The 72,089-nt window shown below is 40.6% G+C and overlaps 3 protein-coding genes across 4 annotated transcripts; all 3 read left to right on the top strand.

Annotated features, from left to right (window-relative positions):
• The first annotated feature begins 40,133 nt into the window (after positions 1–40,133).
• Positions 40,134–44,760, top strand: LOC133797217 (zinc finger CCCH domain-containing protein 64). 2 transcript variants are annotated; one of them, XM_062235051.1, is made up of 11 exons: positions 40,134–40,284; positions 40,361–40,634; positions 40,977–41,106; positions 41,205–41,324; positions 41,547–41,664; positions 41,782–42,230; positions 42,409–42,694; positions 43,177–43,270; positions 43,648–43,793; positions 44,169–44,310; positions 44,430–44,760. In XM_062235051.1, exons 1-10 carry the CDS (start codon positions 40,210–40,212, stop codon positions 44,295–44,297), a joined length of 1,821 nt encoding a protein of 606 aa, XP_062091035.1. In that variant the 5' UTR covers positions 40,134–40,209; the 3' UTR covers positions 44,298–44,310; positions 44,430–44,760. The 2 variants fall into 2 exon arrangements, with proteins under 2 accessions (XP_062091035.1, XP_062091034.1); XM_062235050.1 differs by having other exon boundaries at positions 44,169–44,760.
• Positions 44,761–48,254: 3,494 nt separating this feature from the next.
• On the top strand, positions 48,255–57,093 carry LOC133797216 (receptor-like serine/threonine-protein kinase ALE2). The gene is made up of 14 exons (XM_062235049.1): positions 48,255–48,973; positions 49,586–49,708; positions 49,788–50,426; positions 50,536–50,676; positions 51,477–51,584; positions 52,077–52,184; positions 52,279–52,479; positions 52,686–52,787; positions 52,923–53,021; positions 53,127–53,498; positions 53,590–53,877; positions 54,551–54,940; positions 55,059–55,302; positions 56,012–57,093. The coding sequence occupies exons 1-14, from the start codon at positions 48,892–48,894 to the stop codon at positions 56,670–56,672; spliced, it is 3,558 nt and encodes a 1,185-aa protein (XP_062091033.1). The 5' UTR covers positions 48,255–48,891; the 3' UTR covers positions 56,673–57,093.
• Positions 57,094–58,234: 1,141 nt separating this feature from the next.
• LOC133797215 (uncharacterized) lies at positions 58,235–60,306 on the top strand. The gene is made up of 4 exons (XM_062235048.1): positions 58,235–58,412; positions 58,524–58,624; positions 59,890–59,968; positions 60,068–60,306. The coding sequence occupies exons 1-4, from the start codon at positions 58,410–58,412 to the stop codon at positions 60,113–60,115; spliced, it is 231 nt and encodes a 76-aa protein (XP_062091032.1). The 5' UTR covers positions 58,235–58,409; the 3' UTR covers positions 60,116–60,306.
• Positions 60,307–72,089: the final 11,783 nt, after the last annotated feature.

Raw genomic sequence — 72,089 nt, 5'->3', positions numbered from 1 at the left:
CATTCATATTTTTTTTTCTTTTCATTTTTCCATTATTTTTCTTATTCTTCTTTTTATTCTTATTTATTCACCATTTCTTTTATTTATTTTTCATTTTTGTACTTATTCTTTTCTCATTCTATTTCTTTTTTTTCACACATATATTTTAACATTATATAATTATTCTACTATTTTTTTATTTATTATCTTTTATTATTATAATTTTTTCCACTATATATAAAAAAAAAATCAAATCAATTTTTTTAGCATTTTCTTTTTACTGTAACACTTATAGGAATACCCAAATTTGGAAAGAAAACTAATAAAAATATGAAAACGTGAATGAGTAACTGGTTACCTTCACATTCTTTGTGTGTATATTTCTGATGGTAACTGGTTACTTTCACGTTCTGGTGTATGTATATATATGGTTTCTTTATGGTAACTAGTTACTTATGTTACTAAAATCATAGTTACTTCTTCTTCATTTTTTAATGAAGTGTTCTTCCATTTTTTCCTTCAAATTTGATGTTTCTTTTCATATTTAATATGAGTAACTCGTCACCCCTCTGAGGTAACTGGTTACCCCTTTTATGGCAGAAAGTTACTCATCTCAGGATAATTGGTTACCCCTCCTGGTGCATGTTATTTAACCTAGCTCTAGAATTTTTTTTAAGATCAATCAAGTAACTGGTTACCCTACCCAGAATTTGAAAAAAAAAATGTACAATCTTAAAAAAACATGTTTATAATAAATAAATAATAATTTTAAAAACAATTCATATTACAAAAAAAGAATTTGCAAAACAACCAAAGAAAAATTTAATATAAAATTAATAATATAAAAAAACAAATAACCTAAAAATATAATAATTAAATTACAAACATACCCTTCCAAATTTGATTAAAAGTAAAACTATGGCATAAACCAATTTTTATATAAAAATATAGAAAAACAAACCCATAAAAGTAAAAATTCTTAAAAAAAAGCCAGAGATTAACTTTTTTTTGAAAAAAAGCCATATTTTTGCACACTTTATTAAAAATCCCATATAAAATGTAATTTCCTCAAAAAATAAAAACTCTTTAATATAAGGAGGCCCACATGACATTCCTCATTTAGTAGGGCCTATTTAATTTTTTAATAACAATTATTTTTTTTATAATCACTTATGTTTTTACGCAGTAGAGTAAATTATGAAGTATGAATATGGTGACTTTTCATAAGAATTTTAGTTTTATTTTGAGATAATATTTTTTATTCAGATCACAAAGTATATGTAATATGACTTAATTAATTTTAAACTATACTAATATGTTTTTTTTTAAATATATCTGTTTATGCTGTTATTCGTCAACTTAAAATGTAGAGCAATTAAACAACAAGAATTATAGCGCAGATAAATAATACAGAATAACAACAAGAATTTTACGTGGTTCAGCAGTTAACTTTGCCTAGTCCACGAGTCATTGTTATTAAGACTTTGGATATTTCAGGAAATTCTTCAGGGATGAATTCTCCATAAATTCTCTTAAGATATCAAAAATCATCTTTTTACAAAAGTTCATGACGCCTTTATTTATAGAGGGTTCTCAGAGTTTGTTCCCACATATTTCGGGAAGATACTCATTTTCATTAATGGGAATAATGACATTAAATTCTGTAACTCCTATATACAAGGAAACGTCCCCTGAAGACCAGGGGGCATATAACAGGCTAGTTAATATCCCTTTAATGTAGGGAAGTTACAACAATAAATATCTTTTGGATGCATGGAATGTGTCTCATTAGATGACCCACTAAGCCGTTCGAGGCCGGCAATCAGCATCGTGCCAGTCTAGGTCTTTAGGTAAATTATGAGCTATGCAAATTTCCCCAAGACCAGCTCGGAGCAGGTAAATACCACCGAAGCCGTTACATTCCGAGCTCATACCCATGCCAAGCTCGGGCTACTTGATCCGAAGATACCCAACAATGGATATACTCTGATGCTATGTCTTTCGAGTTTAGAAAGAACTTCGAAGTTACATTATCTCCGAGGTTGCCACATCTTCGAGGTTGCCACCTTGCTTCGAGGGTTTGGCATCTGGACCACGAACATGCACTTTAGCTATCGCGAGCTCACACCGGACGAATCCAGCTTTCGAGGTCATGATCTCAGGTTTCGAAATCTGGGTGTAACATTTTGCCCCCTCAAAAGTATTAGTTCGAATCCTATGAGAAGGAAACTTTTGAACTACTTCCTTCGGGAACCGTTCCATCGCACACTCGAGTATGGACACGCATCAGCTGGGTGTTGCTTACTCAAGGTACTCGAGTGCCTTGAGACTCTGCCCACGATCGTTCGCCTGCCAACTTTATGGTACCATCATGTCATTTGTCCCTGGCCATCGGTTCTGATACGGAATCTGGCCAATGGCTCAGATTAATTCAACTTTTACAATCTCTGAGGGTTTATAAATATATCCCCATTCGTCTTCTCCATTTTTTCTTCACATTCAACTTCTTAGAAAGAAAAAACCAGACACTTCTTCGCCTGGTTCTTGCATGTTCTCCAAGTCGAGAAGACAAAGCACGGTTGGCCATTTTGATTCAGTGAGATCGTACCTGCAACCGCTCGTTCAATCATCCATTTTTCTGTTTCCACCGATTACATTGTGTAAGTCTTCGGTCTATGGTTTCTTTGCGTTATATATATATACATTCTTTTTATGCATGCTTATGCTTCTGTTACATCGTAGGCATTTAGGATTTATTCTCGTCCCATTTATCAATTCACTAGTTTAACGCACTAGGATTAGGATGCTTCGAATGATGGACACTAGATTCATACCCAGCTTCTGCGAAAAAGGGTCCAAAAATGGTTCCTTTTCTGGGTTTTCAAATTTTAGAAACCGTATCTTGCGCACCAAGATATCGGGTACAAAATTAGGGTTTGTCTTCAAGGAATGCACGATTCCCAAAAATATCACCTTTTTAATAACCGCCACCTTTCTTCCCTAATATTTCGGGATTTCCCATGACATATCCACTTTCCTTCCCTTTGGTGGAACACACGCTCTGGGACTAGTCTCGTTCTTTGGATCGAGCTTGCCTTGTAGCCTCGATCATTCGAGCTTAGGTACTATTTATCTCTATACTTCTTGCTCGCTTGGCCCTCACCTTTTTACTTTCTTGTTTGATGCCGCAGAATTCGGGAAAGTGGTGGGGGTCAAGGCTCGCAATTCCCTACTCACCAGTAACTCCGAGCCCAGAATCTCCTTTCACCCAGAATCAACGTTTAATTCGGGAGCACGAACTGAGGCGTGAGATCACTTCCAACGTCAGATAGACGTGGTCGAAGAAGGGAAAAGGAAAAGAATAAAGGTCGCTCTTCATCCAGATTCAGATACCGAGCCTAGACCGATTCCACTCGACCCTTCGCTTAAAGTGACAATTGCCTTCAAGCCAGGTGATCTTCAGTTTTCACTGATGGGGGAACCCTCTACCTCACAGCCGAGGAGGGAATTTTTCGAGGTTGAGCACTATTGGAGCTCGATTACGTCACTAGGCTAGATAGCTGATATCCTGGCCCTTCATGGTATGGGACTATCAAGCTCGCTAAGGTGTCGAGCCCCAGCCTCCCACGAGCGAAGCTGCCACGCTTCAGGAGATGGAAATCCTGACAGCAAGCTGAGATACGCAGCTTAGAGCCAGTAGCATATGAAGGCAGGGGCGGTACTGCCCTTTAAGTCTTTTTTCAAGGACTTCACAGATTTTGTTGGGTTGGCCCCCTTCCAGCTCAACACCAATTCTTACAGGGTCCTGTCTGCCCTGAGGTCGCTGTATCGCGAGTTAAAGTGGGCAGGACCTCCACCAGAAGAGATTTTATATCTATTCTGCTTGAAAAGCAATCCCTCCCGAGCTCGGGGAGGGGACGACTTCTATTATCTTTCGAGCTATCCGAAGGAGAAGAAGATGTTTGAAGACCTTCCCAATCATCCTCCTAACTTTAAGAAGGCCTTCTTCTGGACAGATGGCTTAGCCCCGTCTCGATTCTATTCATTCAGACGGATCTGTAAGTATTTCAACCTCCTTCTTTTTATGTTTGAACTTTGCTTTCGGCTCGTGCTTAGCTGAAATGTGCTTAATTCTCCAGCCAACTATCACCGCCCTACTCCCACTGATGAGATGAGGGAGCGCCGAGAGACTCTGCTCTAGCTTCCCTACGGCAGGAGATCCCTTTCCTATCTCATGCATGAAGACAAGCTCTGGGCTTGTGGGCTCTTAGGAGAGGATCAGTCTACATCAGATTGGTCCAATAAAAAATATGACCGGTGGGAGCTCGTGCCTCTGCCAACCAGCAACCTCCCCCCAAGGAGAGATGCGAGGCCTCCACCTCCAGTTCGTCATAGGAGTCCACAATTGGGGAATGAGGCCAATGACGAGGCCTCAAGCTCGAGCTCGGATGAGCAAGGTACAGTCATCCTTAGCTCGAATATGTGGTCCCCCTCCCTATTAAAGCATAGACCCGAAAAATTAGTATTGTGTGAGGATGATAGGTACCATTTTTATGTATGGTCTTGGGTACATGAGCGAGTTCAGAGGTTTGATAGCTGGTGTAACGACCCTAAGGTAGGGTACGTCCGCCACATACTCGTAATTCTAGGGTTTACGAGTATGTTAGGCACTTGACCAAATGAATTAAATAAAAAGATACTAACAAATACAGCAAAATTTAAAACTTTTATATAAACTTATTAATAGAAATTATTACACGTATGAATACTATAAACTTAATGTATCCATATGAAAAACTCTAAACCACTATTGCATTGCTACTGAGTCCGTGCTCCACAAGTTGCTCAACATCTAAAGCCACACCTGGAAAAATGTTGGAAAATAACATAATGAGCTAACGCTCAATAAGCAAATCTCATGCATACACATACACATGAATGTCGTGAGTTTGTAGTGCACATATACTAATATGCTGACTTATATACTTATGCATTTCATTTATTGTTCATGCACTTTCCAACTTTACTTTTATGCTCTTTCTTTTAGTTTCACATTTTTATGGGCCCAATATCACTTGTGCACACTGTTTGATTCAGCCAATGCCTGCAGGGCTTGTTACACATATCATATATAATCCCATGGGTTCTCCTCCGGCTAGCCATCATCTCAGCTAGGCTCATCATAACACTCATTTCATCGTCGCCATAGCTGCCATACTTATTACGCATATGGAGGAGAAAGACGGGAACATGGCAAGCATGTCTGAATGGTCAACTCTGACCTAGCCCATACTAGTGGGCAGCCACTATTAGTCTTATAGACCTCCTTCTTCTTTGCTGAACTTACTTAATTGCTTCATCAAAACAGTGGCACCCTTTTTAAACATATTATTATCACTTTGCTTAAGTCTTGTGTCATTAAAAATGTTAAATTTTTACATAAGACTTTTCAAGGCATTTCATAACTTTTCTCATATTCATATGCATGGTCTTATATCACATAATAATGTATCACATAACTGTACATGCCATGCATACATGCTGATGCTGAAATGCCAATGTTCATGTTCATGATTCATGTTGATGGTATTCAATCAAGGCATTGTATCACATTTCATATAACTCAAAACATCTTTAGTCATAATACATGAAGCTTTGGGTTGGTGGCGTTGTTATACCTTAACGTAGAGCTATGGCTCAGGTCTTAGGTTTCCAGCCTAAAAACTTAAACGCTTCATATATCATAACATATAACAAATCATGAACATAAAGTAATCCACATATCCATCAACATAAGAACACATACTTGCACATGATTCATATCATTCTTAACCAAGTAAGACATCTTTCACATATCACGGAATTCATCAATTACATATCACACAACACCCTTATGGTGTTCATATAACCATTCTTCACATACTTATCATATGCATCATCATCATACCATACTTAACTCATCAGATGTACACAATCAATGTAGTCATGCATCTTACACTTAAGCACAAAATGTGAGATTTACTTACCTTAGGTCCTTAGCTTATTTTAAAATTCCTCACCAAGAGTCAATCAATCAAATCCATACAAATCCTATTCAAGGCACATCATTTATTAAATTCTATCAAAATCGTAAATATACACTATTGATAGTGTATATTAACAATACCAGAAACTATACGAATGATAATAATAATTATTATCAACGTAATACAAATAACTCTTCATATAAAACCATGCTTTAAACCTTGCTCATAAGATAATGTACTCTTATGATAATAATAATAATAATAATAATAATAATAATAATAATAATAATAATAATAATAATAATAATCACAACAACAATAATAATTATTGTCTATAAATAAACTTATTTCAATATTAATAACAAAATACTTCAATAGCAATACGTACATGAATGTATATATATATTCAAATAATCATTTTATAAAAGAAATTATATATTTAACATAAAATTGTAATAATCGATATTGTGATAATAATATAATTATAAATATTTATATTATTACTAATTAGTCATAACATCAATTCAGTGATATAATAAATATATTTTTTCCAAAATTTACTGGTCTTACAAATATCAATAAGTGTAAGAAACTAATATTTGATATTATTTTAAATATTCAAATATTAACAAAATATTAATATATAAGAATAATAGTTAAATAATAGGTTTACTATAAATCACACTTTTCATATATATATATATGAAACTATATTCTTGATTTACTTAACAAAATAATAACAATAATAATTAAAATTACTTAATCATAAAAATTTCCATATTAATATAAAATCAATTAAATATGTATTTTTATACTTTATTTAATATCTAATATTTTCTAGAAAATTGGACAGCACAATGGCTATAAAGTGGACAATCCGAAAATCAAAACCTGTATAAAAATACATATAATCCCAGACAGCCAGTAAATTACAGAAAATATTCCATATATCAATAATATATAATTATATACTATAAATACACATAATAACAATTACTCTAATCAATCACAATTAAATCACAATATAGGTCAAAGAAATTATACCACAATGATCGGGTTCCACAACAACTCAAACGGTGATTTTCTGAAACTCAAAACGTACTTCGGAACCTCGAACACTAAGTTTCGACCGTCGGTCTACGGTGGATCGCGGTGGCTCGTGGTGGGCCCACCACCCAACTATGGTAGATGTAGGAACAAGTTATTGGGTTTTGAAGCCCACAACACGAGGAGTACGATGGTGGTGACGGATCGGCAAACGGATGCCCGAGGTGGCCGAATCGCAACTTTGAAGTCGCGGGGTGGCCGAACTTAAATCGAGTGGTTGAGGCGTTTAATCGGCGAGTGAGCTCTAGATTCCCGCGTGGGACTATAGTTCGGAGGCCTCTGAATCCAACAGTCTGGCGCGTGGCTAAAAGTGGTGGCCGGAAAGTACTCCTGCGTCATCGGAAACAGTAGCACGCAGAGAGAGAGAGAGAGAGAGAGAGAGAGAGAGAGAGTTTCTGAGGAGAGAGAGAGAGGGGCTCGGGTAAAAAAGAAAGGCTGAAGCCTTTTCTTTTCTTTTTTTTTTTAATTTTTTAAAATTACACTTGGACCCAAAATACTAAAATTCTTTTCAAATAAGCCCTTTAGCAAAACTTTCTTAATTTTATAAAAATCCCCAATTAAAATTATATGACATTTGGGTCCAATACTTGACTACTCAAGTTTCTCTCTCTTTAATCTCATTAAAACATAAAATGATATTTTAAACACTATTTTTCCATTACTATTTCTTAAATTTGTAAACTTGTACATTTTATGTATTAAAACTTTGATTTATAATAAAAAATGTATAATGAAAATGTTGGATATTACAGCTGGCTTGGGAAATACGACACCATGTATAGCCTGAATGAGGTATGGAACAGAATAGCCGTCCAATATGGGACCAACGACTATAGGGACCTTTTGAGGTTGACGTCCACCTATAGGGAAGGTACTCCCCCCGTCTCTTCTGAAGATGGGGGAATTTCGTGGTCGCCGAGCACAAGCTCGGGGGAGAGTTCCAGTTAGGTTTCTCTCCACTTGTCTTTTTATCCCATGTATGTTTGCATTATGCTGAGTTACTTTATTTTTCGATAACTCATATTATAGTGTAACTGTGCAGGCGAGATGGACTCAGATCTCGACAACATCCTTGAGAGTGGCGGAGCCAAGAGGAGTAAGCGTCCCAGGGGGTCGCGAAAGACCGACCGACCCGCCAAGGTCCTTAAGAGGATCGAGAAAACACCACCTCCCCCGGCTCCGGTTGCTCCGAGCTTGGCTCTAAGTCCATCTGCCCAGGTCGGGACTTCCTCGTCGACCCTACCCCCGACTCGTTCTGCATCCCAAGTCAATCCCCAAGCTGGCTCGCCTCCGAAGAAACCCTCATCCTCGAAGACACCACTGCTCTCGATCTCTACTCATGTTGATGAGTATGTGATTGATAATGCTGTTGGATCCCACTAGGCAACACTAGGCTCGAACATCCTGTTTCGGGTGGGCCAAAGCTTTGGGAGCTTTGACGCTCCTCACTGGCAGTTTCTGAACAATGCCAAAGACTGCAACACTCTTTACGAGAAGAGTATTGAGCTCCACGCTGCGGTAATCTTTCTTCTCTCGCCAGTTAGTTGCATTTACACTTAGTCCATATACTAATTTTGTGTGTGTGTGTGTGTGTTTTTTTTTTGTATGTTAGGCTCTTGTTGTCGATGCTCAGCTTAATTATAGACTGAACAACGAAGTCCACTCGAGCATGACTCTTGCTCAGGAGGCAAAGGACCTTCAGCTTAAATTGAGTGACGAGCTTAAGTCCACAAAAGCAAAGGTAGAGGCAGGAGCCGAGGAGCTTAAGGTGAAGATATCCGAGCTTGAAAAGCAGAATGCCAGGCTCGCAAAGCTTGAGAGGGAGATTGCTCGGGTCAAGGAGGTCAATACCAAGCTTGAAGAAGAGAAGGCCCTCACTTTTGAGATCATTTAGAGTGAAAAGGCTCGTCTTCTTGAAGAGTTTAAGGAGAAAAAGGATCGGCCGGTTGACCTGGCCATGTACAGAATCTGGGCCAACAACGTCGACATCGATACCAGCTTCTTAGGCCTTCTTGAAGCGAAGCTCGTGGCCAAATGGCAGGCTCGGCTTAATGAGGAGGAGGCTGCTCGGGATGACGCAGAAGGAGCTGGGGAGGACGCTAATGCTGAGAAGGCCAAGGAGGATGCTGAGAAGGCCAAGGGGGTTGCTCCTTCTATTTAGATGATACCTCGGGGCTGCATCCCTTTATTTTTTGTAATTGTTTTCTTTTATTTTATGCCCATTAGGCTGATACAATTTTTCTTTCTTTTTGACTTTATTTTAATATATATGTTTTACATTTCTCGGGTTGAAATATTTTGCACATATTATATTAAAGTGTCATATATGCTTGTTTAATCACACAAACATAGTTTGGATTTAAGCTCGAGGTTCAATGCATTCATGCACAGTTTGCTCGAATTATCTGCTTTCGATCTCGTTATTTGTCAAGGTCGGATATTACTTTTACCATTCCCCCGAAAGTACTTGTATGGTGTGTAATTCAAATAGTTTAGTTATATCTTACTTTTTAGTTACATTTTCTCGTCTTCGGTTAGTTCTCCGAGGTTATGAGGTCGAAACTATTGTTTTGCAAGATACTCCAGCCTCGATCTTGGCTTATACGAAGTGGGTTATGCTCCAACTTACTGCCGATTAGTTTTAGCTGGTTTGTTCCAAACCTATTAAGGTCATGTTAGGTTTGCAATCCATACACTTACATTTTAATATAGTTTGCACTTTTAGTTACATCCAAACATTTTTATCTTTTTGCCAGCTTGGTTATATCCAAACTTATCTCATTTCGCGCATTTGGTTATTTCCAAATACTTGTGTACTTTTGACAGTTTGGTTATATCTAGACTGTCTTAGCTCGCGTATTTGGTTACGTCCAAACACTTATATGTATTTCGTATATGCTGTTTTATTTTTTCAAGCTGGTGGTATATGTGCCACTGATGCCCCCTTAATATCCTATGAGTGAGAACATAGGTTATTAAATTAAGAGAGATTGCAAAAAATACAGCATATTAAACGAAATCAACCTTTATTTGAAAAAATCCAAAAATAGAAATTCAGTACAAATAAACTGTTGACCGCGTTTTTGGCCAACGACGTGAGAACGTCAAAAACAATAAAACCTTCAAGAGAAAATAAATGACACAGACGATTTTATAGTGGTTCAGCCCCAATGTGATGGTAATAGCCTAATCCACTTAGAGTTATGATTATATATCTACACTCAAGATCAGATGAACCTGAGTCAACTGAGTTTCTTTAGTGTAGATTATCAGAATACAAGAATTCTCTCAAATACAAGTACTCTCTCTCTCTAGAAAATTCAGATCCAAAGTTCAAAATTCCAAAAGTCCCTTTCTGATGCCATAAGCCTTGTATTTATAGGCTTAGGATCGCACAGATGATATCCCCCATAATCGAGATATTTTATTATTCACATTTTATTTAAATTACTACAATATTCAAAATGTAACAGTACACCATATTCGTGGGATAAATGAGAGATTCCCGCGTATGCCAAGACCGATTCTTGTTGAAGTCGTTTCTGGGAATCTTGACGTAGTCCTGCTCTATCTAGTTGATCCATATCACCTTCAGTCTGGTCGGCCACACCTTTCTGGGCAGTCATGCACTTGACTGGGAAATCATGCACTTGACTGGGCAGACATGCACTTAGCTGGGCAGCCATGCACTTAGCTGGGCGGACATGCACTTAGCTGGTCGGACATGGCCATGACCGATCAGCCAAGTTCATGCCTGGTCAAACAAAGTCATGCCTGGGCAGACAAGGTCATTCCTGGGCAGACAAACACGTTACTGGTCGGACAAGGTCACGCCTGGTCGGTCATGACACTTCTTAAGCCAGTCAAAATTCTTCAATGGCCTACTGGGCTACTCCTAAGCCAGGTCACCCATCCATTCCTTGCCACTTGTCATTTCTATTGCCACAACATCATTTTCAAATTTTGGGGATAACATTTGCCCCCTTAGTTTATTATATGATATCTCACATAATAAACTTTTTTCTCCACAGCTCACGATACTATATAAAAAAAATAACTGTTCACCTTCCCGCCATGCAGCAGACCACAACTCCACAGACCACGATCACTGCAAATAACTGCTCATAATCGTGGGGAGAAAAAATATCCCAGGAATTCCAAGGATCCAAAACTAAGTGGTAACTCCCACTTTTTTCCTTTAAATAAGCCCCCATACTTACACATTACCACACACACAAGAAAATTAGATTTCAAAAACCCTTCATCTTCTTTTTTCTCCCTTGGCTGAAACCTCTTGGCTTTCTCTTCTTCCTTTGGTGGCCGAAACTCATCTCTCCTTCCCTTGGCCGAAGGTTCATAAGCTTTCAAGGAGGAGCTTCTCATCTCTTCAAGCATTCTCCATGGTCTCTCTAATATTGGGTAAGTCTTCTCTTCCATGCCCTCATGTTCTTGTAAATTTTTTAAAAAAAAAACTCCATGAAAACACATGTAGTGGCCGAAACTTCTTGGGCATTTTTTCTTGAATTTTGTCTATGAATCTTGGAGATATAATGTGTGTGGTGGCTGTTTTGATGTTGTTTAGACTATGGGTAACCCAATATTATCTTCAATTTCATAGGACTTTAAAGAAAAATAGGTCATTTTAACCCAAATCATGAATATGAGTTTTTGGGTTTTTGATGGTATATTTGGTCCCAAGAACATTGGAAAACCTTTCAATTTCCCCGTTTTGATCTTGTGATTGTGTGTTTTGGGTGAAAAAATGTGTTTGTGTTAGGGATTTTAGGCTTTGTTTTTTTTTTTTCGGAATAAGGAATATGGTGAGATTTGGGATATGGCCGTTTGGCCATTGCCTTTTTTTTCTTTATAAAAGTGTGGTCCGATCGGACCACGCAATAGCCCCTCGGTTCCAAGGGCATCCGATCGGACTCTAGGCTTTGGGCTCCTCGGAGATGCACGGCTCGGACACACGGGCACGCACCCTGGTTAGGCACGGTCGCTCGGATGCGCGCATGCACCTGGTCGGATGTTCCAGCATCCACTCGGACGTTCACGTTTAGGCCTCTCGGATGCATGGAGCTGATGGCCATCCGCTCGGATGCACGCAGGCTCCTCGGACTGGCACAACTGCTCGGACCAAATGACGCTCGGCTCCTCGGACACCCCTACACGCGCAGCTCCTCCAAGTTTTTAGGCACGCACACACGCACACGGGCACTGGTCGGATCCCCTAGCATCCGCTCGGCCACATGCCCAACTCCTCGGACACAAACTTAGGCATGCACATAGGTCACTTTTTAGGCACTTTAGGCACAAAATTTATTTTTTCCCATGCATGATGTATTTTCACTACTTAGATAAAATTTTCTAAGTAGAAAAATAAATTTTGTTCTTGTTGAATTTTATCTGTATGGTTACTCACCTCCCCATTTTTTAATTTTTGTAGATGAGTCGCTTTGACTATAGGGGAGGTGACAACCACACGGACTCTGATACATCTATCCCGCAGTCAATCGAGACCCCTCAAAGCAGCGATTCCTCATCAAAGTCTTCCACCAGTCACACTCTTGAGGATCGCCTCCACCGCTTCAAGCAGATCCTTCCCCGTTCAGCTTTGTACGTCCTCCACGAAGAGCAGTTTCTTCAACAAGCTGCATAGTCGACCATGAGGGTGAAGAAGTCCAATAGACTCCCCCAGGACCAAGATCCACAAGTTGCCCGCAGAGCGGTGCAAAAGGTGGTGGAACGCAGTGAGGCCCACACTGCAACTTCTTCGAGACCACCTCTTCAGGAGTCAAAATCAAGCAAGACTCAGAGACGAATCACCTAGGAGTTTTCCACCGAGGTCCAGCACTTGGCCGTCCAAAAACCACGGAAGGCAGGAGAAGAAACACCTTCCTGGTTCACTGCCCAGCCTACAAAACTCAATCCCGGGATGTTCGACAAACACATCCAAGCTTTGGGTTTGAGTGGGGTGAACGTGATATGTCCGCGCCCTCACCAGAGAGCCAACAGGCCCGGCGGACCATACTATGCCTGGTCCAGGCACCATATCTACGCAAGAGCGACAATCCCGCTACACTCTTATTTCTGGTCTATAGCGGATTACTTCAACGTCTCCCCTCTCCAGATCGCTCCGAATGGGATTCAGGCGTTGTCTGCGCTGTACATTCTCTACTATCTGCAAGGCTGGGATGAGCCTACTCCTCATGAGGTACATTACCTGTTTGATTTCAGGACTAACCCAAGCCATAAGAACACAGGCTTTTTCCACCTCTTTCACAGACAAAAGGGGGTTAAATACCTTTGTGGTATCGCACACAAGTCGAACCCTGGGAAATACTACACTGAGAATTTCCTCATATCAGACATCAAAGCCAACAATTTGGCTTTTACACATGCGGGTCCGTTCAAGCAACCCTTGTCCACTCAAGAGATGTTCAAGCAAGCAAAGGAGTTGGCTAACATGTGTATTGAGGAGAAGGACGTGAAAAATCTGGTTACCGTGGACAACCTTCAGATGGTGGGCCTGATTCCATGTAACCAAAATATTACAGCGGAGAGTACCACTAAGGAGAATAATGCGACCGATCAGTCCAACGCCAGGACTGAGGTGGTGACTGACCAGTTTTCTCCTGGTCCATCTATGCACTCCCGTAGACCAGGCGATCTTGTCATTAGGGAGCCTCAACCTGAGTATCAGCGCAGTCCTGCTATTCCCGCCCAGCCCGGGAAGGGAAAGGCCATCCAGCTTGAGAGGGACCTTAGCTCATCATCTGACGACGAGGATGACTTCCTCGATCAGATCCTCAACTCAGGTCTAGTAGTCATAGCAATATGTTTGATAACTTGGTGATTTTAGACTAATAAAACTGTAGTAGTAATATACTTATCTACATTTTATTATATATTTTTTTTTTTCTAACGAATCTTGTGTTTTCCTCTTTTGCAGATCCAGAGATGTTCAGGCACTGCATCGCTCCTCCTGCCCCGAAGAGGAAGTTTGGCGAAGGAAGTGGCTCCACTCCCCCGAGCAAGGTCCCGAGGACAGTGCCACCGAGCCAAGGGAGACAACCTGAGGGGTTAGTTACGATCCTGCAGTTGACCCCTTCCTCGCTTCCTCCATTAGCGAGCCTAACTCCCCCTCGTCCGTCCGGCCCCAAGTGAGGCACTACGTACTGCTAGTACCATTGGGAGGGGACAGTTGATCAGACCCTCCACGATGCTTCAACGATTCAAGGCTTTGAATCCTTCCCTTGACTTAGTGTTGATGTTGTCTTAGAGAGAGGGATTGCTAAGTTGGCGAATGTAGCTCTACCACAAGATAGTTTGTTACTTATGTTCATACTTTGTAGTAACCTTTTGTTTTTCATGCAGACGCTCATGACCATCTGTCATGCCCAGCACCGATCAGTCGACTACAAGGAGTTGATCAAGGTCTAAAATGATCAACTGGTGGAGGCTCGAGCTAAGGTGTATGATTTTCAATCCAAGTTGGAGCGGTCAGAGAAGACTGTGGCTGAGCAAAAGGAGTCTCTTAAGGGGTTGGCTGATGGGAATGATCAACTAACCCAAGCCAACAAGTCACTGACTGATCGGCTAGACAGACTGACTCGTGAGAACGAGGGGTTAGCTCACGAGAACGAGGGACTAATTCGCGAGAATGAGGAGCTGAAGCAGGAGAAGGAAGCTGATCTGACTCGCTACGAGGAGACCTGCTTCAACTGTTTTGATCAGGTGTGGAAGCTAAACAAGCCTCTCAACCTCGACTTTCTCACTGAGGAGATTAAGGCAGAGGAGCTCGCCAAATGTGAGGCCAGGGCTGCTGAGGAAGCTGCTAATCCTACCAGCACTACATTTGCTTCCCCTACGCTATCATTCCGACCAAAAGGAGCAGTTGATGCCGAGGAGGGGGTTGATCAACCTACTAGAGCTGACTAGTGATCCCTCATCCTACCAGAGAAGCTTCTGCCCGACCAGACACGTTGTTGTCCTATCAGCCTTCTATCATACTTTGTTTTGTGTCTTGTTATATACTTTTGCTCGTATGATCGAGCCAATTGGCACTTGCACTTTACTTTTCTTTTTTAACTAGCTTGAAACATTTAAGTCTTTTTACACTTAAAACATTACAAGTTTATTGTGAATAGTAAAGCCTCTATATGCCCTTTATTTTCACATGAGTACTTAGTTTTCTAACTTAGAAATTCTAAACATTTCATAAGTCCATACTAAATATACTTTCTCATGCTCTTATTGCTCTAACATTTTATGAGCATAACATTTACTATCACACGAATATCTGCTTCTAACTTAAAATTTTAAAAATTCCAAGTTACTTAAGCTTTGTCAAACAAGTTAGCTTAATGGCCTTTTTAGACTTCAAAAATTTACAAGTCAGCCTAAAAACAGATATCTTTGCTCGTGCTCTTATTGCCTGTGTTGAAGTGCACGCCAGTATACCCTATGTGCCCCCCACGTGATTGAGGGTTGAAAAATCCTTGATCACTTGCTACTTGACCAAATTTTTCCGAGCAGTTACTACTCATGAAACACATAGAATATACAAACATATTTCAGCAGTTAACCACTACAAAAACATGCAACTATTTAAACGTTGGTCATTCATCTGATGGATACCGACCAGTTGAACACTGCCCGGTATATATGTATATTTATTTTTAGAAGACTTGTTTTTTTTTTAATTGTAATAACAGTTGAACACTGCCAAGCAAGAATAATCAACACATATGCAAAATTTGTAGCAAGATTCGACCACGCTGAACGTGATCTCTTTTATTACTCGTAATAAATAAATGAAAAAACGTGTCTAATAACGAGTCTCAAACAATACACACTTAAATAACAAGTTAAGCACTTGATACAAAGCTACTACTCTGTAAGCAGTATTTATTGATAATATTTCCTCAAGTGCTCGCCATTCCAGTAGTTCCTGATCATCTCTCCATTTAATCGAGCAAGCTTGTAGGTGCCGGGTGGCAAGACTTGCTCAATTTGATACGGTTCTTCCCAGTTTGGTCCTAGTACGCCAGCTGTCGGGTCTCTGACGAACACATTTCTGAGGACCAAATCTCCGACCTGGAACTTTCAATCTCGGACTTTGGAATTGAAGTAGAGCGCCACTTTTTGCTGATGAGCAGCAACTCTCAGGCTTGCCTTCTCTCGTCTCTCCTCGAGGAAATCCAAAGATTCTGCTAGCAATTGATGATTCTCCCCCTGGTTGTACATGGTCCTTCGATGAGAGGGTGGGTCTACTTCAATAGGTAACATGGCTTCATACCCATATGCAAAAAAAAATGGGGAATGGCCAGTTGCTGTCCGGGCAGTAGTCCTTTATGACCAAAGGACTTCTGGCAATTCTTCCGCCCAAGCACCCTTAGCTCGCTCCAGACACTTTTTCAGAGTGTCCTTCAGAGTTTTGTTTACGGCTTCAACCTGCCCATTGGCTAGTGGATGGGCTACCGAGGAGAAACTTTTTGTGATGCCATGCCGAGTGCAAAAATCAGTAAATATGTCACTGTCAAATTAGGTGCCGTTGTCAGACACTATCTTCTTGGGCAGACCATAGCGACATATTATATTCTTAACCACAAAGTCTAACACTTTTTTTGAGGTGATCGTGGCTAGTGGTTCGGCTTCAGTCCACTTAGTGAAATAATCCACTGCAACCACTGCAAACTGCACTCCTCCTTTTCCTTTGGGCAATTTCCTGATTAGATCAATGCCCCACACTGCAAAAGGCCATGGTGTAATGCCCCGAATTCTCCGATGTGTTTAACGGTGTGAATAGTAGGTCGGGAGGGCCATACTTGCTTAATTGTGTTATTAGTTGATAACATGCATGTATATGCTGATTATATATAATATGATGTGAAATGCATGCATGTGAGTCCATATTTTTAATTACAAGGGTGTGATGGTAACTTGGCCCGTTGAGGGTAAATTGTTTATTTGGATGCATGTTGGTGATATGTTTCAAGGCCACATTATAATGTGGATTTTTTCGAGCTGTTCGACATGAGACGATCTTTAAGTGTTAAAGTAGCGGTTTAGTCATAACGGGATTAAGTTTGAGGCTCGGGGTGAGTCTCGGGATGTTTTAATGATTAGAGCGTTGCCGGGAGTAAAAGGGTAACGGGACATGAATTATTGGTGTTTGGGAATTTTGAGAATAGTGGGAATTGGGAAGCATTAATTATGATTAACGGTATAGGTTCGAAAGTACCAACTTTGCCCTTGGGAAGGCTTTATAAACTTTTAAAGACCTAGGGGTATTTTGGTCATTTGGGTTTGGATTTATATGGCTTTGGATGGCTGAAGAAACAGAATAGAAAAAACAGAGCAAGAATTACCCTTCCCGTACATCCATTTCTCTCTTTCTTCCTTTGAAGTTTTTGGTCCCAATTTGAAGATACAAGCTAGGAAATCAAAGCTTGGAAGTTGTAGACTCGGTTCATCCATTGAAAAGGACTTTAATTCCATTTGAGGTAAGAATTCATCCATGAAAAACAAGCCATACTCTGTTTTACTTTATAGTTTTCAGCTTATAGTTTTGGTGTGGATAGTTAGAATCAATGGGAGTTTTTGTGAAAGATTGATTGGGTTTTGATGAGGGTGTGATGTAGATGAAGTTTAGGGGTTGAATTGAGTGTTTGGTAAGGTTTTGGATTGGTTTGGAGGGTTTGGTTTCAAGAAAAATCGCAAAGAAGATGAACTAGAAAGTTTCTGGTCTGTAATTGGCGCAGCAGCGCCGCTTAGGGCGCAGCAGCGCTATTCAAGGCTCAGAGATGGGCTCTCTGACTTGGAAATAGGGCTGCAGCGCCATTTATTAGGGCTGCAGTGCCATTTGATGGGGCTGCATCGCTAGTCCATTTTTCAACAAACCTATTTTAGGGCTCGGAATGGTCCTTAAGGCTTGAGGTTTGGTTCCTTTGCCCCGTTTGAGTATTTTAAGAATCCCGAGAGTGGGGGATTGATCCTGGGAGTGTGGTTTTAGATTGTGAACCATTTATTAATTTATTTTATTGATGGAATCCCATAATTGGTTATGATTAGGTAACCGCTAAGGAATCTAAAGATTGATCGTTCTCAGGGTTGTTTTTCTAATTCATTCTCGCTCGAACCAGAGGTAAGAAAAATGCACCCCAAGTGTGACATGCATGTATATTCATGAGGCGTGTTGGTTGTATTAATATGGACTTGAATTGAATAAAAAAAATTTAGCATATGTTGCTCACTTGCGCATGGTACTGACTCATTAGTCAGATTTGGCAAAGGTGCTAGTATACTTGTGAAGCTGTGACTTATTAGTCAGGTTCGGCAGTGGTACTGGGCACTGGTCACATTGAGCTGACTCATTAGTCAGAGCTGCCTTAGCGTGTTAATGCAAGCCAACAAGAATCAACTGTTAGCATTGAATGTCTCAAAGAGCGTTAATGCCAGACCGAACCCGAGGGTCGATGAATGAATTAAGCGCTTGGAGGCTAGTGGCTTACCTAGCAGCCACTCTCCCACTTGAAACAGTGACATGCTTGTCAGTCACTCAGTATGGTTTACCAGAACCTGTTGAAGGTTAGTGGCTTACCTAGCAGTCACTCTTCCATTTGAATTAGTGACTTGCTTGCCAGTCACTCAGTATGGTTTATCAGGACCTCATGTGATGTTCACTCTTTTGTTTGAAAGCTTTATGCTCAGTGTGATTATAATGATAATCATTTGATAATGTTTATGAAAAGTGTTATGTTTTCTTGCTGGGCTTTGGCTCATGGGTGCTATGTGGTGCAGGTAAAGGGAAAGAAAAGCTCACCTAGCCTTGAGTGGAGAGCTGATGTGGTGATGTGTACATATGCGGCCGCTTGACCACCACGGCCAAGGAGTTCTCAGAGGAACTAGGGGGTTTACCCTATTTTTGCCGCTTAGGTCGACGGGATTGTGAATTTTAAACAATAGTGACCATTTTGTACTGAGAACAACTTGTAAACGTTTTGTTTAGCTCTGCAGAGCAGTTTTTAGTGAAAATCTCAATTTCCTTTTTATTGGTTTTACACTTTAACCTGTTAATTACACTTAGAGCATGTTTTTGACCAAAGGACTCGGGTAGCGAGTCAAATATTCGGTCCACCGTTCACCGTAACTGTTCTGGGGCAACCAGGGCGTTACACATGGGCTCTGCATTTCTTTAAGACATTCGGAGGAGCCCTGGGAACTTTAGAAAATCTCTGGCACTTATCACATTTCTTCACATACTCCATAGAATCCTCGTTCATTGTAGGCTAGAAAAATCCTTTCCGCAAAATCTTTTTAGATAGACTCTGCCCCCCAGCATGATCTTCACAGAACCCTTCGTCCACTTCAGCTAATAAATTTTTTGACTGGTTGGGTGTTATGCACCTGAGTAGAGGTAGGGAGTACCCTCTTATATACAACACTCCATCCATCATGGTGTACCTAGCAGCTTGCCTCATAATCTTCCTTGCTTCATTACGATCATTTGGGAGGGTTCCTTGCTCAAGGTAAGCAATGATGGGAGTCATCCAGGTGTCAGCTATCGTGATCGGCATGGCTTCTTGTTCATCAATGCTCGGCTCCGCCAAGTATTCCACCGGTACTATATTCAGAGTTTCGGCATCTTTTGCACTAGCTAGCTTTGCTATAGCATCCGCGTTAGAGTTCTGCTCTCGTGGTACTAATTTAATGGTGTACTCATCGAATTGTGTTAGCAGATCCTTGGTCTTATTTAAGTATGCCACCATGCGTAGGCCCCTTGCCTAATATTCCCCCAAGACTTGGTAGACCATCAATTGGGAATCGCTGTTCACTTCCACCAACCGGGCACGCACATCTCTAGCCAGGCGCAAGCCTGCTAGGAGGGCTTCATATTCCGCCTCATTATTAGAAGCATTGAATCCGAACCTAAGTGCACAATGAATTCGGTGCTTCTCTGGTGTGACGAATATAATCCCAGCTCCTGAATGATGCTCATTCGACGACCCATCAACAAAAAGTTGCCAAGTAGGAAGTTCATCTTTCTGCTCAATGACATGTTCTTGCTAGTCGGGAACATCAGCGATCCCGGTACATTCAGCAATGAAATCTGCCAAAGCCTGACCCTTAATAGCAGATCTCGGTTGGTACTTGATTTTGAATTGGCTTAATTCAACTACCCATTTAAGTAGCCGACCAGACGATTCCGGCCTCTGTAAGACTTGGCGTAGAGGATGGTCAGTAAGGACTTTAATGGGGTGTGCCTGGAAGTATGGCCGCAATTTTCGTGATGCAAGTACCAAGCAATAAGCCAACTTCTCGATCATGGGATACCGGGATTCTGCTCCTATCAATCGCTTGCTGACATAGTACACCAGGTATTGCACTTTATCCTCTTCTCGTACTAGGGCAACACTAACTGCGTGCTCCGTAACTGCTAGGTACATAAAGAGGTCTTCTCCATCAACGGGCTTCGAGAGATTAGGAGGTTGGGCCAAATGTTCCTTTATTTCTTGGAAAGCTTGCTTACATTCTACCGTCCTCTCAAACTTCTTGCTCCCTCTAAGCAGGTTAAAAAATGGGACACACTTGTCCGTTGATTTAGAGACGAACCTGCTTAGAGCTGCAATCCGCCCAGTCAAGCTTTGCACATCCTTTATTCTGGCCGAAGACTTCATTTCTATGAGAGCCTTTATCTTTTCCAGGTTTGCTTCTATTCCTCGGGAGTTCACAATAAACCCAAGAAATTTTCCAGAACACACTCCAAATGAGCACTGGAGGGGGTTTAACTTCATGCTGTACTTTCTCAGTATTGCAAAGCACTCCTCCAAGTCTCGCACGTGCCCTTCAGCTTCCTTTGATTTCACCAGCATATCGTCTACGTACACCTCCATGCTCTTGCCGATTAAGTCACGGATTATACCATTTACCAAACGCTGGTAGGTAGCTCCTGCATTCTTTAGTCTGAAGGGCATGACCCTGTAGCAGTATAGCCCTAAATCTGTTCGGAAGCTGGTATGCTCTTCATCAGGAGGATGCATGCTGATCTTGTTGTACCCCGAATATGCATCCATGAAGGACAATGTTTCATGACCAGAGGTTGCGTCTACCAACTGGTCTATTCTCGGTAAAGGAAAGCAATCCTTTGAGCATGCTTTGTTCAGGTCAATAAAATCTACACAAGTCCTTCATTTTCCATTGGGTTTGGGCACCAACACTGGGTTCGAAACCCAGGCAGGGTAATATGCTTCCCTTATAAACCCATTCTCCTTTAGCCGCTCTACCTCCTCCTTAAGAGCCTTTGCTCGATCTTTGTCGAGCAATCTCCTCTTCTGCTGCACCGCTAGATAGCTTTCATCCATGTTGAGAACGTGGCTGATCACAGTTGGTGAGATACCCACCATATCCTTGTGAGACCAGGCGAAGACATCTTGATTCCTTCGCAAGAATTCCACCAGTTGTGCTCTCACCTCTGCTTTCAACTTTTTTCCAATTTTGACCCCTCTGGTCGGGTCATTCTCATCTATCAGGACCTCCTCGGATGGTCCTACATCACTTCCATAATCCCCAAAGCGAGGATCAAAGTCCCTTCCCTCGCTTTGGGCAACGCCCTATTTGGTGACTTCATCACCGGATGGAGTTTTCTGCTTTTTTAAACCAAGAGCGCTCTCTTGGCCAAACTCCTCTAACATCTCTTCCCGATCGATTACAACTGCAAAATTTAGGTCGACATCCATCTCGTCCACCTCCTCTCTCTCAGCACATACAATCATGTTGCTCTCCTTGGCCCCCTTCCTTGCTTTAGCTACTGAGGCATTATAGCACTCCCTAGCCTCCCTCTGGTCTCCTTGGACACAGCCTATGCCCGCACTGGTCGGGAACTTCATGGAAAGGTGCCAGATTGAAACCACCGCATGTAAGTTTGTGATCAGTGGTCAACCAATAACCACATTGTAGGCGGACGGGCAGTCAACAATCAAAAATTCGCTCATTACTGTCTTATGCTTGGGAGCCTCCCCCGTCGTAACTGGCAACTTGATAGTTCCAGCTGGTGACAATCCTTCTCCAATGAAACCATAAATGACTTGAGAGCACGACTTCAAGTCATTGATAGATAGCTTCATCCTCTCGAAGGATGACTTAAAAATAATGTTCACAGAACTCCCTGTATCGACCAGACATCTCTTCACCTTCATATTGGCAATTTGGACTATCACAACAAGAGGGTCATTGTGAGGATACCTCACGTGTCAAGCATCTTCTTCAGTGAAGGTGAGGGACTCACTTTCGTATCTTGGGTTCTTTGGTGGTCACTCCTCCACTGTCATAACTTCGGAGGTTGATGCTGCATCTAACTCATGACGAAGGGTGCGAGCATACCTCTCCCTCACCTTATTGCTATCTCCAGGAAGATGTGGACCTCCACATATGGTATATAGTGTGAAGTCCATAGGTTCAGGTTACAAAGGTGGGGATCGTTGCCACTTGAACCCAGGATTGTTGTTACTTCCCTCTCCCTGGGTCTTCTCTGCTCGATACTTCTTCAGCTTCCCCGACCGGAGGTGAAACTCTTTCTCATCTTTGAGATGATTCCACTCATTCGTGTCGTGACCATAGTCTCCATGGAAGCGACAGAACTTGTTCATGTCTCTTTTACTCATCTCCTTCTTGATAGGTGGGGGTTTCCGGTAAGGGACCTCTTGATGACTGGCCAAATAGATCTCCGCTCGGCTCGCCGAAAGAGTAGTGTAGTTGGTGAATCGAGGTTCATACTTCGTTGGCTTGTCGTTTGGTCCCGACTTAGCCTTCTTCTCATTGTGGCGGTCAGAACCGTTATTCCCACGTTTCTTACCACTATTTTGATCATTTCCACCATTCTTGGGAGGATCAGTCGATCCACTCGGGTTGTTCAGGCCCTTCTCTCCCTTCTCAATCGCATCATCCAACTTCATGTATTTGTCCGCCCGGTCCAAAAATTGTTGTAATGTTGAAGTTGGATTGCGATGAATGCTGTCCCACAAAGGACTTCGATAGATAATTCCAGAAGAAATTGCCACCATCTTCCCCTCATCTCCAATTGCAGTAGCTCGGTTAGCTTCTCTCATGAACCTTTGTATGTAGTTCTTGAGAGACTCATCTTTTCCTTGCTTAATATCTGCCAAGTGATTGGCATAAACAGGAGGGGTCCGAGCAGTACTAAACTTCCTGCAAAACTCATTTCTAAAACTTTCCCAAGAAGTGATGGAGTTAGGCTTAAACTTACAATACCACTCCTGGGCAGTGTCGGACAATGTGGTGGGGAAGACTCTACAGCGATAGTCATCACTCACCCCGAGCAGCTCCATTTGATCTTCGAACTTCCCAACATGCCTTATCGGGTCTGCCTTTTCTGTATAAACTGGCAATACCGGTGCTTTGTATTTCGCTGGTGGTTAGGCTGCTCTAATTCGAGCACAGAAGGGGCTGCCACTCCTGTGGTCTACTGGATCAATCGTAGATGGCCGTTTTGATAGACTCTGGACTGCTGCTATTAGAGCATCAAGCTGGGCTTGAATGCCTGGAGCCATTGCTTGGGACTCATTTTCGGGACCGCCTGGTCGGGCGCTCCTATCCAGCAGACCATCATCGAGTATTTCTACTCGACTGGTAGGTCGGATTGGCTCTTGCCCTTCGACCGGGACGGTCCTTCTTCTATCAGATATGATGTCCCTTAGATCCTTTTGAGTAGTGTGCTTTCCCAATCGATCGAATACTGTACTCTGAGTCTTCTCGGAAGGTTTGCTGGGTGGAACATGCTCCTTGCCACTGCGCTGGTTGGGATGCAGTTGTGGCCTTCCTGTTTGAGCTGGGCGATCTTTTCCTCCTCGATGGTTGTCATTATTCTTCTCCTTCGACTGGTCAGTGTGATGACTGTCAGCTTCATCACGCTCATGCCCATCTTTGAAGTGGAAAGTTTCTTTACCTCGAGGAGCTCTATTGTGCTCCTGCTCAGGAGGTGTTTTCTTGCTACCTGACTTATGACTTCCGGACCTGGAAGTCTCTGATCGGTGGCTCCTTGAGGGGGTTCTAGAATTCCCCCTTTGAGTTGAGGCAGTGTGCGACCGGAATCCATCTTCCTCACGACCAGGTGGGTGACTACCACCCCTGCTTGGTCCGCGAGAGTGGGGTCTATCAGTGTTCTTACGACCAGCTTCTGTGGTCCTTGCTCCTGGGGTGGCTGCCACTCCAGGTGCAGCTTGGGCATTGGCCCGAGTTAGCTACATAGCTGCCTCCAGAGCGAGTGCAGCCTCGCGATGTCCCCTATCGGCCTCCTCCTGCTGTCGCCGGATCTCTTCACTCCTAGCGTCCATTTCTCGTCTTTGCTGCTCGAATGCGGCATTTTTCCTAGCCATTTCTTCAGCGAACGCCTCATGCCTGGCATTGAACTGTGTCATCTCCTCCTGGAAGGCGCTCATGGCTTCCTGGAGCTCTTCAACCTCTGGGGTTACATCTTCGAGCACGACTCTAGGCTCAGTTTCACGATCTTGAAAGCTAGGACCTTCTGATCTGGCAGGCTCTTTAGAGGAGCCTGTCTTTTTGGAGGCTGCATTGGTGTTCTTAGGCGCCATAATATCTCAAGGACCGTCTGTCTTTCTCTTTAGGCTCTCAATGAAAGCACTAAAATGTTGACCGCATTTTTGGCCAACGACGTGAGAACGTCAAAAACGATAAAACCTTCAAGAGAAAATAAATGACACAGACGATTTTATAGTGGTTCAACCCAAATGTGATGGTAATAGCCTAATCCACTTAGAGTTATGATTATATATCTACACTCAAGATCAGATGAACCTGAGTCAACTGAGTTTCTTCAGTGTAGATTATCAGAATACAAGAATTCTCTCAAATACAAGTACTCTCTCTCTCTAGAAAATTCAGATCCAAAGTTCAAAATTCCAAAATTCCCTTTCTGATGCCATAAGCCTTGTATTTATAGGCTTAGGATCGCACAGATGATATCCCCCATAATCGGAATATTTTATTATTCACATTTTATTTAAATTACTACAATATTCAAAATGTAACAGTACACCATATTCGTGGGATAAATGAGAGATTCCCGCGTATGCCAAGATTGATTCTTGTTGAAGCCATTTCTGGGAATCTTGATGTAGTCCTGCTCTATCTAGTTGATCCATATCACCTTCAGTCTGGTCGACCACACATTTACTGGGCAGTCATGCACTTGACTGGGCAGACATGCACTTAGCTGGGCAGACATGCACTTAGCTGGGCAGCGATGCACTTAGCTGGTCGGACATGGCCATGACCGATCGGCCAAGTTCATGCCTGGTCGGACAAAGTCATGCTTGGGCAGACAAGGTCATGCCTGGGCAGACAAGGTCATTCGTGGTCAGACAAAGTCATTCCTGGGCAGACAAGGTCATTCCTGGGCAGACAAGGTCATGCCTGGGCAGAAAAACACGTTACTGGTCGGAAAAGGTCATGCCTGGTCGGTCATGACACTTCTCAAGCCAGTAAAAATTCTTTAATGGCCTACTGGGCTACTCCTAAGCCAGGTCACCCATGTGACAGTCAAAATCCTGTGATCCGTAAGGGGAAAGACCGGGTAAGCTGTGCAATCCCACACCGCCTGGGGAATGTCAAGTGTAATGATTCTAAGACTGTGTAGGTATGGGACTACACAGTTGAAGAGGGCTTAAATGGATTGATAGGTAGTACCTATATCAGGAAGGTGCATCTTCTTTTCGGTAGCCCATCACTTGAGAACTCCATGGTTAAGCGTGCTTGGCCTGGAGTAATCTAGGGATGGGTGACCTCTTGGGAAGTTTTCCCAAGAAGTGTGCGAGTGAGGACAAAGCACGCTGGAAAGACTTGTCTTGGTTTGTAGGGCCAGTCGTCATTCCAGAAGGCAGCCATAGTGGCGTAGGACGTCACATAATGGTATCAGAGCCTTGACCCAGCCGGAAGTGTGGCCGACAGGGACGTCGGGCCCGTAAGGGGGGGTGATTGTGACAGTCAAAATCCCGTGATCCGTAAGGGGAAAGACTGGGTAAGCTGTGCAATCCCACACTGCCTGGGGAAGGTCAAGTGTAATGATTCTAAGACTGTGTAGGTATGGGACTACACAATTGAAGAATAGTATGGGACTACACAGTTGAAGAGGGCTTAAATGGATTGATAGGTACTACCTATATCAGGAAGGTGCATCTTCTTTTCGGTAGCACATCACTTGAGAATTCCATGGTTAAGCGTGCTTGGCCTGGAGTAATCTAGGGATGGGTGACCTCCTGGGAAGTTTTCCCAGGAAGTGTGCGAGTGAGGACAAAGCACCCTGGAAAGACTTGTCTTGGTTTGTAGGCCAGTCGTCATTCCAGAAGGCAGCCATAGTGGCGTGGGACGTCACATAATTGTAATGCCCCAAATTCTCTGTTGTGTTTAACGGCGTGAACAGTAGACTGGGAGGGCCATACTTGCTTAATTATGTTATTAATTGATAAAATGCATGTATATGGTGATTATATTATGATATGATGTGAAATGCATGCATGTGAGTCCATATTTATAATTACAGGGGTGTGATGGTAATTTGGCCCGTTGAGGGTAAATTGATTATTTGTACGCGTGTTGGTGATATATCTTGAGACCACATTATGATGTGGGTTTGTTCGAGCCGTTTGGCATGAGACGATCAAGGAACGTTAATTATCGGTTTGGTCATAACAGGCTTAAGCTCGGGGCTCGGGGTGAGTCTCGGGGTGTTTTATTGATTAAAGTGTTACCGGGCATTAAAGGGTAACGGGATGTGAAATATTGGTGTTTGAGGATATTGAGATTAGCGGGAATTGGGAAGCGTTCATTATGATTAACGGTATAGGTGTAAAGTGCCAAAATTACCCTTGAGTTGGTTTTAGAAGCCTTAAATGACCTAGGGGCATTTAAGTCATTTGGCTAGGATATATGTGAGGTTTAGATGGCTGTAGAAACAGAATAGAACAGAGCAAAAACAGAGACGTTTCCTTCTCCTTTCCGTACGTTCTTATCCCTCACTTTCTTCTTTGGAGTTTTGAGCTCAAAGGGTGGATTTAAGCTAGGATATCAAGGGGCTAAGGTTGTAGACTTAGTTCAACCATTGAAGAGGGTTTGGTTTTGAATTTGAGGTGAGTTTTATCCATTATTTTCTGGTTGTACTCTGTTTTTGTTTTAAGATTTCAGCTCTAGATTTTGGTGTAGAAAGTTGGAATCAAGTGGAGTTTTTGTGATGTTTAGGTTGGGTTATGATGGGGGAGAGTTATGGGTGACGTTTGGAGGTTTAAATGGGTGTTTGGAAGAGGTTTTGAGTTGATTTGAAGGGCTGGTTCTAGGGATAAACGCAGGAGGATGCTTGCTGGTGCGTGCTGAATTCTGGGTTATTTAGCATAATGAGCCCGGCCTGTCTAGGGTGTGCCACGGCCTGAGATGGCTTCAGAGGTGGAAACACCTCTGTCAGGAGGGTGAGCTGCGGCCCATCAGGGAAAATTTGGCCAGAATAGTGTTTTTAGCATAGGGATTCAAACCTAAGGCCTCGGGGTTGAACCTACTACCCGGTTGAGTAGTGTTTGATGTCCTGGAGGTTAGGTTTTGGTTTGGGAACCTTTTATTGTTCAATTTATTGATGGAATCCCATAATTGGTTATGACCAGGTAACCACTAAAGGACCAAAAGGTTGATCGTTCTCAGGGTTGTTCTTGTATCCATTCTTGCTCGAACCGGAGGTAAGAAAACTGCACCCCAAGTGTGACATGCATGAATATTCGTGAGGCATGTTGGTTGTGTAATATGGACATGGATTGAATATAGAATGTTGGGCATACGTTACTCACTTGTGCATGGCACTGACTTATTAGTCAGGTTTGGCAAAGGCGCTAGTATCAACTGTGAAGTTATGACTTATTAGTCAGGTTCGGCAGTGGTACTGGGCACCGGTCACGTTGCACTGACTTATCAGTCAGAATTGGCAAAGGTGTTAGTATCAGCTGTGAATCTGTGACTTATTAGTCAGGTTCAGAAGTGATACCGGACACTGGTCATCTAGCACTGACTCATTAGTCAGAACGGCCATAGCGTGGATCACCCAAGCCAACAGAGATTAGATTTAATCGACTATTAGCATTGAATGGCTCAAAGAGCATTAATGCCAGACCGACCCCGAGGGTCGATGAATGAAATAAGCGCTTGGAGGCTAGTGGCTTACCTAGCAGCCACTCTCCCCCGCTAAGATCATGTGATGTTCACTCGTTTGTTCGAAAGCTTTATGTTCAGTGTGATTATAATGATAATCATTTGATAATGTTATGAGAAGTACTATGTTTTCTTGCTGGGCTTTGGCTCATGGGTGCTATGTGGTGCAGGTAAAGGGAAAGAAAAGCTCACCTAGCCTTGAGTGGAGAGCTGATGTGGTATTGTGTACATATGCGGCCGCTTGACCACCACGGCCAAGGAGTTCTCAGAGGAACTAGGGGGTTTACCCTATTTTTGCCGCTTAGGTCGGCGGGATTGTAAATCTTGAACTGTAATGACCATTTTGAACTGAGAACCACTTGTAAATGTTTTGTTTAGCTCTGCAGAGCAGTTTGTAATGAAAATCTCCATTTCCTTTTTATTGGTTTTATGCCTTAACCTGCTAATTACACCTAGAGCACATTTTTGACCAAAGGACTCGGGTAGCGAGTCAAATTTCTGGTCCACCGTTCACCGTAACTGTTCTGGGGTAGCCAGGGCATTACAACCCATCCATTCCTTGCCACTTGTCATTTCTATTGCCACATCATAATTTTCAAATTTTGGGGATAACATAAACAAGCATGGTTACAGGCAACATCCTTCCTATATTATTGATAGTAAGGTCGTAGGTGTTCGCAATTCCATGCTCGCGGTACTAGACTTCCATCCAATCTCGCCAACTTGTAAACACCGGGTCAGATGACTGACTCTATCTGGTAGGGTCCTTCCCAATTTGGCCCGAGCACGCCAGCTGCTGGATCTCGCGTTGCCAAGAATACACGCCTTAGCACCAAATCTCCCATACCGAATTTTCGATCCCGAACTCTTTTGTTGAAGTACCGGGTAGCTCGTTGTTGGTATGCAACATTTTTTAATTGAGCTTCGTTCCTTCTTTCTTCGATCAGGTCAAGAGCTTCTTTGAGCTGAGAGTGGTTCGAGGCTTGATCATAAGCGAGGGCTCGAATTGTGGGAATTTCGACCTCAATTGGCAACATAGCCTCGCAACCGTACGCCAGAGAGAACGGGGTATGTCTTGTCGATGTACGTGTCGTAGTTCTATATCCCCATAGAACTTGGGGCAATTCTTCAGGCCATCTTCCTTTAGCTTCTTCCAACTTTTTCTTCAACAAACTTTTTAGAGTCTTGTTTACAGCTTCGACCTGGCCATTCGCCTGGGGATGGGCCACTGACGAGAAGTTCTTTATAATTACATTTTTTTCGCAAAAGTTGGTAAACAGATCACTGTCGAACTGGGTTCTGTTATCAGACACAATCTTCCTCGGCATCCCATATCGACATATGATGTTTTTCACCACAAAGTCAAGGACTTTTTTGGAGGTTATTGTGACTCCCCACATCACTATGGCTGCTTTCTGGAATGACGACTGGCCTTACAAACCAAGACAAGTCTTTCCAGCGTGCTTTGTCCTCACTCGCACACTTCCTGGGAAAACTTCCCAGGAGGTCACCCATCCCTAGATTACTCCAGGCCAAGCACGCTTAACCATGGAGTTCTCAAGTGATGGGCTACCGAAAAGAAGATGCACCTTCCTGATATAGGTAGTACCCATCAATCCATTTAAGCCCTCTTCGACTGTGTAGTCCCATACCTACACAGTCTTAGAATCATTACACTTGACCTTCCCCAGGCGGTGTAGGATTGCACAGCTTACCCGGTCTTTCCCCTTACGGATCACGGGATTTTGACTGTCACAACTACTGCCCCAAATTTCCTAATAAGGTTTAGGACCTTGATTAGGAGGCCGGGAGGGCCATAATTGATTTAATATGTTATAAAATGAATATATGCATGTTAATTATATGATGATAAATGCATGCGTATGGGAGTATTTAAAATGATAAGGGCATTTTGGTAATTTGGCCTATTGGGTGCATATTGTAATTTATGAATGAAATTTCATTATTATGGAGATATATTCGAGCTATGCGGCATAAGACGATCTTAGATTATGAGTTAGCGGCTTTATCATAACGGGGTCATTTTTGGGGTAATAGAAATGTTTATTTGGTGATAGGCTAGGAATATTTGAGATCAGGGTGAAATTCTGGAAGTTTTGACTATAGTGTCCCCGGGGGTGTTTTCGGGACCCCAAGCACTAGGTTTTATTTGAGGTTACTTAAGCTTGAAGTAGCTCGACAGATAAGAACATACGTTAGAAACTTCTCGTTCTCTCTCAAAACAGTCTGTTTTACCGTTTGAGCCTTTTTGAGGGAATCTTGAGTTCTGGGAGTCAGAATCAAGCGAGGGTCGAGGCATAGCGATCCTAGGAAAGATTAGAAGCTTCTTAACCGAAGGATTTGATGAGAAACAACCCAATCAAAGGTAATCTAAGTTTGAAGATTTAAGTTTTTAAAGTTTCTAAGCTTAGAATTGGACTTTGTTAATTGTTGAGTTTTTGGTCGGTTTGAGCTTTGGGTTTTGAGGGTTTTAGAGTATTGGGAAGCTTGGGAACTTTGATTTGATGATTGGGGAATGTTTGGGTATGTTTTTGGAGGATTTGGAGTGCTTGAAACACGTTTGGGAATGGCCCAGGGTTGGGGGCCGCGGCCCTAGTTCGAAGAAGCAGGTGTCAGGAAGTGAGCCTTGCTGGGCGCTGCGGCCCTAGATGGAGGGCGCCGCGGCCCCTGCCTCAGAGAACCCTGGGGGTCGTGGCCCAAGGTGCTAGGGCCGCAGCCCTTGCCCTTTGCTCGTTTTGACCCCGGGAACTTAGTTATGGGCCTCGGGAGTGTCCCTACTACTTGGATTAGTTTGGATTGATCTCTTGGGGGCTAGATATTGGTGTGGAACCTTTGATTATCATGTTATTAATGGTGTTCCATATATGGTTATGATTAGGTGACCGCTAAGGGCTTAAAGGTTGATCGTTCTCAAGGATCGTTCTTATATTGGTACTAGCTCGAATCTGAGGTAAGAAAACTGCACCCTGTGTATATGTGACATGCATGGCTATTATGGATGCATGTTGGTTGATTATTGAGCATGACATGCATGGCTATTATGATGCATGTTGATTGGCTATTGAGTATGACATGCATGGCTATGAATGATGCATGTTGGACGTTTAAATGTAAGCATTGTTAGCATAATGAATGCTTGGTAAATCTTGCCCATTTGCATATAACTGTTGTTGAGGCATGCTAGATAATTATGTGTGATGCATGTAATGCACGTGAAACATGTGATAGGGCATGCCACGAACGATGAATATGAGATTGGTCAGAGCTTGAGTCTCTAAGTTTATGTATGATCATGACTGTGCTAGAAACTGTTTAGTAAGCATGCTGAATGCCCTATTCTTGGATAACTGGCATATGATACAAATTGATAGCATTGCTTACCTGTGTATGGACCGAATACAGAATCGACAAAAGTGTTAGTATCAGCTGTGAGGCTGTGACTTATTTTTCAGGCTCGGTAGTGTTTGGACACAGGTCAGGAAGCGCTGACTTACTTGTCAGAACGGCCTTAGCGTGAATCACGCAAGTCAACAGAGATTAGATCTAATCGATTACTAGCATTGAATGACTCAAGGAGCATTAATGCCTGACCGACCCTGAGGGTCGATGAATAAACAGAGCTTGAAGGCCAGTGGCTTACCTATCAGCCACTCTCTTGCTAGAAAACAGAGCTTGAAGGCCAATGGCTTACCTATCAGCCACTCTCTTGCTAGAAAACAGAGCTTGGAGGCTAGTGGCTTACTTAACAGCCACTCTCCCGCTAAAAGACAGAGCTTGGAGGCTGGTGGCTTACTTAACAGCCACTCTCCCGCTACAAAACAGAGCTTGGAGGCTGGTGGCTTACTTAACAGCCACTCTCCCGCTAGAATCATGTGATGTGCACCCATTGGTTTGAAAGCTTTATATTCAGTGTGATTATAATGATAATCATTTGATAATGTTTATGAAAATGGTTATGTTTTCTTGCTGGGCTTCGGCTCACGGGTGCTATGTGGTGCAGGTAAAGGCAAGAGGAAGCTGGACCACCCTTGAGTTGGAGGGCTTAGGTAATGACGTGTACATATGCAGCTGCTCGACCGCCACGGTCGAGGTTTAAAGTGGAACTAGGGTTGAACCCTGTTTTGCCGCTTAGAACGGCCTGTTGTAAATATTTTCTGTAATAAACTCTGAATTGTATTTTCGGGATCCCAATGTATATATTAAACGTTTTAGTGAAACGTTACATCCTAACCAAATTTTTAATCCCTAAACCGCTAATCATACTTAGTTTCACGATTTTGGCCAAATGACTCGATTAGCGAGTTTAGCACTGTTTACAAGGCACACCGTAACGGTCCCTGGAGTTTGGGGCGTTACAGTTATTGTCGCCAAAGGTTCAGCTTCTGTCCATTTTGTGAAGTAATCTACGGCGACTACCGCGTACTTTACTCCGCCCTTGCCAGTCGGAAGAGAGCGTATGAGGTCAATTCTCCATACCACAAATGGCCATGGGGAGGTCATCATAGTTAGCTCGGATGGTGGAGCTCGAGGAATTGTGGCAAATCGTTGGCACTTATCACACTTTTTTACGTAATCAAAGGAGTCTGATTTGATGGTAGGCCAGAAGTAACCTTGGCGTATGATTTCCCCCAGTATGGTCTCCACAGAACCCTTCATGAATTTCTTTTATGATTTTCTTAGCTTCGGGTGGAGTCACACACCGAAGTAATGGCATGGAATATCCTCTTCTATACAGCCTTCCATCTATAATGGTATAACGAGGGATTTGATACATCAACTTTCAAGCCTTGGTTCGTTCTTTCGGAAGGATGTCGATCTCGAGATATTCAACTATCGAAGTCATCTAGGTAGGCTCGGAGTTGATCATACACACGTCATCATGCTCTGGCTCGTAAATACTAGGTGCCGAGAGATGTTCAATTGGCACGACATTCAATTCGTCATTTTCAATAGAGGTAATGAGCCTGGCTAAGGCGTCCGCATTCGAGTTCTACTCTCGAGGGACCTGCTCTATCGCATAGAACTCGAAATGTTTCAATGCTGATTTTGCCTTTTCTAAGTACGCTGCCATTCTCGTACCACGAGCCTGGTACTCTCCCAAGATCTGGTTAACCACTAGCTGGGAGTCACTGTAGCAATGTATTGCTTTAGCTTTGAGCTCCTTGGCTATACGAAGTCCTGCCAGTAAAGCCTCGTACTCAGCCTCGTTATTCGACGCGCTGAAGTCAAATCTCAAGGCAGAGTGAAATCTTCTGCCTGCAGAATTGACCAAAATTACTCCTACCCCCGACCCGTTTTCATTAGATGACCCATCGACGTAAAGTTTCCACAGCACGTGGGCCGGGGTTGTAACTTCATCGTTGGTCATGCCAGTACACTCCACTATGAAGTCTGCCAAGGCTTGCCCTCTAATGGTCTTCCTTGGATGATAGGTGATCTCGAATTGCCCGAGTTCAACGGCCCATTTAAGAAGTCAACCTGAAGCTTCCGGCTTAGACACTTGTCTTAGTGGTTGATCAATTAGTACATGGATGGGGTGCGCTTGAAAGTAAGGTCGAAGTTTTTGAGATGAGTGAATTAAGCTGAGAGCTAGCTTCTCCATCAAGGGATATCTTGATTTTGTCCCCAGTAACCTTTTACTGACGTAATACATGGGTTTTTGCACCTTTTCTTCCTCTCGTACGAGTACTGCACTTATGGCATGCTCGGTCGTAGCAAGATATAAGTACAGAACTTCTCCCGTAATAGGCTTTGACAAGATAGGGGGTTCTGCGAGGTGTTTCTTGAGTTCCTGAAAAGCCAACTCGCATTCCTCTGTCCATTCAAATTTCTTGCCTCCCCTCAACAGGTTGAAAAACGGAAGACAACGGTCTGTAGATTTTGATATAAACCTACTTAGTGTCGTCATCCTGCCTGTCAAACTCTGGACATATTTGTGTTTTTGAGGTGAAGGCATATCGATCAGGGCTTGGATCTTATCCGAATTATCCTCTATTCCTCGAGCATTTACAATGAAACCCAGGATTTTTCTTGAAGATACTCCGAAAGAGCACTTCTGAGGGTTAAGTTTCATGTTATATTTCCAGAGCACGGCAAAGCATTCTTTGAGGTCATCAACATGCTTATTGTTAAGTTGAGATTTGACTAACATATCGTCAACATAAACTTCCATGTTGTTCCCTATTTGCTCTGAGAACATCATGTTCACGAGCCGCTGGTAAGTGGCTTCAGCATTTTTGTGCCCGAATGGCATGACGTTATAACAATATAACCCTTTATTTGTTATGAAGCTCGTATGTTCCTGGTCAGGGGAATGCATGGCAATCTGGTTATATCCAGAATAGGTATCCATAAATGACATTAGTCCATGTCTTGTCGTGGCGTCCACGAGCTGGTCAATCCGTGGTAAAGGAAAGCAATCCTTAGGACAGGCGTTGTTGAGGTCTGAGTAGTCAATTCAGGTTCGCCACGTTCCATTAGGCTTCGGGACCAGTACCGGATTGGCTACCCAATCGAGGTAAAAAGCATCCCTAATGAATCGATTTGCCTTTAACTTGTCAACTTCCTCCTTTAGGGCCTTTTTCCTAACGTCATCCAGTTGTCTTCGCTTTTGTTGCTTCGACGGGAAGCTTTTTTCGATATTTAGCGCGTGACTCACTATATTTGGACTTATTCCTACCATGTCTGAATGTGACCACGCGAAGACATCCTGGTTTTTCTTCAAAAAGCAAATTAATTGCTATTTAGTTTCTTCATGGAGGTTTTTCTCGTCCTTTACCGTTTTCGTGGGGTTTGATTCTTCGAGCCTGATTTCTTTGAGCTCTTCTAATGGTTCGAGATCAGCTCTTTCCTCCACTCTTGGGTCGATTTCTTCATCTATCTCCAAGATTGTCCCATCTTTATTCTGAATAATGACGAGCGTTTGTGTGCTTACCTGCTTCTTTCCTCTTATGGAAATGTTATAGCATTCCCTCCCGGCCAACTGGTCTCCCTTCAATGTCTCGATGCCACTAGAAGTCGGGAACTTGATGGCCAAATGCCTTACAGACGAGACTGCCCCCAGCCCTACTAGGGCGGGTCTCCCGAGCAGCACATTGTAGACTGATGGCGGGTCCACTACTACAAACTCCATCATCTTGGTTGCTGAGACTGGATAGTCTCCCAAGATTACAGGGAGTTCAATGGACCCCATACAGGCAATCCCCTCTCCTGAAAAACCGTACATGGTTGTTGCACAAGCTTTTAGGTCTCGAAGCGCGAGTCTCATCTTTTCTAAGGTAGCCTTATAGAGAATGTTCACTGAGCTCCCATTATCAATGAGAACTTGGTGAACTCTCTTATTCGTGAGCTGGAGAGTGATGACCAGTGGGTCATTGTGGGGAAACTAAACATGGGACGCATCGTCCTCAGTAAAGGTTATCAGCTGAGATTCAATCTTTTGGCACTTTGGAGCTCTAGGTTCGGGTTCATAGGGGGACCCGTCCCTAGTTTTTAGCTCGTTCACATATCGCTTTTGGGCATTCTTGCCCGTCCCTGCGAGATGAGGCCCGCCCGAGATGGTTATCACATCTTCTCCATCAATCGAAGGGGCCCTATCCTTTTCTCTAGCTCGAGAATTATTGTTTTGAGCAGGCGGTGGCGCAGCTGCCCTCTGGCTAGTAGAAGCCTGATTATTATTCTGATTCCTGACATACTGTCTAAAGTATCCTCTTGAGATCAGTCCTTCGATCTCATCCTTCAACTGCCTGCATTCATCAGTAGTACGTCCAGTCTCTCTGTGAAATCGACAGTACTTGTTGGAGTCTCTCTTGGACTTCTGGTTTCTCATGGGGTCTGGACGCCTGAAAGGGACCTGGTTTTCATTAGCCAGGTATATATTCTCTCGAGACTCGTTGAGCTCTGTGTATACTTTGTACACGGAGAAATACCTTTCCCCTTTCTTCTTCTTTCCCCCTTCCGCCTCGGGGTTACTTCCTTCATTCTTCTTCCTTTTGGAAGAGTCTTCTGTAGGAGGTTTTGAAGGTGATGGGTCTACCGAGGCCGAGGCAAAGTTTATGTTTATCGTTGTAGTTACGGGCTGAGAGGTCATATTCAGTGTTGACTTCACCTCTTCTACATTGACAAACCTTTGAGCTCGCCTATTAAACTCGGTTAAGGACCTCACAGGTTTTCTCTGCATATCATCCCAGAGGGGACTTCCCGGCATTACCCCAGCTTGGACGGCCATTAGATGACCGATGTCGTCTACATCCCGAGCTTGAGCGACTTCCAGATTAAATCTTGTTAGGTAGCTCTTCAACGTTTCACCCGGCTGTTGCCGAACGTTGGTCAGGGTCGATGCCTCGGGTCTTACCTCGATCATGGCTCTAAACTACTTTTTGAAATCTTTTGATAGCTGATCCCAAGAAGTGATTGAATGCCTCTAATATTTTTCGAACCAGTTTTTTGCTAATCCTGTAACGATGCTGGAAATAACATACATCTGAGCTCGTAATCCACATTACTCGCTCTCATTATGGTGTTAAATGTACTCAATGACTGTACGGGTCAGATTTCCCTTCAAAAGGCGGGACATGAGGAATCTGAAACCCTTGAGGAAACAGAGTGTTGGAAATATGGGGAGCGAATGGTTCGAGCTCCTCATTAGAATCCTCATCCCGACTCCGACCTCGCTCATTCTGCAAAAGCCTAAATTCCCTTTCCAGCTGGTCAATTCTTTCTTGAACCGGGTCCGTAGGGGGTCTTGCCTGAAATTGGCTATCATTGATCACAATTCCAGGCTCGCGCCTTCGCAGGGGATCTTCGCGCCCATTTAGGCGATCTCTCAGGTCTGGGTTCGATGGATTACCACTACCCCGATTCTGATTCAAGTGATCCTGTAGGTCGGAGCGGTTCCTATGGTTTCCAATATTTCTTCGTCCTTGATCATACTTGCTGACTGATCTGGCGTCCCCTGAGTCGTCACGGCGAGGCTTGTCGCATGATTGTTCCGAGATGGATTTCTTTCATGCTACCTCGTCTCTGCAGCGCAAGATCGAGACATTTAGCTTCTCGCAGGTTGGTTGCCTCTCCGTTCTCTAGCAGCCTCTATATTCCCCTGTTTCCGTCCTACTCGCCTTGCCTCATCACCCTGAATTGGTTGTGCGTTCCTCCGAGGTGGTGAGGGGTATCTTATCGGTGACGGCAGGAACCGTATGGGTGACGGTGGCTGCCAACCATTTCGGGGCCTGGATGGCCCCGAGTTCGCCCATGCTGACTCGGTAACATTCTGCGTGTTACCAGGAACCTGAGTCCGAGCCTCTGCATGGGCTCGGTTATTCCCAGTTTCTACTGGTAACTCTGCAGTCGAGTTAGCCGGAGCCCTAGCTCGAGCGTTTCTTCGGGGTCTCGAGGGAGAAGGTTGCTTTGTTGGTGGACGAGGTTGCTCCGTTCCTCTTGTGGCAGCGTTTTTCTGAGGTCGCCCACGAGGCCTGCGGGGAGGAACATGAACGTCCTGTGGAGGTGGGTCTTGGTTCTCCTGCAGAGGTTGAGGCTGAGCCGCTTGCGCATCCGCGGCTAACCTAGCCAATTCTTCGTTCAGCTTCTTGGCTTCAGCCAACTGTTTTCTTAACTGTCGGTTTTCAAGTTCCACAATGGGGACGTACCGTTCAGGATTATAGTACATGTCCTCATCGTCCCTCGGCGCCGGAGGTGCCGGAGGTGCCGGAGGTCCTCGAGAATCAGAGGACTCACTTCTCTCATCAGGTTCAGGATTCGTCATCGGCTGCTTCCCAAGGCGCCGTGGATCGTTTTCTTCAAGAATATTCTGATCATTTCCGGCCATAGTTAATCAGGGATGTATTGCTTAAGGCTCTCAATGAAAGCACCAAACTGTTGACGCCATTTTTCGTCAACTTAAAATGTAGAGCAGTTAAACAACAAGAACTATGACGCAGATAAATAATACAGAATAACAACAAGAATTTTACGTGGTTCAGCAGTTAACTCTGCCTAGTCCACGAGTTAATGTTATTAAGACTTTGGATATTTCAGGAAATTCTTCAGGGATGAATTCTCCATAAATTCTCTCAAGATATCAAAAATCCCTCTTTTTACTAAAGTTCATGACCTCTCTATTTATAGAGGGTTTTTAGAGTTCGTTCCCACATATTTCGGGAAGATACTCATTTTCATTAATGGGAATAATGACATTAAATTATGTAACTCCTATATACAAGGAAACGTCCCCTGAAGACCATGGGCATATAACAGGCTAGTTAATATCCCTTTAATGTAGGGAAGTTACAACAATAAATATCTTTTGGATGCATGGACTGTGTCTCATCTGATGACCCACTAAGTCGTTCGAGGTCGGCAATCAGCATCGTGCTAGTCTAGGTCTTTAGGTAAATTATGAGCTATGAAAATTTCCCCAAGACCAGCTCGGAGCAGGTAAATACCACCGAAGTCGTTACATTCCAAGCTCATACCCATGCCAAGCTCGGGCTACTTGATCCGAAGATACCCGACAATGGATATACTCCGATGCTATGTCTTTCGAGCTTAGAAAGAACTTCGAGGTTACATTATCTTCGAGGTTGCCACCTTACTTCGAGGGTTTGGCATCTGGACCACGAATATGCACTTTAGCTATCGCGAGCTCACACCTGGCGAATCCAGCTTTCGATGTCACGATCTCAGGTTTCAAAATCTGAGTGTAACAATATCAATAACTATTTTTAACTAACTAAATGGAACCCCGTAAAGATTCATCACCCCAATAGACTTTATCCTATCCCCCTCCCCATTTCCCCACTCTATTGGCATCACTACTTCTAAGTTCGATCCTTCTCCCTATACCTAAGGATCTTTCTACTATCATGATAAATGATTTGGCATATTGACATTATTAATACCTTATATTAATTAAAAACATTTCATTAACACCCACGTGTTTAACATTTACATATTAAGGTGCAAAAAGAGATTCTTTATATATTTTTTTAAATTACACTTTGGACATTTTTATTTTAATATATATATTTTATTAATTACAGTAAAAATAAAATAAAAAATCTATTATTGAAATATAAATAAAATGGCAAGTATAAATTGCCACAAAAAAATGGCGAGTATACATTTTTATTAAAACTTATAATAATATTCTTTAGTTTTTAAAGAAAGCTTCCTAAAAATTATTACCTATTTCTAAAAAATCATCAAAATAGCTCTAAAAATAAAGTACAAAGCACTTTATAGTGCCTGATAACACTTGACGCGACTTAACATAATTAATATAATTTAATCTCGCACCTTTACATTATCCAATTAGAAAACACCGGTCCAAAAAAAATTATTTGTTGTGTATGAAAATTGTTAAAAAAACTATAAAAAAAAAAGTCGATATCGTACTTTACTCATAATTATATTTTTTTTAACAAATATTAAATTTATAATATTTTTGTGAACCAGTAACAAAAATCTTCAAAAATTAAACATTTTCCTACTAATGTGAAAGAGACCCATAAACAAAAACAAAAATATTCAAAAAATAAAAATAAAAGAAGATAGTAGAAAAACAGAGGGAAAAAAATACAATACTTGTAGTTGATAATTTCAGGCTATATGTTTTTTTTTTTTTTTTTTTTGTGTTTTTTAACGTTTATCAATAGACAGTATCATTGTTAAAAAAAACAATCAATAGACAATATCACGAGGCTCTATATTGGGCTTTTAACAGACTTTCGCTAGGCCCAAAATGATTGGGCCAATTCCAGGCTCAAATCAACTGGGCTCAAGTCTGAAGAGCCATCCCCGGCCATAGCTTCGTTCGTCGCCATTTTCAAGCGTCGAGTTCGATTCTTTCCCTCTCATGGCACCTCCGCGAATTCTTCTCTGCGGTGACGTCTTGGGCCGCCTCAACCAGCTCTTCAAACGATTCGCAGCGGTATCTCTCTCTTTTTTCTTTAGTTTTCTGTTCCCATATTAGGCTCTTGTGATCTCAACGAGTTAAGTCGGTCCAGGTCAATAAATCGGCGGGTCCATTCGATGCCTTACTATGCGTAGGACAGTTCTTCCCAGACTCGCCTGAGAGGCTCGACGAGTTCACGGAATACGTCGAAGGCCGGTCCGAAATCCCTATTCCCACTTACTTCATCGGCGATTATGGTGTTGGTGCCCCTAAAGTCCTGTTAGCCGCTTCAAAGGAGTCCGGAAACCAAGGATTCAAGATGGACGGCCTGAAAGTTTGCGAGAAACTTTACTGGTTGAAAGGCAGTGGAAAGTTCACTCTCCATGGTATGCTTTATTAGTTGTTACTTGTTTGGTTACTCAGAAAACGGGTGGCTTACTAAAGTTTTTTCTAGTAGTTGCAACTTGTATTTGACTGGGTACGAATACCTATTTCATTGGCAATTAGTTATTACTCCCTGTGTGTGCTAGTTGTTATGAGTTTGAGAGGTGTGTGTTTATAGGTGTAAAGTAGGCACGGTAGAAAGACCATTGTCGTGGCGGATGTTTTGAATTGTGGCTATCTTTTAGGCTATGATATTGCTAATAACCATATTTGACAAGGGTACGTGTAGTTTTTCCCAGGAACTTCCTGAGTTTTTGTTGGCTAAATTACTGAACTTTATATAGGATTATGTGTGGCGTATTTATCTGGTAGGCATTCTTCGAGTGGTCAACAATTTGGGACATACAGTCAGGATGATGTTGATGCTTTGCGCGCAATTGCTGAGGATCCTGGAATTGTTGATATATTCCTTACATATCCTTTTAATTTCGTAAGGAGTATAAACTATCTTCTTCTTTTTGTGTGACTTGAATCTTGAGGTATTTTTAGTGTAATCCTTAATTTATCATCACTAATGAATGGCCAAGTGGGGTTACAAATAGTGCATCAGCATCTGATGTTCCCCCTGGAATCTCAGAATCCTCGGGTAGTGACTCCACAGTTGCGGAGTTAGTATCTGAGATCAAGCCACGGTATGTGATTTTGGAGATTACTGCTTGAAAATGATTGTCAACGAGGGAACCTAATCAACCCGCATTTCATAATGCATATTGACAATGGCATTGTGTGCTGTACTAAGTTTACGTTTAACTAGCTGCTTTCAAGCCTATATGATTCAGCTAAAAATTAGCATCCATGTTCAGTATGAATTATAAGCTGTTATTCTTCTGATTGAATTTTGTTGTCTGTGGTAGCTATCATATTGCAGGTGTCGAGGGCGTGTTCTATGCTCGGGAACCTTACTCGAATGTTGATGCCGTGCATGTGACCCGCTTCATTGGTCTTGCTGCAGTTGGAAATAAGGATAAGCAGGTGTGTTCATTCATCTAAATTTATACATCACTTCCCTCTTATGATAGATATTATTATAGTGCTCTTAGATTTGGCGTTTCACATTTCATAACTCTCAGTTTTATTTCTTCCCCTCAGAAATTTATCCATGCAATTTCTCCAACTCCTGCATCAATGATGTCTGCTGCTGAGATTAGTATGAAGTCAACAAACACTACCTCATCTCCTTACTCAATACCACAGATGGTTGATGGAAATGAATCTACAAAGAGATCTAGCGATAGCGTTACCGATTCACAATACTGGAGATATGATGTCTCCACAAAAAGGCAGAAACAAGGCGCTGGAAATGGTGATAAGCTGTGTTTTAAATTTGTGTCCTCTGGCACTTGTCCACGAGAGGAAAATTGTCACTTTCAACATGATATGGCTGCAAGGGAGCAATTTATGAGGGGCGTTTGTTTTGATTTTATTAATAAGGGGAAATGCGAAAGAGGTCCAGATTGCAACTTCAAGCACAGTTTACAGGAAGAAAGTGAAGGCGATTCTCACAGGAGACGAGGATCTGATAATGCTTCAACTAATAGGTTGGTTTGTCTTTTTTTTTTTTAATTATCATAAATCATCCTTTAATTTATTGGGCGTACGGTTCAATTTGGTGTTAGTTTGATTCAAGATGCTTCTGCTATGTCTTATTGTCTTTGATTAATTTTGTTTGTAAATTATGTTCATTTTTATGACAATGTTATGTACACAAGTGTTCAGATCAAAAGAGTGCTGGTTTTGTATGTCAAGTCCCAATGTAGAGTCGCATCTGATCATCAGTATTGGAGAAAATTTCTACTGTGCATTGGCTAAAGGGCCACTCGTGAAAGACCATGTTTTGGTGATTCCAGTGGAGCATTTGCCTAACACTATTGCTCTGTCCCAGCAGTGTGAAAGTGAGCTTGATATATTCCAAAGTAGTCTCAAGAAGTTTTATAAGAACCAAGGGAAGGAAGCTGTTTTTTTTGAGTGGGTTTCAAAACGAAGTACACATGCTAATCTCCAGGTAAACGGTTTTTGTATATAAGTGTCTTAGTTGGAGTTGTATTATCAAAACATGGAGAATTTTTTGTTATTTGTATCACAAGTTGCATGAAATGTGCTTGCTTTGTTCTGTGGGCACACACACATAAATGCAGAGTCAGAGTACTGACTTATAGTCTCCTACTTCAAAATCACATTTTCACACACTTACAGCCTCAAGACTTTACTTTTGCATAAATTTGAGTATTTAACAGTCCTGTGTTGTTATTTGGATTTGTACATTGTGTTTGCATGGGATATGGATCTTTTTCTTAATAGTTCCGTAGAAAATTATTATGGTACATGTCCACTTCATTAAATACAAAACACTGAGTGTTTAGCGTTATATTATTCTCTTCAAATTTTTGAGTCAAGATATGTACCAATTTGTAGAGATCAAAGTATGTTATATGGATTTCTTTTTCCCCTCCAATTATTTACATAATTTTATGTACAATTGTGTAGGTCATTCCTGTTCCATCATCCAAGGCAGCTGCTGTTCAAAATATATTTAATTTTGCTGCTGACAAGATGGGCTTCAAATTTGCAGTCATGAAATGTAAGTTAATGTTGTGTTAGGTATTTTTGGTCTGAATGGTGGAAAGATGCTAGCTTGGATACTATAGATTCCTTGGTTGTATCGAGATAAAAGGTTTTTCTAATTATTTTTTATTTCTTAATAATTGGAAGTATGCAGTTTAATATACATCTGTGTCCATCTCTGGATTTATCAAGGAAGTGTCGTCTAGGCTGTCTCCATATCATATTTACACTATGTATATAGTTTAAGCTAGAAGTGCTATTTAATATTTTCTGTGAATTTTTTCCCAAATGAATGCGGTTTTCAGTTTTCACTGGTGTTAGTTTTTTGTAAGGTCTGATAATTAATACTTCCTCACTTCTCTAGATTTATGTTGCTTTATCTCGCTATTGCAGTCAATAATAATTCTGATGGACGAAATTATCTGAGGACACAGTTTGACAGGAATCTTAGCTTTTTCTATGCTGAACTCCCTGATGGCACTATTTTGTCCCATGTGGTGGAAGAAAATGAGAAATTCCCAGCCCAATTTGGACGCGAGGTATTCCATAGTTGATGTCATCACTAATTTGCTCCTGGCATCTACAGCAAACTTTGTTTCATTTGAATGTGAACTTTCCTCGTATTTTTTTTAGACATGGATTCAAACCATCTCAACTTTGGATTCTGTTTGTGTCTAATTTCGCAACCTTTTCATCTCGCCTTACTTTATTCATTCTGAGTAGTGAACCAAATCTACCTTTTTATAGTTCCTGTCCAAGTTTTTTTTGGATTTTTTCTGGTAACATTTAATAATGTGTTAAAACTACATGCAAACTATGACCTGGAAACTGAACGATCAGTTCCGTATGTCACATACTCATCTTCCTTTCTATTAAACTGTTTGTTAATTGTCTTTTACATGTAACATTTGCAGGTTCTGGCAGGCTTGCTGGGCATGGCAAAGAGAGCTGATTGGAGGAATTGTACTTGCAGCAAAGAAGAAGAGACGGAGATGGCAGGCGACTTCAAGACTCAATTCCAAGAATTTGATCCTAACGAGTGATTTCTAGCAGGAGGTCTAGTTCTGGCAATCTTTAGTTAACAATTCTACGTGTACTTTAAATCAGTCTCTCCACCATTTGGTGATCAATGTTGCTCAAGCCTGTGATTATCATGTTGTCACTTGAAAGTGCAGGTAGACTGTGTTCTAGAACTGACGTACTGGTTTAGATGACCACCATTCTTGGTTGATCTCGGTTCAAATTCATTTTAATTCAATTTTGGGTGGACAGCCCCCATCTCCTTCGCCAGGTTGACTGGGACATTGGTGCGAGTATAGCTAACACAGTGAATACTAATTCAAACCCCATTCCCCGTTTCCCATTTTTTTTGTTCTATTATTGTCCTAGGCCTTTGGTGTTCATATTTTGCAGCTATGTATCTTTATAGTTTATTACACTAGGCGTTGTAATTTTGGTGCCACTCCTTTAAAAAAACTTGCTATAATTTTATTGCATTCTTGGTGATGATGAGATTTTAATTTTTATATATTCACATCTGGAACGTGTGCGTCTAGAAATTTCGTTCTATGTAGCCCTCCAGTTTTGTTGGAATTGAGATTCAATAATTGAGTTGTTAAATATAAGTTAAAATTATTGCACAACACATGAGTCTTGTGTATTATTATATGGTATTTTATTGAAGTTAAGTGATCTCAGTGTGGTGGAAGATCTGTAAGTGACTTGTTAGCATTGCTATTCAGCCCAAAAAAAAAAAGAATTAGAAAAGAAAAAATACTATAACAGTATTACACTAGTCTGAATTGAGCTATAATAATAGGATTTCTAGAGGGCTCACAAAGAATAGGCCCGACCCAAAAGTCGACCTGGGTGGCCCATGACTTAGTATACGAAATTTCCTATCCAATAAGATAGTTGCCTTGAGAGTTATGCCAAGAATGGTGGAGGCATTGGAAGTCATGTGAAGGAATATTCATTTATGAAGGGTATCTTTTCAGCCTTAAAAAAGTGGGAAAAAATGAAAGTAACGCAAGCGATTGGATAAGTAAAGAAAGATAGAGCAAAAGGTAGACAGAAATTGTGGGGTAAAGAGAAAAAGAGTTAGTTGGATTGCATGTTGCACATGGTTTTGATTTGATTAAAGAAAAAAGTAGCTAAATCCTTTTGAGGTTAGCTCCAATTCCCAACCCTACCTGATTATATGGATTGTGCTCTCTCTATATAAAAAGGTTTTAGTTGGAAAAGAAGCTCATACATAGGGATGCCAGTCACAGCTAAAGTTCTGCATTTACTATGTATTAAAGCAACAGTGCCAGGAAGCAAAGAATTGCAAAGGGAGGAGTGTTGGGCAAGGAAACCATGGATCACATGGTGTTTTTATAAGCTTTGTAAGGGAGTTTTATTATGACAATAATTTATATTCCCAGTTGTGTGGAGCTTCAACCCTTTTCTATATACATACATGTATAATGTATGAAAAGAGAAACTAAAAGAAAAAGAAAAGAAAAAACCTTGACAAATAGTGGGTACTCTCTAGATTTCAAGTGGACCAATAAATACAGAATCATATGAGATGGATTTTACAGTGGCTTGTCCGCACCTGAAAACGCTGCATTTGTATGATGAAAATGGTGGCTGATGTAGGTCCTATATATGAAGATCCCTAGTTATCAATCTTATAAATAAGAGAACTGGATTCTTGTTTGGCCCACAAGGAAATGATGTTCATATATAGATCCATATTTGTAAATAGTTGAATTATCACGAAGAAAATAGTGCTCCTTTGTCTTGAAATGCATTACAAATTACAAAATTTGAAAGGGGTGAGGAGAACTGTTTGTGTGTTTGGTTTTATTACCTAACAATAATAATGTCTTGGAATGTTTGTTTATATTTAACCAATCAAAATGAAGACAACGAGTAACTGATTTTATTTATCAAATGAATAAAATGTAATTCATAAAACTATCAACTTAGCATAATCAAACATGGCATATCAAAAATCTTTTATACATGACAGAGGACAGAAAAGAGTGAAACATGATGATAGAAATCTACAAGGGGATCGAGTTTAGGTAAGGTTTGTCTACTTTTTAAATTTAGTACTATTCTTTCCAATCTTTCAACCTTTTCTTCGGATTTTGATGATATGATTACAATCACCATATTGTGATGATGGGTTAAAAACTTTGAATGACGTTTAAGTTTTCATGTGATTATTGATTATTTATTGACATGTTTTGAAAATTCACAAGGCTCTGCCATGACCACATTATTTAACTGGGCATGTGCGTCATGACAGTGCCCTACAAAATCCAAAAAACATCACAGCAGAAATTTGGGTCGGTAGGAGGTAACCCATTTGTTTTTGTCTGCTTTTTTAGGGTTTTTGATCGAATTGGAAACCACCAAACTACAATATAGTGTTGTATTTTACATTTATTTCTAGTACTTGTAAAAGAACTCGTGGAGAGCAATAATATATAACATTACAAAAACTTATTATTTTATTCAGATAAATTGTTTATTTATTTATTGTGTCTAATATTATTATAAAATAAAATGCCTTTACTTTTCCACATAGGATATATGACTATTTATCATTATGGTATTCCACAAAATATATATTAAAAACTAATAAAATGTGCCCTTAAAATATATACAATGATTTGCTACAGTAGATCTCGATTTATTAATAAATGTGAATATTTAGGTTATTCATATTAAAAATATTGAGATTTGAACCAATTACATCACTATCCTTATCAAGAGATAAGATAGGAGTGAACTACAAGACAATTAAATTTACCACAATTAAACTATTCTTGTATTTTTTGATATATACATATATTAATGATGGCTTTTGATGATGTAAAATTAAGTGGAACAAAGGCTAGGCCATGGATCTTTTGTGGTTTAAATTTCAGAAAGATCCATTTTTATAAGAGATTTGGAGGAGGGTACCAAAAAAAATATCCCTTTTTAGCAATGCACGTTTATGAGTTGCTCTGTTACATTAATATATTTTTCAATTCTAATATGATATGTATCTCTGTGCATGCACTCCCACTTGATAATGATTCTCATTCAATTTATTATTATTATATAGTATAGTGAGATATTTCACAACGAAGAAAGATCTTTTCTTATTTGTTATTTTGTAGAAGAAAGGATTAAGAATTTAAATTACATGTGTACACTATATTAACCACACATCTTATTATAAAGGCACGTTTTAAATAAAAATAATTTATAAACAAAATAAGGGATGGCTCAACCAAAAACAAATTATAGTTTAAAGTGTAAAAGCATTTGTTCGGCCAGGTCCACTTTCATTATGGCAATGGACCCATATCTTCAAATTGCGTATGTTTCTTTATTTTATTTTTGTACTAAATAATAAAAATTGATGAATTAGTGGAGCTTATAAATACAGTTACCTGTCAAATTTATTGAGCAATAAGTTGGGAAATAAAAGACTTTAAAAATGATCCGTCAATTTGCTTTTATGAATAAAAATAAATAAACTCTGAAATAATCTTAAGATATTTCAGGAATTAATAAATAGATTCTTCTTTTTAAAGATAAATAAATAAATTTTGGTTTTTTTTTCTTCTGTTATATATTTATATATAACTTTGACTTGAATCATCAATCAAATAAATAACACTTCCATCAAATTAAGATGCTGATAGCTAAACTATCCATTAGAATATAGTTTCTTTCTTCTTTCTCTCACCATAAAAAAAGATATGTATTATTTTATTTATAAATTGTCCCAAACAATATTTTATTGTGTTCAAAGTGAAAGAAACCAAAAAAAGAAAAGTTGTGTGTCAAGCTGAGAAAATATTGATACCCAACTAAATGCCACGTCACACCACGTAGGTCAGCATCTTCAATGGCCAGCAATAGCATTGCGGCCAACCGAAAAAACTGAGTCTTGACAACCAAAAAAAAAAAAGAGATAATGAAACTGAAAATTGAGTCAACCAAAGTGTCCCATTAAAACCAGAATCAAAACTTGCTATGAATTTCTACTTAGAAGTAAATAAAGTTTGGTTACATATCACGCCAATATTATCTTCTCCATTAAAATAATACGAAGAATCTCTCCCTCTCTCTCTCTCTCTCTCTCACCCAACAACGCATCTTTCTCTCTCTACCTCTCTTTTGCTTGGTACTGTGAGTGTGTTGTGTTAATAGTAAAATATTATATATATATATATGATTTTGTTTCAATTTTTATTTTCTGGGTTAGTTTGGTCTGGTGGTGTTGAATTCCTCATGTCAGTGAAAACAGTTGTTTCCTACACGGGGATGATGTTCTCGTGGCTCTGCATATCTCAGAGCTTGAGTTATCAGAGAGATATTGTTTTAGTGGTTTTGGGTTTTCTTACCAAACCCAGCTCTGGGTTTTCCAATAAACTGCCTACTCATTACTTAGCTCTCACTAGTTGTGGCCCTTGCTCAATCTAACGTCCCTTTTGTTCTTGCTTCAAGTTACAAGCTTTCTCCTCCAATATTAATTTATTCATTTCTTTTTGTTTTTCTTTTTTTCCCCCTCTTCTAATTTCTTCTTCATTGAGGAAGGTCTTGTTGAAAGATTGGAGACTGTGAGATTTGGTGTTGTATGGGATGAGAATAGTAATGCCAGTCATGCTCCAGCTGGTTATTCTCTGCTTCATTTGCTTTTCTCTGTTTCTACGAGGATCCACAGGTAAACTCTCTTTCTATATCTAAATATATACATTTCTCAGTTTGACCTGTGTTAATTTGGGTTTCAACTGTTGATCATTTTGTCAAATTTCTATGAATTTGAGAAAGTTTTGAGATTTAGCAATATTGTGATCTGTATCTGTAGATTGTTCATGTTTCTAATGCTATCTATTGAGCATTAATCTGGAATGCTTTTACATCTGCCATTGATGCCGTACTAAATGAACTTTGGTATCTTTTTCGATCCGAACATTTTGCTATTTGGAATGAATGGGTACCGAAATTTGCACGACTTATAGCTTTACCATCTTGTCTGTATCAATAGTTAAGATTTCATAAGCCCACTGTCGGAGCACACTTGTTAGCTCAAGAACGGTAATGTGAATCTAGGCAATATCTTTCCTAGACCTGGCTTCATCTTGTGTGATTTCACTATTCATTCTTCAGCTGAGTAAATTTCTATCTTTGGATCAGTATTGAGTTTATTGTTTGTTTGAATTGGTTTCAGAATCATATTAGTAATGTATCTCCTTGTGTTATTTTGTCTCATATCTTTCATGGCTTGATGAGCTTTCTTCAAAGTTTTTTTTATCCTATTATCTTCTTCTTTCAGGGATCACTATATCCCCATCACCTGCAACTTCTTCTGTGGTTCCTCCCGTACAAGGAACATTAGGTCCTGTGCCTCGTGGCACATCTAAAGACAATGTGCCAAGTTCAGAATCGCAACCCATTGGTAACTATCTTAATCTCTTAGATTGAAATTATAACTCAAGCTGAGTTCATCTGATTAATTTCCTGGTATGATAATTCAGAATCACCTTCACACCCTGAAGTTGCACTGCCACCTCTTCCCTCTACCCCAGCACCACCCCAAACAAACAAGGGTCTCGAACCATCTCTGCCACCAAGTGTTCCAAAAGTGCTGCCTCCATCTAATACAACTCCTCTACCTCCCGTTGATCAAATACATGCACCAGCCACTCCACCAACAGCTCCTCAAGAAAAAGCACCAGTTACAAAGCCTCCTGTCTCAGAGCCAGTAGCGTCAACTCCTCCACCAACAGCTCCTCAAGAAAAAGCACCAGTTACGAAGCCTCCTGTCTCAGCGCCGGTAGCATCAACTCCTCCACCAACAGCTCCTCAAGAAAAAGCACCAGTTACGAAGCCTCCTGTCTCAGAGCCAGTAGCGTCAACTCCTCCACCAACAGCTCCTCAAGAAAAAGCACCAGTTACGAAGCCTCCTGTCTCAGCGCCGGTAGCATCAACTCCTCCACCAACAGCTCCTCAAGAAAAAGCACCAGTTACGAAGCCTCCTGTCTCAGAGCCGGTAGCATCATCTCCTCCACCCCTTTCCATTCAAGATCATGCACCCGCACCCACTGTCCCACCAACTGCTCCTCAAAGAAAGAAACCGGTGATTGAGGCTCCTATTTCACTGCCAGTTGCGCCAGGTAGATGATCTATTTAGAGTTAAGGGGTGTACAGGGCACACCTAGTTTTTTAATCAACTGTATTTTCCAGCTGAACAATTATTTTGAATGGCTGCTTTTGTTTTTCCAGTTCCAGTTGCAGCTCCTTCAGGGAATATACCTCATGTTTCTCCAACTTTCCAGCCAAGTATACCTGCAACTTCGCCAATAAATGACATCCCCAAAAATTCAACAGATAATAAGGGTCCCATCTCTGATCCTTCTACTCCAGGTACATGATAACTGGTTTTTCTCTATGCTATTCTAAATGACCAATAGATTGATGTTGGGGTTTGATTAGGACCTGCACAACACAGCCAATATAGTGCACAAAGAATAGCAACAAAGAAGAACAAGTAATAGACAATTAAACAAACCCAAAAGTAATCAAAAGTAAAACACAAAAGAAAGAACACCAAGAATACTTGGTTCAGATACAACCAGTTTGGTTGATCTTACATCCAAGGCTAGGCAGCAATGCCTAAGTCAAATCCACTATATTTGAAACTAGATTACACCCTCCAAGCTCTCAAGATTACAACAACACTCATCCAACTTCTCTTGAAACACTCTCTCACTAGAGTATTACAACACAGTTCTTGCTCTCAGCCAAAACTCTCAGAAATTAAATACACTTAGGTTGATCAGGCCTAAAACTATATATAGGGTCGAGATACAAGGACTAAAGAGACAAACAGAAACTAACTATAACTAACAACAATTAGCTAGTCTGTTACAACTTACTGGTGTCCACGCAGATGCAACTAGAGAAAACATAGATGCAACTGAAAACACCAGAAAACTATGAACTTTCATTTTGCTAATCTTTTGATTGGTTGAGGAAATAAGTCACAATCTTCACAATTGATTATCTTGATTCAAGTACTGCATCTAGCATCAGCATTAAGAAAAATGTGGACAGGATCAGCGGGTCACTTGCGCATCTTATTTAATGTTTTTTCTTAAAATCATCAAGAACAACTTTCCTAGTGACCAGTTAAGTTGACGTTATTAATTCTTGTTTTCATGCAGTCACTAATCACGCAGTTCCAGCTGTATCTCCAACAATTCAAGCGCCACTGAGTTCACCTTTCATCCATCCAAATACACCTAGAGGATCTCCTTCTACTGTTATTCCAGGTAACCTTTAGTTTTTTGCTCAAAATAAATAGCATGGTTTTAAGATATCCCGCTTGCCAGCCAAAATGGTTAAAAATGTTCTCTTTTAGAATGTGTTTGCTTCTCAGAACCATCTTTGATTCATATACATCTGTCTTCTGCATTGAGGTGAAATCCCAGGGCTCGAGGAAACTCATAAATGTGAAAGACCTTACATTGTTTTGTATTGAGATGTGGTCCAGCAATTTGAATCTGAACTTCAATAGAATACATATGGACAATTGCAGTAAAAAGTAAAAACATCTCCAAACTCATGCCACTCCTCCCTTTTGTGTGGTCATTGTGGTTGTTATGGTAACTAATGCTTTCTGTGGGGAGGGCAAGTAAATGCAAGCAAGTCACGTCAAATTGAACACACTCATCTCCATTTTTGTTTTAAATGGCATGTTGTTACACTGTTAAAGAACATTATAATATAACCACTGTCTAACATGATTTTCCCTGAGATTGCAGGCCATGAAGTCACTCCTGCATCATCTCCTCCCAAGGGAATTCCTGCTGCTGCACCTTCATTTGAAAAGCCCAAGGCAGAACCACCTGTGGACCATATTACAGCTAATGGTATACTGAAACCTCAATTTCTGCTGTTTAGTGATCTGGAAAACTTAAAATGATGTTATCAAAGTTGCATTACCACTGTCCACATGAATTGTAGGTCCTTCAAAACACGAATCTGTGCGACATTCTAATGTTGCTCCTGCACCATCTACTTGGCATCACAATTCTCCTTATAAAGGAGATACACCTCCTGTCTCATCACCTTCAACCCCATTTTATGAGCATCATCATCCAAGGAACAAAATCACCAATCTTGCTCCAGCGTCATCATATCCTGTTTCTCCTCCAAAACAGCATGGTAGGTTTACACATTACCTCATTTATTCTGCACAACACCATCACACACCCTTCTTGAAAGAGAATATATTTAAGAAATATATAATTATATAAGTCCTGTTACCCTCCTATCCCCTTAAAAACAAGATACTGGGGTGTTATTTAATCTGTTTTTTACGCAATGGCCACAACATAGGGCCCCAATTCTAACACCTTTCTGAATGGCAGGTTCTTCAGATTCACCATCTCATTCTCCTTTTCCTCCACCACTGAGCTATGTTTCACCTGCACCTACTCCATCCCAAAAAGCTGCATCGGGCAACACCAAAAGTCAGAAAACAATGCTATATCTTTTTTTGTTCCCTCAAAATGTTGTTTCAGAATCACTTATTTTACATTTCATATATATCCAGCTCCCCAAATGATTTTGACTTCACTTATACATATATGCCCTTTTTTTCACAGAATTATTTCCATCCAAATCTCCGTCAGCAAGCCCAAAGGTGTCACTTGTACCACCACCAAAGGTATCACTTGTATTTCCTCCTCCACCTCCTAATGAAGGTATGTAAAAGCTGTGATGTTTCTTGCTCGTGCTTTTATATCTTGGTTCCATTTATTAACTTTTTTCATACTGAAATTTGACGTTTAGTCTTCTCTTTGTTGCAGATTGTTCAACAATGATTTGCACAGAGCCCTATACAAATACTCCTCCTGGATCACCTTGTGGCTGTGTTTTGCCAATTCAAGTTGGATTACGCCTTAGTGTTGCATTATATACATTCTTCCCATTGGTCTCAGAGCTTGCCCAGGAAATTTCTGGCAGTGTTTTCATAAAACAAAGCCAGGTACGCATTATTGGAGCGAATGCTGCTAACCAACAACCAGAGAAGACGGTAGTCCTTGTTGATTTGGTACCAATGGGAGAAAGGTTTGATAACACTACTGCTTTTTTGACGTACGAACGTTTTTGGAACAAGCAAGTTACCATCCAATCATCCTACTTTGGTGACTATGAAGTGCTATATGTGCGGTATCCAGGTTTTCTTTTACACTCTAAATTGTTGACCCCTCTTCCCACTTATCCCCTTGTTGGTAATTTTCACCTTACACAAGAACCATTCATTTGTAGGTTTACCTGTATCACCACCTTCTGATGTTGGTATGATAGATGATGGGCCTTATGCAGGCAGTGACAATAATGCGAGAACAATAAAGCCCCTTGGAGTTGATGTGCCACAAAGACAGCATAAAAAGTTGCTTAGTGGTGGCATCATTGCTATTATTGTTCTATCAGCCTTGCTAGTTTTGGTTTTGTGCTCCGCTGCTGCTTGGATTTTTCTTTTTAAACATAGGGACCAAGTTTCTGAACCAGGACCATCTCCCCGGGATTTGCTGCCTTCCCTGTCCAAACCATCTGGTAATTCAACCCGTAGATATTGTAGAATCAAGTCCGCCGGTGTAGTCTAGGAAGATAAAAACAAAGATGCAGATAAACACAAAAATCCTAGTTTGTTATGCAGTATTAATAAGGAATACATACAGCATACATGGAAACAAATATTGTGTATATTTGCTACTAAGGTTAGGTTAGTAAAGTCAGTGTTGACCATGGTGCATGATTAAGGATGGTAGTAATTAGTGTCCATTTATATGTGCAGATTGCCTTTTTATCTGTTTTTTTTTCTAGGTAACTATTAATGAGTTACTTAATTCTAACAAAGTAAAACTTTAACTTTTCATTGTGATTTCATGTTGTTCTGGGAGTGGGACTTGTATAGGTGTATTTGTTATCTTTTATTTAAGCAACCCGAGTTTTCTGTAAAAGCTTAGTAAGGAATAATTATATAGTTCTTTCTTAATCTAGATAAATGTAAGAAGAGATTTATACAAATAGGAGTGACTAATTACAGAAAAATTACATATATATTACTTCAGTATCGCTATTCTCTTAAAGTCAATATATGGTATGAAAAAAAAGTCTAAGGGCCTGTGATAAGATTATGGAAGACATGCTGGCAGTTGAGTCTATGAGAATTTTTTTTTTTTTGTTCTTTCCCTTTTTCAATATGAGAAGAAGACATATTTTGCAGGAGCTCCAGGGTCTATGATAGGAAGTAGGGACAGTTCTGCTTCTTTATCATTTGGATCTAGCATTGCAACTTATACTGGATCTGCTAAGACTTTCAGCACAAGTGACATAGAGAGAGCAACCGATCGTTTTAATGCATCTAGAATACTTGGGGAAGGAGGATTTGGACTTGTTTACAGCGGTGTTCTTAACGATGGGACCAAAGTTGCTGTCAAAGTTTTAAAGAGAGATGATCAACAGGGTGGTCGTGAATTCTTGGCTGAAGTTGAAATGCTTAGCCGTCTTCATCACCGGAATTTGGTCAAGTTGATTGGTATATGCACAGAGGAGCGTAACCGTTGCTTGGTTTATGAGCTGATCCCAAATGGCAGTGTGGAATCTCATTTACATGGTAAATTATTTGCCTCTTGTTCAGAATTATTTTCAAATAAAAGATTTTGTAGATGTGATTGTTCTGATACAGTTTTGGACATTACTACTTTTGTTGTTTTTTTTTTTTGTTCTGTTAGGCATTGACAAGGAGAATGCACCACTCAATTGGGCTGCTCGAATGAAGATAGCACTTGGTGCTGCTCGAGGACTGGCATATCTACATGAGGATTCAAGTCCTCGTGTCATACATCGTGATTTTAAGTCCAGCAATATCTTGTTGGAAGAGGATTTTATGCCAAAAGTTTCGGACTTTGGTTTGGCCCGGTCTGCCATGGATGAAGAAAATCAACACATATCAACACGTGTCATGGGAACATTTGGGTATGAATTTTTATTCAGCATTTGATTATTCTAAACATCCGCTCATCATTTTGAGCATAGGAAAAGGATCGTTCTTATATGCTTTTCTATATGTATAAATAATATGCACGTGAATGGGCACTAAAATCTCATACTTGGACATAATTACCTTGCTATTAACTCTACTGGCTTATTTTTTGTTAAATCTAAGAAATGTTACCATCAGAATTTTCTTCAGTGATTGAGGAAACATACCTTTATTTTCAAGAGGAAATGTAAGCGGAAAACAAGTAGTCCAGTTTTATTACCTTGAACTATAGTGTCCCTGAAAATTTTGAAATATTGCCAGACTATTTAACAGTAACCTTTTTTTTCCTTTCAAGTTGCTAGATTGAAATGTTGGTATAAAGCAGATTTCCGTGGTCTCCATCATGTGTAATTGACCTATCCATGCTGATCACTTGCTCATGATAGTCTGGCAAAATAGAAAAAACCTTATTCCAATACTAATTATTCAACATAGATAGGAATGAAATGCTGATTAATAAAGTAAACTATCTTAGTTGGATTACCATTTGTCAGCTTATTGTATACTGCCTTTGGTGGTCCAGTGCTGCGTTGAAGGAGCTATCAAACAATTTGAAAATGATCTGTGTTTAACATGTTTTAACTTTTAATTTTACTGATGTAATTAAGTTGACATATTTATATTTTTCTCAACAATTTCCAGATATGTGGCTCCCGAATATGCGATGACTGGACATCTTCTTGTGAAAAGTGATGTTTATAGTTACGGAGTTGTCCTCCTCGAACTTCTAACTGGAAGGAAACCAGTAGACATGTCACAGCCACCTGGTCAAGAAAATCTAGTTGCATGGGCCCGTCCACTTCTTGCGAGTCAAGAAGGTCTGGAAACAATTATTGACCCTTCGCTAGGATCTGACGTCCCATTTGATAGTGTGGCCAAAGTTGCAGCAATTGCATCCATGTGTGTACAACCAGAGGTATCAAACCGTCCTTTTATGGGTGAAGTTGTTCAGGCCTTAAAACTGGTGTGTAATGAGATTGAGGAGGCAAAAAACCTCGGTTCAAGAACTTCAAGTCAAGATGACTTGTCCATTGATTTGAGTGCCTCAGAACAGTTGCCAGATCCTCCACCAAGCCAATACTCAGTTCATAGCTATGAGTCTGAGCTTGATGTTGGAAGGGGAATGTCAGTATCAGAATTGTTCAGTTCTTCTGCAAGGATAGGCACAGAACAATCCGAATCGTTTAGGCGCCACTCTAGTTCTGGTCCTCTGGGAAGTAGAAGGAGCAAGCATTTCTGGGAAAGAGTAAGGAGATTCTCAGGTGGCAGTGTTAGTGAACATGGTTCTGCATTTAGATTATGATCAGCTTCCCATTGATTGACACTGTGACTTTTCCTTTGATTTTTCGGCTATGGAAGTTCCAAGCAGTATCAAGAATTTGGTGACAAGAAGAAGCTAAGAAGACTTTTCCTAAGGGAGATCACCAAATGGTTAATAAGGGGTAACAGTTCTCCATACTAGTGCTCAAATGGGATGGATGTGGAATTCAATTTGATGAATGAAATTTAATTAAATTTTCGTATGGCATAGAAGGAGCTAGTCGACCATCAAATCCTTTGCGTTTCAGAGTGATTGATTTTAAATTGAGTCTTGTGGAGTACTTTTGATTGTAAATCCAACGAGTGCATTTAGAGAGAAGTTTTCTCTAGTTACAGTCTACAGATTTGTACAGAAGATTTTGCACCATGAAAATGAAATACATGCTCACCCCACTTTCAAAACACTACAATTGAAAAAAAAAATGTGTTTTTCTTTGACAGGATATTTTTCTTTGCACCTAACTTCATAGACATGAAGTTTATTTTTTGATCCAAATAAAGTTTTATGTTGCCTTTTAATTGATATGCCACCAATATACTAGGAAAAACAACACTCGAGATTGAGTTATGACAAAAGTAATTACTTTTCATTCCTATTTTAATTCACTTTTTCACTATATTACATAGTATTTCATTAGAAAAAAACACTATTCAATCGTTATATAAACCAAATTAATAATAATAATAATAAGATTTAGGATGCTATTTTTTACATTGGATAGGGGATTCGAACTTGGTACTTACTCCTTGTGAGGAGACGTGTAAGTACCACTAGACTATATCTATCACTATATTTATAATGTTTATTGTGTGTTAATAACTTAATATCACATTGAATTATTTATTTTTCTAATTAATTTTTAGGGTGTGTTTGAAAACAACTGTGTAATTATTAGGTGTTTAATTACTATAATAGTAATTATATATTTGAGTAATTATACTATATTTTAAAATACAAAGTATGTTTGAATGTCAAGTGGTAATTATTTATGAATTCATATTGTCATGTTTGGCAATATAGTTATTAATTACACAGAAAAATGGTAGTATTTAATAAATATTATTTAAAATTGATATTAATTAGTAATTACACAGTGTAATTACACTCAATTCTTAGTATAATTGAGACTTCTTAATTATCTCTAATTACATAAATACTGCACAATTATATTATAAAATAAATATGTCAAATCAAATAATTACTTTGAATTAGACATAATTTCAACTGGGTGATTTACAACTGCACCTTTAATGCTACATGTTTTTTTTTGCCGAGAAACGTGTGACAGGTTAATATTTAAAATTTAAAATAATAAAAACAAAAGAGAATAAGATATGCCCATTATTAGCTTTTTTCCCCAATTAGATTCTCTAAGGTGCATACAAAAATAATAACTTACAATCAATAAAAAAAATTATATATTTTTTTTTAACAAAAGGCCTTTCCGTTGGGTTTAAATCTCAAAATTTATTAATTTAAAAAAAAAACAAATCTCAAAATTTATTATTAAAAAAGGTTAATTTTTGGTCGTTGGATTGATCATCGCCATTTTCTTCTTAATCCAACGGCAGCCATAGAACATGATACACTGAGTAGAAAGTAGAGACCGAAAACTAGAGTCAAAATCGAGCGTGGGTTTGGGATCTAAAATCTCACGAATCAAAGCCGAGAACAATCTCAATTCTCCTTCCTCCACACCACAGCTCGTCGCCGTCTCTCATGGTAACCTTCTCTTCTCTGTGCACATTCTCCTCCTTTTCAATTTCTCTGTTTTGCTTTTCTCTTTTCGACTTTAATTTTTGTTTTAAATTGGTATTTGGGATGAACTTGAAGGCTCCAAAACCGATCACGAGTCCAGTCCCGGAAGTATGGTACCCAACTCTGTCGGTCGTCATGCTCGCCATCGGCCTCGTCCTTACCGCCTCTTTTTTCATGTAAGCCACGTCTTTCTTCACCATTGTATTAAGTTTTCGATTTCCTTTCTTGTTATTATTTGTGCAAATGAAAATTGCTGTGCTAAATTAGGGTTTTGAATTCAATTTTAGTTTGTGTTCTCAGATTTTTTGTTTTGTATGGTAGATCTGATCATCTAATGTAGGAGAGAATTAGGATTTTTTTGGGGTCTGAAAATCCATTTAGTGATTTGAAGAGCGTTGCAGGAGAAATATCTAGATTGATTTAACATTTTGATAGAGTCCATAACCAATGGAAACAAATTATGTATATTTTTTACGTTAAAAGAAAGAAAATGTGGGATTTTTTCGCACTTTTTTGTTTTTGGAGAATGAAATTAGAACATAATTAGAACAGAATACTGTGAATAATATTTTACTGAAAATTGTTAGGCTAACATTGAAAAGTAAATTTCTTCTTCTTTATTATGTAACAACATGCAGACACTTTGAAAAAGAACTGCTTAATTATTTTTTTGAATGTTTGAAATGGAGATCTTTTAAACTCTGCTTTTTCTAGTAATCGGTTTAGAGTTAACTGGGGGTATTGGGTCCTCACCCTTCTCCCACAAGGTCTGAGGTTCGAGTCTGCCCTAGGTACCTACATATATTGCTAAGTTGTGTTCTTTAAATATTTTAGAATTAGTCGAGGATCCAGTCAAAAGAACAAATTATCATTGCTAGCAAGAAACTCGAGAATATTATCATGAGCTTCAACACTTAGTCTTGTTGTAGCGTCATATTTCTTGTCATGGTGGTAGTTTCTTGTTGAGCTTTGTACATACACAGAATAAGAGGGAGTTCCTTGAAGAAAATTTTAAAAGGCTAATGGCAGAACTTGATATACTTATAGCTGTAAAACTTAGTTTTGATGTGGGTAGAAAAAAGTCTTGGTGGACTGGCCACAATGTGAGAAACAGGACATACTCGTGCATGAAAAAACCTCTCCTATTTTGGAAGGACAACAATTCAACTAAATGATATTAGGCATGTTTGAATCAATGGAACATGCCTCTCCTGCATGTTGAAATTAAACAGCATCATAAGTACAATTAAAGCTGTATCTGAAGTATTGAATTTTTGTATGGACAATTAAAGCTCTTGTAAGAAAGGATTTTCAGAAACAGAAGTACTCAATAAAGAATTTGGAACTCTGTAACCACTTACAGCCGACACTGGTCATTTTTAATTTTTTTGTGAAACAATCTTTCTGGCACGGCTAAACTAGAAGTATTTCTTGTTTGCAGCTATGAAGCAACCTCTTCCAGGCGAAATCGTAGTCTTGCTAAGGAGCTGACAACAGGGGCAGTAGCATCTGTATTCTTGGTAGGCCTGCAATTTCTTTTTGCAATTTGTATAAAGATTCTGAATTACTGTCATTGTTGAATTTAATCTCTCTCTCTCTCTCTTTTACCTGGTATGCAGGGTTTCGGGTCCTTGTTCTTGCTACTCTCTTCTGGTGTTTATGTCTAATTTTTAAGCGGCAAAAATCGTGAATTTTTTTTAGTCATTTCAGGATTACTTGAAGAATGATACAAATGACTTATAGTACAACTTATGTTCTGTTTTTTGAAATGAGAACCTTTTATCTTCATTCACAGGAAATGGGTTTTGAGTCACGTGACAGTGGATAGTCTATGAATTGCTAAGAAATGTTTGGTCGAGTTTTTAGTAACCAATTACCGAAACAGTTTTCTTTCTCAAGTTTTTTTTTTTTTAAGGTTAAAGGCAGTGTTACTTCTAGTGTTAATTTAGTAACAACACCAAGCAATATATAATATAGGTTGAGTTTGGTAAAAATAGTTTTTGAATTTTTTAAATACAAAAATGTAAATATTAATTTTATTTTTGTTTTTTTATTTTTAAAAAATAAAAAATGTTTGATAATTACTTTTCTTTTTTGTTTTTAAAAATAAAAAATATTAAATGTGTTTTATAACTTTTATTTTATTTTTTGTTTAACAATATAAAATGAGCTGTGTTAATTTGAAGACGTAAAGAAAAAAAAACTAAAAGTCAAAAATTGTTTAAAAAAATTTTGAAAGTGAATATTTTTTATTTAATAAATTTTGTTTAAAATTTAAAAAAATAATAAATAAAAATAAAGTTACTAAACACTAATTTTTTTTGTTTAATTTTTAAATTTTTAACTAATTAAATGAAAAATTATTTTTTTAATTGTTAGACCATAATTAATGGAGCCTAGTAAAATACTATTCGGACGAATCCTTGCCAGAGTGCTGTTGGCTCCTCTGTCGGACTATTTATTAACATCATCTCCAAAGTAATCCAAAAGAAATTGCGAGATGAGATCCTCTCTTTGATTTAAAGGTGACGCGGCATACGAGTTGGGGTTTATATTCCCTACTTACTCTCGCATTAGATATGTATTGCTCACTTTTTAAGATAAGATACCCACCATCAATTACCATCTAATTATATTATGATTATGACATTCATGACACTAGAAATTATAGTTCCATTGAGAAAAAGGTCGTAATTTTATTTCATTTTTTGGAAGTAAACAAGCTCGTATTATATTAAACCAGTTTTCTTTTTCTCATCACAAGTTTTACAAAGAATTGTTGTTTACTCCACTCTGTTATTTGCTACAATGTAACTGCACGTGACTAGAGCTTTTGAGAGTCGATATTGTAATTTTTTTTCATCACTAAAAGCATGGTTGACATAGAATTGTATTCAACCGGTACTGACATAATTAAATATAAAAAAACGGTCAAAATACAAAATAAATTATATATATTTATCTAAGCGAAAAAAATACATATATATACATATTTAGTGGAATATGTTCCCTAGGGCTTTAAAGTTTCATCTCAAACTTAATTGGTGATAAGGAAACCTCAAACTTAATTGGTAATAAAGAATCAGTTCCATACAACTTTTAAAAAAGATAGAAGCTGTTTTCTGAAGAAAAAAAATTATGTGATGAAGGTGATTGATAAACTTTCAAAAAATAATTTATGCATAAACTAAAGTTAGCATAACTTATGGTGCATTTGGAGTAGCTTTTTCATAAGCAAAAACAATTTTTAAAATAAACTTAAAGCAAAAAAAAATATTTGGTAAAATTTAAAAAAGTAGCTTTTTGGATAAACTGCCACTAAAAGCAAAAGTTGGTATACACCAACTTTAGATTATAGATTATGCGGGAAGTCGAGACGTGTGTTTAATGAATACATTAAAGTGACAAAAATACTCATATTTAATTATGAAAATTCTAATAATGGCCCTTGTTGGTTGTGGTTTCTTTTAGTAGTGGCATATGTATTTGTTGTAGTGTGGGGAAAAATAATTGTAGTTGTGTTGTGGGTAGAAGTTGTTGTGTAACGACTCAAATTTGTTAATAAGGCTTAAGGGCCTTGATTAGTGCGCCGAAAGGGCATAACTGGATTATATGTGATTTAATTATTAAAAGCATGTTATATGATTATTTGAATATCTGTGATGCATGACTATGTGTATTAGTATGCATGTAGGCCATGATTAGGTTAGAAGGGCATATTCGTAATTTTAGCTCGTTGAGGGCATAAATGTAAATAATTGTGATAAATTGTTGAGACCAAATTATTATGTGGATATATTTGTAATCTATGACTCGAGGCGATTCTAGTGAGCGGTTCAGCGAAAAAGTCACGGCGGGGATTTATACTCGGCTCGGGGCGAGTCTGGGGGTATTTCTGGGAATTTAGAGAATATATTGAAGTCTGTTTTGATATTGAGGAATATAATTTGTGATTAGTTAGGTGTCGGGAAGTAAGCGGTAAGTATTAGAGGCATTCGAGGAATTAACGGGAATTGGGTGTAATGACTAAAATGCCCTTAAGATGTTTAAAAGTTTAGTTATAAGTGGGAGGGCAATATGGTCTTCTGGGGTTTAGAATCAGATAAGTGTTGTTTTGGCTTTATTGCCTTAGTGGATTATGTAGAAAATTGTAGAAGTCTGAAGAAAAGAAGGAAAAGGAAAGAAGGGAAAAGCAGGGCAACTCTCTTGAATGGCTTGGGTTTTCTTCATCAATTTCTTCTGGAAATTTGGAGCTAAAATTCAGAGGAGCTTTAGGCTAAGACTGTGTACTTGGGATCTTGATCAGGTTGGGGAATTAGCCGAGGTTGTTCATCATTTGAGGTAAGGTTTTGAAGTTAATATTCAGTTCTTGGTTTTGGTATTGAATTGGTTTTCTAAGCAGAGTTTCTGTGGGAATTCTAGAGAATTAAACCTAAGGGTTTGAGGAGGTGAAGGCTAAGCAAGTGTGGAAGACAACCTAGGTTGAGCTCATCCATCAAAGGTAAGAAACTCTAGCTTTAGGCTTTGTGATTTCTGTTGTTTTGCTGAGTTTTTGAGCTTTTAGGTTCAGCCATGATGGATGTTGTGTTTTGGGGTGCATGTGATTGAATTACTTGTGGTTAGGTTGTTTGGGGTGAGTTGATGATGTTGGGAGGCTTGTTTTGAAGTTTGGTTGAGTTTTAGAAAGGTTTGGCTTGAGGGAATTCGAAGAGGAGAAAACTGGGTAGTGCCTGGCTGTGACTAGCGTTGTATCCCCCAGCGCTAGCCTTAGGGCGCTACAACGCTACGCTTGGGTATCTGGGAGCCTGATAATTCTGCTTGTAGCATTGTAGCGCCCACTTTAGGGCGTTGTAGCGCTACCCTGTTCCCAGAAAGGAGTTTTTGGGTTATTTCTTAGGGTTTTTGCCCAGGGGCTCGGGGTTTGATTCCACCACCCCGTTTGGTGGAATTAGGGCTTCCCGAGGGCTCGGGGTTGGTCCCGAGGCTAGGTTTTGGAAATGAGGTTTGGATTTGGTTCTAACTTGTGACCGTGACTAGGTGTGCGCTAGGGCTCAGACGGGATCGTGCTTGAGGATCGAATTGAACAAAGCTATCGAAATCTAAAGGTAAGAAAACTGCACTTGATTATGTGTTTGTGATGGGAGTAAGAGCTCCTTATATCTGTATGATGTCATAGATGGTATTATGCCATGGGACATGTGAAAAATGACCTAAGGGTGTCGTAAATAATACTTGCGCACAGGGCGCGGCTCGGCCAGTGGTAGCTGAGGACAGCTTAATATTCACTGAGCTCGGTTTAAGCAGGCCGGAGTCAATGGGATAAATAGAGGGTGCGGCCTAAGGGCGTTAACCCTGATTATCATATCTGAATTGATTATTGATATGAAATGATGTACTTGGTATGTTGAATACTTGAATAACATGAATGTTTGAACGGTTGAGTACATGTTTATACTGTATGAGTCATTTGGTTGTTTGCTTGATGATTATGCTCTGTTATTGTGTTTTCTTGCTGGGTCTTGGCTCACGGGTGCTACGAGGTGCAGGTAAAGGCAAGGGCAAGTTGGACCAGTCCTAAGATGGAGAGCTTCGGGGCTGAATGTACATAATCAGTTGATCGGCCGCCACGGCCGAGGAGTAGAACAGGACGAGAAAAGCCTAATTGTCTGTTTTGCCTTAGAGTGGCTAGTAACTGTATTTTAATCCCGGAATTTTGTAAACTGTCTTATAACTTTACTACTTTTGGGATCCCATGTAAAAGATAATGTTCGATTATAAGAAATGTAACTTTTGAGACCAAAATCTTTTAACCCTAGTTCAACTGTAGTTTCAGTAACACATTTCTAATTAAATGACTTTATTAGCAAGTCTTGCACCTTTATAAGCACACAGTGTAATTGTTTTGGCTATCTAGGGTGTTACAACTTGGTATTAGAGCGTCCTAGGTTTAAGGGTTCCTGAAGACTGGCTGGACATGTACATTCGCCGCGAAAGACAAGCTCGACTCAGGATTTGGTAATTGTATATACATGATTATATGCTTAAATGAATAGAATGGAATATGATTGTTGATATCTGCTTGATTAATAGGGAGCATGAGATACTGATAGGGCCTGGCCCTTGACTATTGCATGATGACATTGAAGCATACCTATCAGCACTGCTATGCATGTGAATGAAAATATTTGGATAATTGGATGAACTCTTATATTTTGATTGTTTGTGAATGTTTGGGGTTCTAATGGTGGATCATGGAAGGATTATTACCCTGTCATCATAGTCTAACTGCCGAGTCATTGATTACAGATTAACTTGGATAATTATGTGTCCAAGAAAATCTACACAACTAGCCGGCACCAGGTCTGAGACTAGAGATGATGACCAGGGCCAGACCCCTCTGCCAGTCCCTAAGAACTGGCAGCAACTTATGGCAGACATGCAAGCACGGCTACAGAGCCAGGATGAACAGATTCGAATTCTGCGACAGCAGGCTCCATCAGGGAGTGCTGCTTCTATTGTGCCACCTGCAGTGGTACCAGTTGTACAGCCAGTAGAGGTTGGGAACAGATGGGAGCCGTTGTACGAGCGGTTCAGGAAACAGCAGCCCCCGATCTTTGAGGGAGGACCTGATCCATTGAAGGCTGAATAGTGGATGACCATGATTACTACCATCCTGGATTTTATGAGGGTAGAAGGACATGACAGAGTGGCCTGTGCCACATATATGCTGAGAGAGGATGCCCGAATCTGGTGGGAAATGGCATCACAGACCAGAGATGTTACTGCTTTGACTTAGGAAGGATTCAAGGACCTATTCAGTCAGAAGTACTACAATGTTGCCATCAGGGCAGCGAAGGTAAATGAGTTCATGGGGCTGGTTCAGGGCAGCATGACAGTTACAGAATATGCCCTAAAGTTTGACAGACTTGAACAGTTCGCACCCAACCTTGTGCCTACTGATGCAACTAGGCAGGACAGGTTTATTAGAGGGCTTAATGCTATGATAGCCTGAGATGTGAGGATTACAACAGTTCCTGGAGGGACGACTTATGCCCAGGCAGTAGAGAAGGCTCTTACCGCTGAGGAAGCGGAGAATAAGATATGGAGGGAGAGTGCAGCAAGACGGGAGGGCCGCATGGCGGTGCCTCCATACTCTGGTTCTGGTAGGGGCAGAGGCCCTAATGATTTGAAGAGGAAGACCCCTGATGTGTCGACCGCTCCTGGTCCTGATAGGAGAGGTCGAGGTACTCAGGGTGGCCGTCAGGGAGGCGGTGATTCATGGAGGACCTATCCTGAGTGCACGAAGTGCAGAAGACGCCATCCGGGCGAGTGTTGGGCTAAGGCCTGTTACGTGTGCGGAGTGGTGGGACACCTCAAGAAAGATTGCCCGACAGTGAAGAAGGGAGATGCGGGGAAGGTGGACAACTTGACTCCAGCTCGAGTGTTCACCGTGACGCAGGCAAAGGCCGAGGCTAGTCCCTCGATAGTGACAAGTCAGCTTTCTAGCGCTGGCGCTCCTTTTACTGTATTGATAGATTCTGGTGCTACACATTCGTTTGTTTATAGTAAGGTGATTGATAGACTGTGTAGACCTAATGTGTATTGTACTTCGGGGTTTGGGACTATTTTGCCTACATGAGAACTGGTAGTTTCTAGGAGGTGGATTAGAGCATTGCCAATGTTGGTAGATGGTAGGGAATTGTCAGTAGACTTGATTGAGTTGAGTATGGAGGACTTTGATATGATTTTAGGTATGGATTGGCTGGTTAGATATGGAGCTACTATTGACTGCAGGAAGAAGATGGTGACCTTTGAGCCAGAGGGCGAGGATCCCTTTGTCTTTGTGGGAGCGGTGCATGGACCCCGCATACCCAGGATTTCAGCGTTGAGAGCTAGAGACCTATTATAGGGAGGATGTATAGGTTTCCTAGCTAGTGTGGTGGATACCAACAGGACCGAAAGAGATCAGATTGGTTTGCGAGTTCTTGGATGTGTTTCCTGAGGACTTGCCTGGGTTGTCGCCGCATAGGGAGATTCAGTTTGTCATTGAGTTGGCGCCATGGACAGAGCCAGTGTCGAGGGCACCGTATAGGATGGCACTGGAAGAACTGAAAAAATCGAAGATACAGTTGCAGGAGCTTCTGGATTTGGGGTTCATTAGGCATAGTTACTCGCCATGGGGTGCTCCAGTTTTGTTTGTGAAGAAGAAGGACGGGACTTTGAGAATGTGTATAGACTACAGGGAATTGAACAAGTTGACTATCAAGAATAAGTACCCCTACCAAGGATTGACGATTTGTTCGATCAGCTGCAAGGTAAGACGGTGTCCTCGAAGATTGAGCTTCGATCTGGTTATCATCAGCTGAGGATCAAGGATGAGGACAAACCGAAGACGGCATTCCGAACGAGGTACGGGCACTATGAGTTTCTGGTCATGTCATTTGGTTTGACCAATGCCCCAGCATCCTTTATGGACCTAATGAACAAAGTGTTCAAGGACTTTCTGGATCAGTTCGTTATTGTCTTCATCGATGACATCTTAGTGTACTCCAGTTCAGAGGCAAAGCATGAGATTCATCTTCGACAGGTTCTACAGAGATTGAGGGAGCATCAACTGTACGCCAAGTTTAAGAAATGTGAATTTTGGTTACCAGAAGTGACATTCCTTGGACATATTGTGGGTGAAGATGGGATTAAGGTGGAGGCAGTTAGGTATTGGCCGAGGCCAAGGAACGCCTCAGAGGTGCAGAGTTTTCTTGGTCTAGCGGGTTACTACAGATGGTTTGTGGAAGGCTTCTCGAAGATAGTGACACCAATGACATAATTAACACGGAAGAATTTGAAGTTCGTCTGGTCAGACAAGTGTGAGAACAGTTTCCAAGAACTGGAGCGACGACTTATTACTACACCTGTGTTAAGTCTTCCTTCGGGGGAAGGGAAGTTTGTTGTCTACTCCGATGCGTCGAGGTTGGGTTTAGGTTGTATGTTGATGCAAAACGAGAAGGTCATAGCTTATGCATCACAACAGCTAAAGGAGTATGAGCAATGGTATCCTACCTATGATTTGGAGCTAGCAGCGGTGGTCATATCATCTGCTAATTCTTTGGCTATCAGTCTCGCACCATAAATCTGTCCCGGACCCTTCCGGCTTAAAGCATCAGCTACCACGTTGGCTTTTCCTAGATGATACAAAATCTCATAGTCATAATCTTTTACTAACTCCAGCCAATGCATTTGTCTCATATTCAATTTTTTCTGGGTGGAGAAGTATTTCAGACTCTTATGGTCTGTATAGATCTCACACTTCTCTCCATAAAGATAATGCCTCCATATCTTTAAAGCAAAGACCACAACCGCCAACTCTAAATAATTAGTGGGATATCTCTTTTCATACTCCTTCAACTGACGAGAGGCATAAGCAATTACCTTCTCTGACTGCATTAGAACACAGCCCAAACCCTGATGAGAAGCATCACAATAAATCACAAACTTCTCATGATCTATTGGAAGACTCGGAATCAGAGTTGTAATCAATCTCTGCTTCAATTCCTAGAAGCTGTTCTCACACTTATCTGACCTCACAAATTTCTAACTCTTGCGTGTCAGCTCAGTCAATGCAGTAGCTATCTTTAAGAACCCTTCCACGAAACACCTATAATAACCCGCCAATCCAAGGAAACTTCCAACCTCAGAAGCATTCTTTGGCCTTGGCCAATCTCTGACCGCTTCAATCTTTGCTGGATCTACCTTAATCCCCTCCTTACTGACAATGTGTCCAAGAAAGAATACCTGAGATAACCAGAACTCATATTTCTTGAACTTTGCAAACAATTTGTGTTCCCTCAGTCTCTGTAGAACCAACCTCAGATGATGCTCATGCTCTGACTCAGACTGAGAATATACCAGGATATCATCGATGAAGACGATCACAAACTGGTCCAGATAATCCTTGAACACTCTATTCATCAGATCCATAAAAGCAGCAGGGGCATTAGTCAATCCAAAAGACATAACTAAGAACTCATAATGCCCATACCTGGTACGAAAAGCAGTCTTCGGTATATCCCATCCTTGACCCTCAATTGATGATAACCAGAACGAAGGTCGATCTTTGAGAATACTTTTTTACCTTACAACTGATCAAACAGATCATCTATCATTGGCAAAGGATACTTATTCTTAATTGTTAGCTTTTTCAGTTCTCTGTAATCAATACACATCCTCAGAGAACCATCATTCTTTTTCACAAACAGAACTGGCGCACCCCAAGGTGAGAAATTAGGTCTGATAAAAACCAAATCTAATAGCTCTTGCAACTGTACCTTCAATTCCTTTAACTCAGCTGGGGCCATTCTGTAAGGTGCTCTAGACATTGGCTCTGTCCCTGGTGCCAGTTCGATCATGAACTCTATTTCTCTGTGCGCTGGCAATCCTGGAAAATCTTCTGGAAACACATCTAGGAATTCACAAACTAACCTGGTATCTTTTGGTCTCACTGGCACGACTTGAGTGGTATCAACCACACTAGCCAAGAATCCAATGCAACCTCCTTGCGATAGATCCCTAGCCCTCAAAACAGAAATCATAGGTATGCGAGGTCCATGCACAGTATTAACAAACACAAAAGGATCATCACCTTCAGGCTCAAAGGTGACCATATTCCTTTTGCAATCAATGGTTGCCCCATACTTTGCTAACCAATCCATACCCAATATCATATCAAAGTCAGTCATAACCAACTCCATCAAATCCACTGATAACTCTCTGCCCTCCACTGTCACTGGCAAAGATCTGACCCAGCTCCTGGATACTACTAACTCCTCAGTGGGTAACAAAGTTCCAAACCCCACAGCATAAAAATCACAGGGTCTACACAGTCTATCAATAATACTACTAGCAACAAAAGAATGTGTAACACCAGAATCAATCAAAACATTATAAGGGGTTCCAGCACTAAGAAGCTAACCTGTAACTACTGAGGGAGAAACCTCAGCTTCTGCCTGTGTCAATGCGAACACTCGAGCTGGGGCCGAGCTGTCCGCTTTTCTGGGTTCTTCCTTTCTTGCGTTAGGGAAATCTTTCTTAAGATGACCCACTGCTCCACATGAGAAGCAGGCCCTTGCCCTACATTCTCCCAAATGACGCCTCTTGCATCTAGGGCATTCAGGAGAAGACTTCCAGGCTTCATTACCACCTGGACGACCCATTGAAATTCCACGGGGCTGCCTATCAGAACCTGGAACTGGGAAGGTGTCAGGAACCTTCCTTTTCTGATCACTGGGGCCTACACCCCTACCAGAACCCACAAATGGAAGTGGGAGGATATCACCATGGACTTTGTGGTTGGTTTGCCGAGGACCATAGGACAGCATGACTTAGTGTGGGTGATTGTGGATAGGTATACCAAGTCCGCCCACTTTTTACCTGTTAGGACAACTTATACTGTAGAGCAGTATGCTGAGTTGTATGTGAAGGAGATTGTTCGACTTCATGGGGCTCCGAGGTCGATAGTATCCAACAGAGACCCCACCTTCACTTCCAAGTTTTGGGAGAGTTTGCAGAAGGCCGTGGGCACTCAGTTACGGTTCAGTACCACTTATCATCCTCAGACAGATGGACAGTCTGAGAGGACGATTCAGATACTGGAAGACATGTTGCGAGCTTGTGTGTTAGATTTTGGGGGATCGTGGAGTAAGTATCTCCCTTTGATTGAGTTCTCGTATAACAACAGTTATCAAGCGACCATCGGAGTGGCTCCATACGAGATTCTTTATGGAAGGAAGTGTAGATCACCTGTTCATTGCGATGAGACAGGTGAGAGAAGGTATCTGGGTCCAGAGATGGTTCAGAGGACCAATGAGGCGATTGAGAAGATTAGAGCACGAATGCTCGCCTCCCAGAGCCGTCAGAAGAGTTATTCAGACCTGAAACGCAGGGGCGTGGAATTTCAGGTTGGTGACCATGTGTTTCTTAGAGTTTCACCTTTGAGGGGAGTGAAACGGTTCGGTGTTCGGGGCAAGTTGAGCCCTAGGTTTGTTGGCCCCTTCGAGGTTCTGGAACGGGTTGGAGAGGTAACTTACAGACTAGCAATGCCTCTAGCTTTATCAGGGGTTCATAATGTTTTCCATGTATCCATGCTCCGAAAATACGTGTCAGATTCGACGCACGTTCTAAGTTGTGAGAATCTGGAGCTTGATCAGGATTTGTCCTATGAGGAGAAGCCGGTTCAGGTTCTTGACTGGAAAGATAAAGTCTCGCGGAGCAAGACTATCGCCTTGGTGAAGGTGCTGTGAAGGAACGGCAAGGTTGAGGAGGCGACGTGGGAACTTGAGTCAGAGATGAGGGAGCGGTATCCCGAGTTGTTCAGGTAATTTCGAGGACGAAATTTCTGTAAGGAGGGGATAGTTGTAACGACCCAAATTTGCTAATAGGGCTTAAGGCCTTGATTAACGTGCCTGGAGGGCAATAAATGAATTAATATGCTAATATGTGAATTTATGTGAACATATGATAAAGATGCATGTTTAGTTGAGTTAAATGTGCATGTGGGCCTCGTTTGGATAGTAGGGGTATAACTGTGATAAATGCGATATGTATGTGATTTATCTGTGTAGCACGGCCCGAGACAGTCCTGGGGAGCGGTTAGCCAGAAAGTCACAACGGGGTTGAGAATCTGACTCAGGGCGAGTCGAGGGGTAATTTGGGCATTAGTTATTATATTGGGTTATCAGGGTATGAAAATAAATATTTGGAGATATATTTGATGATAGAATGTCTAGGAGGGAATGTTGGGGAAATTTTACCATTTTGCCATTGGGGACATTTTGGTACCCCGAGCCTTGAGGTGACCACATAGATTAAGTTAAATAAAACAAAAAGGAAGAATCATTTGGAGACTTGTAGAAACCGACATTCTTCTTTCATTCTCATCAGGAGTTAATTCTATACTCTCTCTCACCTTTTCTTCTCTAAGGCAACTCAAGGAGGCAAGTTAGTGAAAACCAGTAAAGAAGCTTTGGTAGAACTAGTCAAGAATTGAGGACTTTGAGCTATTAGAGTTAAGGAGCTTAAGCTGGGCATTTGGGGAACCAGTTCAGAAGCATAACTCAGCAAAGGTAAGCTTTAACTATGGGAATTATGCTTGAATTTCAGCTATGTTCTTAGGGTATGCATGTGGGTAGAATTTGATATGTTCTTAGGTGTTTTAGTTGAGTTTTTGGAGCAGGTTTTGATGTTGAAACTGGGCTAGAATCCTTGTGTTGATTATCTGGAACTGTTAGCTTGATTATAGGAAGAGTTAGTCTGAAGAAAACGCAGGAAAAGATGAAGAATTCTGGGTTCGGAGGTGAGGGTCGTGGCCCGTGTGCGCGCGCAGCCATGGGAGGCCAAGAAGCTTGATGCGCGCCGCGGCCCGTGTGAGTTGCAGGGAAGTGCTAGCCTCTGTTTCGAGGCTAGCCGCGGCGCTTGTGGGTAGGGTCGCGACTCTTAGTGCCAGTTTGAGTTTTTAAGTGTGTTTAGGCTTCAGTGGTTAAGGCTCGGGATGGATTTTATCACCCAGATTGATAGAATTCAAGGTCCCGGTTAGAGTTATGGCTCAAAGTTATTTAATGGATTAGAACTTGATGGATGGATATTGTTAAT

This window comes from Humulus lupulus, chromosome 8 (genome assembly GCF_963169125.1).
Source record: "Humulus lupulus chromosome 8, drHumLupu1.1, whole genome shotgun sequence".
NCBI lineage: Eukaryota > Viridiplantae > Streptophyta > Magnoliopsida > Rosales > Cannabaceae > Humulus > Humulus lupulus.
Note: the sequence above shows the minus strand (reverse complement) of the source record. Positions and strands in the feature narration are given on the sequence as shown.

What these genes read in the sequence shown, in the direction of transcription:
- LOC133797215 (XM_062235048.1), top strand. An exon ending in CTTACCGCCTCTTTTTTCAT is followed by an intron (nt 58,625 to 59,889) that starts GTAAGCCACGTC and finishes TCTTGTTTGCAG; the next exon opens with CTATGAAGCAACCTCTTCCA. An exon ending in CAGTAGCATCTGTATTCTTG is followed by an intron (nt 59,969 to 60,067) that starts GTAGGCCTGCAA and finishes CCTGGTATGCAG; the next exon opens with GGTTTCGGGTCCTTGTTCTT.
- LOC133797217 (XM_062235051.1), top strand. Translation starts at nt 40,210, where the DNA reads ATGGCACCTCCGCGAATTCTTCTCTGCGGTGACGTCTTGGGCCGCCTC. An exon ending in TTGGAAATAAGGATAAGCAG is followed by an intron (nt 41,665 to 41,781) that starts GTGTGTTCATTC and finishes TCTTCCCCTCAG; the next exon opens with AAATTTATCCATGCAATTTC. An exon ending in CAGCCCAATTTGGACGCGAG is followed by an intron (nt 43,794 to 44,168) that starts GTATTCCATAGT and finishes TAACATTTGCAG; the next exon opens with GTTCTGGCAGGCTTGCTGGG.
- LOC133797216 (XM_062235049.1), top strand. Translation starts at nt 48,892, where the DNA reads ATGAGAATAGTAATGCCAGTCATGCTCCAGCTGGTTATTCTCTGCTTC. An exon ending in TCCTCCACCTCCTAATGAAG is followed by an intron (nt 53,022 to 53,126) that starts GTATGTAAAAGC and finishes TCTTTGTTGCAG; the next exon opens with ATTGTTCAACAATGATTTGC. An exon ending in TTCCCTGTCCAAACCATCTG is followed by an intron (nt 53,878 to 54,550) that starts GTAATTCAACCC and finishes CATATTTTGCAG; the next exon opens with GAGCTCCAGGGTCTATGATA.